Here is a 72,089-nt window from a genome sequence, read left to right as displayed (position 1 = left end):
AGCCCTGGGTTAATGTTCAGAGCAGAGGATGCTTAAACTCCAATTCGAATGTCAAGGACACCGTTTGTCACGCTGCTCCCTGGCAGAGACACACACTCAAAAACAGATTGGTTTAAGCCATGCTGGTCTGCTGTCCCTGTGCCCTCACACAGGGAGTCCCATGTGGCTGAGGAACACATTCGAGTTCCTTTCTTAGCCCAGACTGGGGCAGGTAATACATTTCGGTATGTTCGGTCACTGTCACAACAGGTCTGCAGTCCCTGATGCTTGTCAGAAGTGACCAGTCACTTTTATCCCAGACGGTTGCTGCACCTTTTCACGGAGGTGTTTTGCAGCCCTCACCTCCTGCTTTGATAGGATTACACATAAGGGCCCTGAGTTCTTGATCCATGTGTTCTGCATGCAAACTACTCACACAGCTCATACCAAACAAAACTAAGTTAATATGAAAACGATTTTCTAACCCTATGAATAAAGTGAAAATGAACTGAGCACTTGGTGGGCCCAATTAAGAAGTTAACATTGGCTGGATGTGTGTCGAGGACATACAACTGGTTCACAGCCTATGGGGGATTAGAAATACACCGCCCTCCTCCACATGTTGACATCCTTATTTTCAAAGACACCACTTGAACTGTGAGATGTCTTCCAGATCTAACATCCTGCTATTCCCTTATCCTATCTCATCGAAGCCCAGAGTGAGTTGTACTTTTACACATTTTAGAGACATGAGCAGATGCTTACAAGTAGATAGTTCATGACATTTTTATGCAAGGAAGGTCCACTTAGAAATGGCTAATGAGAGGCACTGTGAACACTAACTATAATGCTTATTAATCTCATGATATATCTTACTGATCAAAAAGAAAGGCAGAAAGTTATGGCTGGTACAAAACAGATTTTTAAACATCCTTGACAAGCAGCCAGTTTTACATTCTCACCACTCAAAAGAACACTGTATGTGGAGGCCTTGGCAAGAAGGCTAAGAAGTATTCATGAAGACATTTATTCACAGAATTCTAGACTAAGCAGACTAATAAAATCAATCATAGACCCTGTCATAATTAAGTTAAAATCATGCAAATAATTTTGTTTTTAAAGTCTGCACTACATTTTAAGGAGATCCACATTTTCTCTAAGTTTAAAGGAAAAACATTTCATAACCAACATCTATTGCCATTGTTAACACTGTTTGAAGCTAAAAACAATGTAAGCTCAGGACAGCTGTTAAAGACTACTACCTATAATTAAAATCTTACCTTGTAGCCTGTCAAATATGTATCCTTCTTCTTGTTTTTAAAAATATTTATTTTATGTTGGGGGAGAAGAATGCACATATGCCCATGATGGGGATGTCAGAAGACAACTTGCATGACTCAGTTCTCTCTTTCTAATCATTGTGGGCCCAGGGGATCAAACTTAAGTTGCCAGAGTTGGCAGCAAGCACCCTTACCAGCTGAACCATCTTGCTGGCCCTCAAATTTGTATCCTTTCTCACAATCAGAACTCACATACTTACACACATGTGCTTGTGGGATACATATACTTCATGGGCTCTGCTGCTAATTAGAGTCCAACAAGTAGCTTTTAACAGGACCAGAAGAGACAGGAAGAAAGGAACATTATCAGTGAGAAAATAGCAAGGCAGAACAAGAATCAATTATAGCGAGGTGACGTTGGCACTCTATTTTATAATAGGAATATTATAGTAGTGGTCTTTGGGGGTCTGCTACATTCATGTGTCCATTTGTCTTTCATTTGTTTACTTGTTGTTTACCAAATATTTACTTAAAGTGCTGTGTGTAGTGTTCACACTACAGGGTGGTAGTGTGAACAAACTCAATCCTGGCCCAGCTCTCAGAGAGCTGATGCCTCAGTTAACCAGCAGCAAATGGTTTATTATAAAATGAATACATAAAGTGGGTTTGGGATTCCAAAAATGTTCTTCTAACGCAGCAGAGGTATGAGTAAGTAGGAGAGCAAAAAGAAGTCGTTCAAGGGGTCCCTCCCAGGAAGGTACAATCCTGCAGAGTGGTCCCATTTCTAGAGACATTCTCTGTGTTCTCAGGTGTGATGTGCATGGCATGGCTAGACTGGAGGCTGCATCCAGATCAGCGTATTTATGTGTGGGGAGGCTGAGGGGAGAGGAGAGAGATGATAGAGAAGCCGGAGGGACAGCCTATAAACAGGCCTAGATAAGTGCCAGCACAATGGAGACATCGCCTACTGACTAAAAGGCTCGCTGTCTGTCCCTGTGAGAGCTGGCTCGCTTGTCGTCAATTTGGCGGCCTTCCCCCACGAAGCTGATTGCTGGACACAGTGGGTCTAATTACCTCCAGGCTCCCATCTGTTTTAATAGAGAGCAATGTTTATCTGTGTGAGCTGAGACTTTTCTCTACCCATTTTGGTCCTAAACTCATTGCCCCAGGGGGGAAAATGGGCGATAAACATGAAAGCTTTTATTATGGAACAAAGATGTAAACTTACCCTTTATGGTTTGTTTGTGGTGGAAAAAGGCGTGTTCATTCTCCCCTCACTGAAGCGAGCATTGGTTGTTAGGAGCCCCTAGCAATAATAATGTTTTCCTCATGCTCTATGATTTAGCTGTACAGGAACAATAAGTTCAGGTACCTGGCCCCCATCACATAAGCTAAGGGAAAACAGGTGGATTCTACCACACATTTCTCATCCGAGCCTTGCTGATCATCACAGACTCCAAGGACAGAATCTGAAGCCTCAGAACACTTCAAGTTCCAGATTTACAGTGGTTTGTTCCCTTTTGCCTTGAAAATACAGAGGCCCTGGGTGGGACTGGTGCAGACTGATGGATCTGTGCTGGCGTTTTAGTGGTTTAGGCAAGACAACGTCGCTGCCCTCTTGAAGTCCTTACTTTACTTGGTAGAGGCAAGTGCATACAGAGAGTCACTCTAGAGAGGGACAAGTACTAGAAAGAACATAAAAGAATGTGATGAAAACAAAAACAAAGACAAAAAAGCCGGGCAGTGGTGGCGCACACCTTTAATCCCAGCACTCGGGAGGCGGAGCCAGGCAGATCTCTGTGAGTTCGAGGCCAGCCTGGGCTACAGAGTGAGATCCAGGAAAGGCGCAAAGCTACACAGAGAAACTGTGCCTCAAAAAACCAAAAAAAAAAAAAAAAAAAAAAAGAATGGGATGAGAACAGGACCAGGGGGTGACAACATGACCTGAAGCAGGAAGGATGGGAGGTAAGCAGTTATGGGACACCCTCCGTGGAAGAGCCCTCCAGCCAGTCCACTAACACGCCCTATGCCAGGTCTCACCAGCCCTCATCTTGCTCGCTCCCAAAACAGCATTCTGACCCAGGAGGCTGGCCTGGCCTTGGTTCTGTGCATTCCGAACCCTCATTAGCCTTCTGTTGGGTTTAGGCTTGAGAGCCGCCGCGGGAGGCATTGAGTACCTTGCCCCCACACTGACACCTGCTTGTCTGGGGCTTTTGGCTGCTCTGTTCTTTAACCAAACCGAAAGTGTGTCTCAGAATGGAAGACTAGAAGCAGTGTGTTATGTGACTAAGTCGAAAAGGGGTGGGTTGAAAAAGAAAGGGGGGGCAATATACAGGAAAGACTGTACCACCATGGAGAACTAGCCAATGACAAAGAGGGGGTAAGGCCTTGTGATTCTGATGCCATTTTGAGCCTAATGGGCCACTATGTCTGGACTGATGCCCAACCTTGCAAGACTATAAAATAAATTACCTTATATTAGACATTTCGAGTCTTTAGAACTCATTATTAGGAAGTGGGGGTCTGTATTCTCTCATAACATTAGCTTCTGAGAGAGAGAGAGAAATCCCCCCAAACAAAAGCTTCGTCGGTCTGAAAGGTACTTGGAGACCCTCTATGAGGACTTCCCTGCAGGTTGCTCCTGCTCCTACACTGTTTCAGTCTCCATGTCCTTCCAAGGCTTTGCTACTTCTGTCTCCATAGAAACCTTACTCCCTAGTTAGGTCTGTAATAAGTGTCTCAGAGACTTCGTTACCTGGAAAACTCAATGTAATTCCAAATATTGCATTTTTGTGTCTTCGATAATTTTCATAGGCTTTCAGTGGAGAATCTAGTGTCCGGTAAGTAAAAACAAACTAGGTAACAGTAGGAAACCCCAAAAAAGCCTTGGAAAAGTCATTTTTACTTCCAGAGTTTTCTCATGACTCAAAGCCAGATGGACAAAGATGCTGTAGTGGACTTCGTACCATGAAAGACACTGTAATGCTCCAGTAGTAGAAAAGACAACCCATGATAATTAACTCTCAAGAGAATTTGCTTACTCGCATAGCTAGAAGGCTCAGGAGTTAAAAATGGTGATGGTATTAACAAGCAGCATTGTTCCATGTTGCTGTTCGGAGAAGAACAATGTCTTAGTCTACAGGCTTTTGTTCCTTAAGGGCTAGCAGCTAGCTGCTAGCAGTAGCTAGGACTACACGTGGTGTTGTTCATAGCCCAAGATGGAGAGAGGATTCTCTCCCATAATCTTAATAATGAAGTCCTGTATTGTGTTCTGTTTGGTCAATATGAAATAGCTAGAGCCCCATCAGGGACAACGTCCATTCTCTTTAACCTGAAATATATGCCCATCCTAAACTAATCATTATATAGATGGGGGAAAGATCCACAGGACCCAACTTTAGAATTACCTGTCAGATCAATTTCACTCAAGTTCTGGGGCTGGCATGCAGAGGGGAAGGCTGAAATACATTGAAGAAGATCTAACCACCATCCAGCAAATATTTTCACAGAATCTGTATATAACTTATGTAGTTTCCCAGTTGCTTATTTAATCATGGAAGTAGTCATTATTATATAATGTAATAGAGTATTGCCATATATATTCTTTATGTTACATCAATACTTTTAAAAATAAATGTCTGCCAGGCGGCAGTGGTGCATGCCTTTAATCCCAATACTCGGGAGTCAGAGCCAGGCGGATCTCTGTGAGTTTGAGGCCAGCCTGGGCTACAAAGCAAGTTCCAGGAAAGGCACAAAACTACACAGAGAAACCCTGTCTCAAACAACAACAACAACAAAAACAACAACAACAACAAATGTCCAACAAAATGCACTCAAATCCTTCCTAAGTGAGAGTGGGTGTGTTCAGGGTGATATGGAGAGAGACTCAAATACTTTCCAATGTCATCAGTTTCAAAGCCTTTCTATTTGGGCTAATGATAAACACAATAAAGATAGATATGCTAGTTTATCATAATTGACACTTAATTTTTTTGTTGTTGTTGTTTTGTTTTGTTTTTCGAGACAGGGTTTTTCTTGTGTAGCTTTGGCATCTTTCCTGGAACTCACAATGGAACTCAGGCTGGCCCTGAACTCTTCATGTTCAAAAGATTGATTTTAAACCTCTAATTCTCCTGCCACCCCCACCCCATTCTTAGTGCCAAGGAAACAGCCATGTGCCACCCTGTCCATTTAGGCACTGCTCGAAGTTGAACTCAGGGCCTAGTACATGCCAGACAAGCACTCTACCACCTGACAACATCCCTACCTCAGTATTTTGAATTTTGAGTTAGAAAATAAATTGAGAGTCAGCATTAGAAAAAAGTGGGAAATAAATAAGCAGTAATTAATGAGGGATTTATGTGGATTTTTTTTCAAAATGTAATGTATGTGTTATGTTTTGTGCTCTCTTGCATTTTTCATAAGATCAACAAACTGTTTTTTAGCAGCTAAAGCTCAGCAATCATTTTGTAATTTTATGTCTGTTGATACATTATTTAATAGAATGGATATGTGTGCTATTGTCTCCACAACATGAATACATTTTCATCTTCATCAGGCATCATAGCATCAGAGTTGAGCATCTTTATCTAGGTCAAAACTTCACAGAGCACTCCATTCGTATTTCAGTGTAGTTTATATCATTGGCTGTCCTTATCTTCTTCAGCCATTCATTCAAACTTCACTGATTCTCACTGTACACCTGTGTCTTTGTATACCTCTGTGTTTCTGTGCATCTCTGTGAGTGTGTGTGTGTGTGTGTGTGTGTGTGTGTGTGTGCTTGTACATACAATGCTTGCACAAGCATTTCTGAAGCCTTTCTGAGCATACCAAGAAGACAATGTCTGATTCAGGGAGATTCATGATATTATAAAGATGCTCACACCAGATCATTGAGCAGTGGGAAGAGAGCTCAGCTTGAAGTCTGAGAACAGCTGACAAGTCACATCTTTAACCCAGAAGTCATGCCCCCATCATCAACCTTCCTAATGCTGCAGCCTTTAATAGAGTTCCTCATGTTGCGGTGACCCCCAACAATAAAATTATTTTCGTTGCTACTTCATAACTGTAATTTTGCTATTGTTATGAATCTTAATGTAAATATCTGTGTTTTTCGATGGTCTTAGGCAATCCCTGTGGAAGGGTTTTTCAACCCATGGGGTTGAGACCCACAGGTTGGGAACCTTTCATCTAGGTGATACCACTTCAAGACTCAAAATGAATCTAAGATAAGAAACGTAGAAAATATGACTGGCCAGGATCTCTCACTGGAAAGAACATTTCAACACTCTGAAAGTTTTAGTCATGATGAACCACAGAGAACTTTCTGGCACATAATACAGAGAAGCGATCTCTTTTAGAGCCTGCTCATCTCAGCACTTGTAGCCAGTAAATGGAAACTACTGGAATAACTTTGTTTTAAACAACTGCAAAATACTGAGAAATATTGTCTTGGTAGTTTTAATTGGGGGAGGAAATAAAATAGTGGCCCCCATCTAACCAAAAGGAAGAGAATTTGATCTCAGAGAGGTTTAAAGTGTGGCAACTAGAAAGAAGGGGGAAAAAAGCATTTTTAAAATGGATTAACATCTAAGAGATGACATTTGTTGGCGTCTTTAGCGTCCATTAGGCACGTTCAACCTACATCACACAGGGAAAATCTGCCCACAGCCTACTCAACACAACCAGGGAATCATTATTCATCCTTACAAGCTGATGACCATTATTTTACCATTTTATAGTTCTATGATTACTATTGATCTTAATTTTATTATTCTATAATGTTTGTGAGATGCTTACTGAATCCAAAAGCAACATAGGTGTGAAAATCTCTAGAAAATGGGAAGGTAGAGGCAGCCATCGACTTTTGATATATCACAATTGTCATTTATCATCTGCAGATGATCGCTTCCACCATCCCGACTCTCATTAGCAAACCAAGTTGCATGAACCGCAAATCCTAGTCCTGAATAGAAATTACACTTAAAGGAAAGACCATAATTCAGGCAAAGGAAAAAAAAAAAAGTCATGATAATGTGTCCTAACAGATGTCACACATAATTGATCATCACAATGAGTTAAGCTGCCACCAAAGTATTCTGGTTAACGACATACAATAACATTTCAACTAATTCTTAAATTTGGTGAGCTATGATACATGTACCCAAAATACAGATTTTTAAATATAAAGAATATTAGTTATAATGCCAGGGCTCCTTCCGAAGCCTATATTCTATGCAATGGAAGTGCCATGCGTTAAATTACTGTGAATGGTGCTATGTGCAGTTTTCCCTTGAAAAGCACCCACCCTTCGAGGAACCGCCTTTCAGTGTGCTGCACAAAACAGATGATAAGCAAATACTTCGAAAGAAAATACCTTCCCAGCAATAAGAAAAATGTTGGCAATAAGAAAGACAGCTTCTCATTCTTTATGTATCAGCATCAGCTGTCCCCTTTAATCAAGAGAAAGTTCAATAAAAGGCTTTCTGAGGCTGTTCCAAGAACAAACCCATCCTCGTGTCAGAATGTTCCCAAAATAAGCCATCTCATTTGGCTCCTTGCTGTGAGTATATTGAATTTCCTCAATGATCCGGCTGTCATTCTGCACATGGCAGATGCATCAGCATGGCATCCAAGCAGCCGGGGCAGTCTCTTTCTCGCTTCCACGATCAGAACTGTTTCTTTTTGACTCCTGACCCACCTAACGACATTCAAACCAACAGCAAACATCAATCTCACGTTGAGTGATCACCGACAATGGATTCTTACAATTCCGCCGCTTGAAAATGGGGAATCCAACAAGCGGTCTCACCCAGTCCAATTGGCCACACACAGGTCAAAATCACAAATGTAACGGTGACGTGGGTTTCCCCAGATGGACAGCTTCCCCTTGAAGCAGTTACTTCCCTGAACAATTTACAACTTCAGAAACTAAATGCTAAGGTTTTCTAACAGCTAAACTTCATTGCCTTCAGACTTTTCATGTCTTTTGAAACTGATCTTTAAACATATATGTAAAAGGTGGTGAGGTTTATTTTTATTAGCACAAATAACAAATTTGGCCAGCAGGGAAACCTTTAGAGTCTATTATCCAATAGAAATTCTAAAATACACACTATTATACTCCGTTTACTTGAATACTCAGTACCACATACAGGGATGAGACTAAACATCCAATGGTAAACTAACTATCCTACTGGCCCATTTTAAGATGCAAATGTCTATTGACTTCCATTAGGTTTTGATGGGAAATTAAGTAGTTTGTAGAAATGTCCAAAAGAGATGCTTAATGGGAAGCTGGAATTTGAAAGAAATGTGTTCTGGGGAAAAATCATCATGTTTGCTGGTTCTTTGGTGCAGAAAAGCATAAATTAACAGTCAGATGATCTAGTTAGGTGTTACGGCCTAGTACCAATATTCATGGGACACCAGTGGCAGTTTATTTGCTGGATGTACAACTGTTAGAGACATCAGAGTTCATAAGTTTAGGTTAAAAATAGTTGCAATGGAAACACTGTGGCATCTGAATGTATTTCCAATTGCATTAAATATCAAATCCTGTATAGGCTCTGCCATTAAAATTCACCACATACAAATCCACATATGTGTTGAAGGTGAAGGTAAAGTAAGGATTGGATTACTTTTCAGTATTAAAATTTTCTTCATTTCATTAATTCAAAATATTTTAAGATTGATTTACTCTTTTAGAAATGAAGTTGGGAACATGTGAAGATTTGTGTATTTGGACAGAAGATAGATAAGATACCTTTCATTAGCTTGTTAAAAAAAAACATGCTTCAAAACATTGAAACATTATTCTATTAGAAAAATTCTCATTTCTCTAGAGTAATGCTCACCACTCATCACTGTACAGGACTTGAGTTCCAAAGACTGCTTCATTTGTCAGGAAATGTTCGACTGTCAGAGGAAAGGATCAGAAAAGTGACGTCAAGAGAACATTAGTACACACACACACACACACACACACACACACACATACACACACATACACACACGTACACACACATACACACATATACACACACATACACACACATACACACATACACACACATACACACATACACACACATATACATACACACATACACACATACACACACATATACACACACATACACACATACACACACATACACACATACACACACATACACACATACACACACATATACACACATACACACACATACACACATACATACACACACACATGCACACACACACATACACACATACACACACACACACACACACACACACACACACACACACACACACGCAATGAGCCTGAGGACAAATGGACTCAGAGCCTGGGGACCACCGTGAGGGACCTGGCTACATCCACTTCATCTATAACATAAGCTCATGGGAAACAGTGACACACGCAGAGCTATGATCTTCTGAGCTCCCAGCAGTGCCAGCCTCATATACTGTTCACATTGTTTTGTTGAACTCTTACAACTCTGGTGACAACTGTTTTTCATCACTGCCTCCTACGAATGGATCAGATAACTAAATCATTTCCACATAATCTTACAACTAGGAAGTAGTTGTCATCCGATATCCAGATACGTGTCTTTTTGAAACTAAAATCCATACATTTTACTGCTTTCTTCTGTTTCCTGTATCTTGTCATCACTCAAAACAGTACTTGACTATTTCAAGTCATAGTCCTCAGGTTCACCCACTGGGTCAATGGCCAGAATCTGTCCTTCTAGAAAGTGAGTCTTGCATCCCATGCCACTTCCTCATGCCTTTCCAGAACAGGGATCAGTAGGAGCCACTGCAGCTTCAAGGTTCCTCTTGTGGGTCACCTCACATTGACCGTCAGAGGAGTGTGAAAGGGGAAGCCACTTAACCTGAAGGTAAGATTCAACAATAGGTTTTTCTTAATGTTATTAATCTTATGTAGCAAGACTGGCCAGACATTTTGTTGTGGGTAAATGTATATATATTTTTTAAATTTTAGTTGAATTCTTTCCATTTTTACAGTTTAATCTGAAGAACAAAAAGAAAACAGAAAACTTTATGCCCATTAAAAATAACTTTCCAAGAACATGACAGACATATAGACATACCTCGGATGTGCCCTAAAGGAATGGGATGAAGAGACATCTCTTAGTGGTACTTACCAGTCACAAAGCTACATTTCCATCAGAGCATCTGTGTTTAGACAACTATGTCATGCTGCCTCTCTCAAAATGTTCTGAAATTTACACACACATATGGCAACAGAAAAAAATCACAAGTGGTAAAGCATATTTTATATTTTTGATCTCAGTGGATTTCCAACAGCCTCAGGAGCGTCTTGCAAGGAAAGGGAGGTTGAAACAGATAAAACCGCCGGTGTCATAGGTGGCAGTTCTGGGTGAAGTTCAAGGGTTTAGATTACAAAGTATGTGTGTCCTCTCTCCACAGTGCAGCACAATACACCTGGCCACTCCAAAAGCCCAAAGAGGGAAGGCTGAGGTGAAACTCCCAAGCTGTCCCTTCTGTAGCTTTATCTACCACTCAGGGAACATCCGGGAGGTGGTCTGACAGTGAATGACCTTCTTCCTATCACCACTCTGTGTATGAGATACGGAGCTTCTCTAAGTAGGACAGCTGGCCTCTTCATGGGATGCAGATTCTGTTAGCTTTCCCCGGAGATGGTGTTCCTCTTCATAGTCACAGAAGGGGATTAGTCTGCAGTAGACTGAGCCCCACAGAAGACATCTGATGCTTACTGTCATTTGAATTGTCCATGCTGGGAACTTCTTGACCCTTAGTACTGACTTTGAGACTTCTGTTGATGAAAATGTGATAGTAAAAGTTTGTGATGGTAATGCAATCATGTTTTAAATTTCTTGAAGTTTTTCACTAACATGCATTAAGTGCACATATTGAAGGTGTTCAGTGTGACACTGTGAAACATCGACACAGGATGCACTGATCAAAATTCAACCTGACTTTATCTACACATGCCCCCTCCCAAGTGCTATTAGTCACTATTTTATACCAAGGTTTGCTGCTATCTGTCCTGGAAACCTCATTCAGGAGACCATAGAATGAAGAAAGGGCAGACACAAGGACAAAAAGGCTGGGATCGAGTGGGTTGTCCTTATCTGATGGAGGGCACCAACTTTGCAATCCAAAAATTTAGTGTGTTTATTTTATACATCTCAGTCAAGGAAGCCAGTTTCTGGTGTACATCACATACACTGTACATCAGAGCAAGGAGGTGGGTTTAACTAATCTCTCTCAGTAGTGGGTCTCTGCAGGGGAGTTGTCTCAGGCTGAAGTCATCCTAGAGGAGGAAGCTGTGGTTGTTAGCTTATGTGCATGTGCTGGTCAATTGTAAACGCCAATACTTAGACTAGATGAAGGCTTTGCCATCTCTCTGAACCTTATGGTGGGGGAGGGTTTACCCTAACATGGGTCTGAGGCCTTGGGGTATTTGACATGGTCATGCTCATGTCAACAATATGCATTCCCTCAGTACTTCATCCACTCCACATACAGGTGGACTTTTCTTTTCTTTTCTTTTTAAATTTCCATACATGTGAAGAAAACATGAATTACTTGCTTTTCCATGTCTGGCTTATTTCATTGAATATAATGCTCAGCATTTCCATTCATCTTGCTATAGATGACTGGATTCCATTCTTCATTATGGCTAACTAATATTCCATCATATATAAGTACTACATTTCCTCTTGAGGTGATACTTAATTCAGGGAGGTGGAGGCAGGAGTCAAAGGGTTAATATAATAGGAGGATTGTGGGAAGGGAAAAAAAGGTTCTTTCTTTTTCTTTCCAAATTATAATTTTGGATCCTTGGCCATATCATAAGCAGTGGGTCAAATCAGACATGTATTGATTTCCTTATGTTAGTAAGACAACTTAAATCTTTATTTACACAGAATGTTTAGAGACAAATGTTTTTATTTTAGAGTGGGCAGTGCCTCTCCAGGCAAGATGAAGAAGAAAATAATGCCTATAAGCCATTTTAATAAACTCTTCCTGAAAGAGATTTTAAAATTCAGAGATGTAGAGATGCAGAATACTATATAAAAAATAAATGCAAATAAGAATGTACATTTCTTGTATTTGGAAAATATCAAATATTTAATCAATTATACCATGTCTTATAATCATGGGATTAGACATTTCTGAAGGCAGCCTGGCAATATCAAAATATGTTACCCTTGACATCCATAATACTGGTATGCGCTTATTTTAAGAAATTGTCACAATTTATAAAAGATGTTGTAAAAAGTTATTTTCCATTTCCCCCTCCTTTTTCTTTCATTTTTTTTGTCTCAAAATGTAGGATGAAGAAATGTCAGCTATTTGCCAATGAAGAAAGAAGGGAATTCTTAGAATCAAAAAGCCTTGGGGCAACATTCAAAGGCTGATATAGCAGGATGCTGACAAATATGATGTGTGTCCTGATAGAGTGACTGGAAATTATTTAGTAGTGATCTACCAGGGGAGACTGCCTGGATAAAATACGTTGTGAACAACACAACAGAAGGCACCTTGTAGCTCCTCAAATAATAATTCCTATTTCTATTTATTGCCATGAAATACATGCCTGTGGTATATTTTCAGATAAAGCAGGAAGCTATAGAACCATGTAGCATTGTTTATACAGAGCTGTATGTGTATGTGCTGGTGTGTCACTGGCTAAGAGTGCAGAAGATTGATGCACGGACATCTTTCAAGTTATAGGATCATAGATTTTTGTTGTTTTCTTATGAAGGCTTCATTTTTTTTTAAGCCTTGGTCATTGTTACTGCTTTCTGCCAGCTTGATAAGAACCTGGACATACCAAGGAAGAGGGAATCTCAGTTGAGTACCTGCCTCTGTCAGATTGGCCTGTGGGCATGACTATAGAGTATTTTGATGGTTGCTGATGGACGTGAGAGGGCTCAGTCCACTGTAGGTGATGTCATTCCTACACAGGTGGGCTTGGGCTGTGCAAGGGAGGTAGCTTGACAATCCAGAGAAAACAAGCCAGTCAGCAGTGCTCCTCCACAGTCTCGGCTTCAGACTCCTACCTTGAGTTCCTGCCTTGGCTTCCCTAGATGATGGACTGACTGTAAGCCATAAGCCACATAAACTCTTTTCTCCAAGTTGCTTTTGGTCTCAGTGCTTATCACAGCAACGTAAACAATCAAGACCAGGCAGATTCAAACTTCCTATTGGAAATTAATAGAGCTACTGGTGGAATAATTTTCACAACAGTCCCCTCCTCTTGCAGACACTGTTTTAAGCTCATCATAATCTGTTCATGGCAGCAGCGTACCACTGTAAGATCTTTTGTGCTAAATGTATTAAGTGCCGCTACTGATAAATGGCTATGTTCCAAGCCATTTTGGCAAATTATGCCCTAATATTGTGCTTTGGGGTTCTATAAATACAGAGACATTGTTGCTCAAAAGGGAACTGTAAATTAACTGTTTGTTTTCTACTCTAACTTGCCTTATTCTAGGAGAATGATTTAGAGAGACCAGCCCTGGGATTCTGATTACTTCAATGAGAAATAAGTCTTTGGCTGTTGTATGTAACCAATCACTCACTATTTGTTGCTCAGGCCTTCTCTTTTGAACATCCACAATGGGATGGGCACTGGGCTCAGCAGTAGAGATGCAACATAAGCCAGAATCTCTCTGACCACTCATGTAGCATGGAAGAGTAAGTCAGGGCCAGTCACTACTGACAGTCTCAAGTCATAACCATAAATGCCTCAGCTCCCAGACCAGGGATCTAAGAGCCAGACTGTCACACTTTTGTCACTGCATTACAATGGCTGCCAAAGAACTGCTCCAGTCTCCAGTCTGTCTGTACTAGGAGGTACAGTTCTGACATGGCCTTACCACCCTTGCCAGGCATCACTTCTATGATCATGTTGTATGACAAAGTGTATGTGTGTGTGTGTGTGTGTGTGTGTGTGTGTGTGTGTGTGTGTGAAAATGTAGTTAAGATTACTAATCAGTTCATCTTTACAAGAAAGGGGTTTTGGACAGGGAATATTGTTGGTAGAGTGCTTGCCTAACAGGAGACCTGGGTTCAATCTCCAGGAATGACAAGATACAGGTATTTTGGGGATGGCCTTACCTAATCACTTGAGCTTTAAAAGCAGAGATTTCTGTAAATGATAACATAAGTGAAGGAAAGATTAAAAACATGAGGATTCAATGTGATAGAAGTTCTCTGTGCTGTGATGGAGGCACCATGGGTAAGCATCTCTCTGTCCAAGAGTTGTCCCCCAATGACAGCCAGAGAGGACAGAATGGCTTTGGTCTTGCATTACATGGAACTCAACTCCACTTACAACAGGAGTGAGCTTGAGGAGGATTCTATGTTACAGAGGAGAATGCGGTGAGCTGGCATCCCAGCCTTCTTCAGAGAACTCACTTACATTGTCTCCATCCTCCAGTCCAGATATTGCAAGATGATAAATCATGATATTTCACTTACCAATTTTTTAGTCTTCTGTTACACAGCCACAAAAATTAATTCATATTCTTTGTTATTTGTATATCACTCCCAAGGACTATTATCACACTGCATTCTAACTGAGGCATAGCTGCTCGGCCCTTCTTACTCAGATTGGGAAATCCAAGACCAAGTTTCTAGTCATATTAGCCCTTTTATCCATTTTTTTTTTAAAAAAAAGGTATCATTTTTATGTACATAGGCATATGTGCATGGTATATGTGCATGGGTAGAGGAGCCTGCACAAACATAAAAGTCAGAAGACAGCCTCAGACCCCTCCAAATTAGAGTCAGAGGTATTTGCTGGATACAGGCTTGTTAAGTGGGTGTTGGGATCTGATCATCAACCTGCAAGATTGTACAGCAGCCACTCTTAACTGATGAGTCATCTCTTTAGCTCCACTCCTTGTTTTTCAACTATTGAATTTATTGTTCATTTTGAAAGAATACTGAGCTTGTTTACAAAAAAAAAACGTTTGGAAATATAGTACAAGGAACATTTTTTCCCTGAATCACTTGGGTACATGTGTTATAAATATAACCACCATTATCCTCAAATACTTGAGAGGGTTTGTTTTAAATCAGAGTATCCCCTAACATGTATACACTACAACCATCACATGGAGAAACTTCACATCAATTCATCTCTCAGATACCATTCAAGTTTATAAAACATATCCAAATAATGTTCTTCTCAGCCAAAGAGCCAGGTGGAGTCCTGTCTTCAGTTACCATGTCTACTTAGTCTCCTTTGGCCTAGAACATAGATTTCATTTTTCCACTGACTTTCATGATCCTAAACTTTTATGATCACAGGCCAGTTAGTGTGGAACATATGCCTCAGTGTCTATGGTCTTGAGTTCTCATCATGACATCTGTGCTCTTTGTTAGGGCGGGTAAGGAAATGGTGTTCTGTTCTCATTGACCGCTGTACTACAATACACAATTTCAGTGTGTACTAACTACACTAAGCACACAGTATTGATCACTTAAGGTAGTGTCTGCCTGGGCACTATGAACAACTATGCCTTTTGTCTTTTTAATTAATAGCTATTTTTATAGGGAGATAATTAAAACTACATGAATCTCTCATCTGCCACCAAACTTCAAATGTATTCATGTATAATAATTTAATAATTATACACGAAAGGTTTCCTATTGTTTTATAAGCTGTCATTATCTCCTCTTCTCATATTGAAACTGTCAGAATTTTGGTTAAAAGTAACTCCTTCGTACTGGATTGGCTTCAATCTTGACACATCTCAAGCCTCTTCTTAGCCTTTTCTGCAAGGAGTTCTGTTGAAATTGAAGCCAAGATCTGGACACTGGTTTATTTACTCAAAGCTTTCACAGGGGTGTTGCTCTTACCCACAGTGACCTTATTTTTTAATGTCTCCAAACATTGTACTGTCTGCAGCCTTGTGACTTCTATGTATGCTTTGCCTTTCACCCAGAATGCTTTGCCCTCCTCCTTACATAGTAAATGTTTTCTACTCATCTTTTAGATGCCAGCTTCAATTTGTTTCATCAAGGAAACTACTCTAAGGGTCTAGACTAGCCTTACCATGATCCTACAGCTATGCACATCTTTGGAGTGTGTCTTCCACCTCACTAGCCATATAAACAAGTTGCTTTGGGTCAACCCTTGCTCTATAGTGCCTCACACAGTCCTAGAACACAGTTTGTAAGACGTTGGTTGAAAGACTGAGTACATGAGTGAGCAAAGGGATGAATGTCTAAGACCAGACCTGGAAGCCAGTGCTTCCTGAGCTCTTGCTAAGTAGACACTTGAAACTTGTACAAGTAATGGGCTCACTGAAATAGTATTTGCTGTATTAGTAAAAGTCAGCATTATTTGATCCTTCCTGAAAAACTCTGAATTTTGTTCTGAATCAATTTCCACTGGGGGGGAAAAAAAAAGAAATCTCAAACTGTCCTAGAATTCAATATGTAGCTGAGGCTGAACTTCTGAAAATCTTCCTGCCTCGGCCTCCCAAGGGTGGGGATTATCAGTATACACCACCAATTCTGGGTTCTTCTTCCTCCCTGACCCCCTTGATTTGAGACAGGGTGTTACTATATATCACTGGATGGCCTGGAATTTGCTATGTACACCAGGCTAATCTAGAACTCAGAGAGATCCTCCTGCTTCTGTCTCCTGAATGCCACCTCTCACTCAGTCCCCTCTGTGTTATTTTTGAAGTTAGTTGTACTTGAAATGGATTCAGAAAAAAGAAAGAGAAGAGAACAGAACAGAAAAGCAGGTGCCCTCTGCAAAGGTCACAGACTTTGCTGCCCTCAATTTAAGCACTTGGGTTTATTCCCCATGAGATTTGTTCCCAAGTAACTTAGGTAATTTGTTAAGAAAACAAAACACTGCAGAAGAATATTTCATTTGATTGCACAACGCTAAATCTTCACCACCTCCTGGGTCCTTAATTAAATCTTGTTGTTACACAGCGCCTTGTCCTTGAGTGCTGGCTTCTCTAAAAGTTTCAGGAAGGGAATTTATGACAGAAGAAGGAGAAAGTAGCTTGAAACAATGTGGATGTCTATAAGCCCCACCAGAGTTTCAACAAACTAGACACAGTAATTGTCTTCTTAGCTTGTGTTTCCCCAGGTTTCCCTGGTGTTAAGCTAGGCCTACACTCAACAAAGGCGCACTTACAGTATTGGCCTCTCCTTAGTTGTAACTATGGCCTGGGTGTGTTGTAGGATCTATTGGCATCATTTGAGAGAACTGGATATTGAATTCTGATCACTCACTACAAAGGAGCTGAAACAGTTTGAGGTATGAGGAGAGTGTTCTCGAAGCTTTGCCTCATTTACAATTTCTGATAAACTGATAATATATATATATCAACTTATAAGTAAAAGAAAATATTTAAAATAGCTCCTTCTCCTGAACTTGCAGAGTACTTTTCTTCCATCCTCAGATATCTAGCAAAAGAGAAGATGAGGTTGAAGGAAAACTGAAATACTTCCTTAACAAGACAAGAAAGGTAGGTCAGCATTGTATGCTAGTTAGGTGTTAAGTGGCAGATGCATCAGTTGGGATTGGGCATCCACAATTCTCTGCATTTGCTTAGTTGTGGATCTCTGTAATGGCCTCCATTTGTTGCAAAAACTTCTCTGTGGGTACAAAGACAAGTTTTTAGACCTCAATTAGGAATTACATTCATTTAGGAAAAAAAATGGCAGTAGTAGGTTTGCCTCTTGGGTCTGTGACCACTCCAGCCATAGGCAGTTGTTAGGATTTATGGTACCAGGCATAAATTCTACTGAATGGACCTTATGTCAAGTTAGACAACTATTTGTTATCCCCAAGATAGAAGTGCCACTATTGCACCATTGGATAGATCTTGGTGCTCCAGATATTGTGATGGTTTATTGGCTTTACAGATTGTTAGGACTACTGATTGCTCCTCTCCATTGGCAGATTGCTAGTACCTTTGTTTACTATGAGGGTCGGTCCTCACAGTGGAGGTTTTCAGGTAAGTTCTATCTTGATTCCTCCTAGTCCCCTGTCCAAAATGTACACTGTCTTCAGCAGTAGGGTCTTACCTGCATGTTCTGGAAGGCTACCAATGGAATAGTAATCAGCCATATTGTTTTTAGAGGGAAGATCAGGGAAGAGAGGGTAGGGAGGTATTAAGAACCAGAGGTCCAGGATGCTTGCCACTAGGTATGACAGGAAAAATGTATCCATGAAGTCTCAACAGCATAAGTTGCTCAAATAAGACTAGCATAATGACAACACCAGTTGACACACGAACATGGAAAGTGGAAATTCCACATGATTCCATCCTGGATAAAGAGCTACAGGGATCAATGGCTCCTGAAAGAGAGGGAGTTAATGTCTTCCAGGAATGAGCTCCAGCAGAGGATGTCCAATTCCAAGTGATCAGTCCTGGACACATCCACATATGTGCATTGCTAAATAGACTGTGGAGGTTGTATAAGTGTGTGTGTGTGTGTGTGTGTGTGTGTGTGTGTGTGTGTGTGTGGCAATAGTATTGAAGAGACCATGAATTGAGAGGGTAAATGGGAAGAGTTGGAGGGAGAAAGGAGGCAGTAGTAATTTGTGGAGGAGTTTGAAGAGGAAGGAAGACATAGAAGTGATATAGATACACTGCTTATGTACAAAGACCTCAATTTTTTCTTAAAGAGAGAGCATCTCCTTTGGAAACCAGATGCATGGCTTGGTCAGTGAAGTACCTGCTGGACAAGTATGGGAAATTGAATTTGGATACTTAAGATATAGAAATAAAAGCATTGAATATGTTACTATAATCCCAGGGCTAAGAACATGCAGATCCCCAAAGCTCATTGGACAGCCCCAGCCTCGTCAAATCAATGAGCTCTAGCTTCAGTAAGACCTTGTCCCCCAGAATAGGATGCAGAACTCTAGCCTCCATGGGTGCAGGTGCACATGGCTGTGCTTCAGACTTCTCTGAACTGAGACTTCTGTATCTTTTTATTTTCTGAAAACTCAGCAAAACTACTCAGGAGATGAAGTCTCGTGAGGGCTCAGAGCCTTATGTCTGGGAAAGCAGACACATGCAAGACTCTCTCAGGCCCTCCACAGATTTATAGTGTTTGGGGGAAGAGACTCCCCAGCTAAGCTGCTGAGAGATTTGTGGGCCTGTTGAGTTGCCTTCAAGTTGTACAGAGAGATTCAGTTGTCATCCAGATGTGGGTGATTTTTTTTCTTTTTTTTGGTGACATAGCTGCTTTTGAGTTGTCCTTATTCCTTGTAAGTAACCCCTCACCCATGTTGGAGTTACCTATTAGTAACTAATTAGTTACCCATTAGTGACTCCAATAAAATTCATTGGTTCTTTGAGTTGAACTTCAGGGCAATCTTTACGTTGATCTGCATGGGTTCCTTTCTGGGATGAGTAGACTTGTGCAATACAAACATGTGTACACACGCATGAACAAGTTCTCAGCACACACATGCATGCATACTTGCTTTGTTCTTGAGACTTTAGTGAAAGATTCTTAGAATTCTTAGCCACACTGAAACACTCATAGTTGGCAATTTTAACCCTTCCCAAGAAACAACCTAATAAGTGGTTACCAATTCAAGAAAATCCTCTATTCCTCAGGCTCCTTCCAGCAGCATATTCTCAACAAAGTGAGTTATTGAAAGTGGTTTAGCATTCAGGTCTGACTCCTATAATATGATTTTTAAATGAGGATTTGTTATTTTATCACATCTTAAAAATAATTGAAATGGATGCATTTCCCAGCTGCAATTAATTAGCTAGGACATTTTATCTGCAGCAGGAAAACGATAAGGTGGGCTTTACTAAACAAACTAAACTATCCTGATGAAGGCCCAACAGAGTTTAAAAAAAAAAAAAAAACCAAAGGCAATGAATCAAAGCAAGCTTATAAAAAAATCCCTTTTAATGAAAAAGTTGTTTAAACATACAGTGTTCAGTGTTCAGCTTTGAAATGAAAAATTGCTTTCTGAAAAGAAGACATATTTTAATTGTTGGGTCACTTTTGGAGTTAGGAATTGTGGCTGTGCATTTACCTTCTGTCTCCAGCAAGGGAAGAAGAGTGGGGGATGGTGTGTGTACAAAATGTCTTCATGAACAGCTTGGAAAGTGGACGTGCACAAGGCCTTCTCTTTCCTCTGGGACTGTAATTCATTTGTCAAAATGAACATCGGCCATCAAGTCGCTCCTAATATGAACTAACTTTATCTCAGTTCAGCAGAGCAGTGCTCTGTAGCAACCATTTACAGAGTAGAGCACCCTGGCAAGACCAGGGGTGCTGGCCAAACTTCAACCTGGTCAAATGACACTCTGACAGCAGAGAACATTGGGTGTGGTTTTGTCAGGTTAGCCAAGGAAGGATTACTGTCTGGTATATTTGTCTGTACAGAGATTCTCTTTAATATCTTACTGAAAGATGCTGAAAATAATAGGAAATCCTATAAGCAGCATTCCAGGGAGGAATCTAGTATTTCTGCTTGACTAGCAGAGCAGCCTCATAGGGCAATGCTGCTGTGAGAACTGTGCATGTTTCTGGCATAAATATTTATTTACCTCGGCTTGTCAACAGCTCAGTGGTTTCTCTGACCTCCCACTTGTGGTCAAATGACATACACAAGGGATCATTTCCCTTGGATGCTGCCATGTTTATCTATCTTCTAAGCGCCGATATTAAAACACAACTCTTGATTCAGGCCCCATGAGTCATACATCATTCAGCACTCCCTCCTCTTGCAGAGCCTGGCATAGGTCAGTCACCTCTCAAGGTGCCAATCAATTGGCTCCTTCTTTCAACATAAATCACGAGTGCTTCCTCAGCCCCAAATGCAAAGGCAAAGAGAAATTTAAAACTCAAATAAATCTGTCAGATGTTCAGAAAACCCAATTCTCTTTAAAAATTTTCAAATGTATTTATGAAAAAAAGATTTTTAAAAATGTTTATTAAAATAGAGTAACTTATATTTAGCCCATTTCTATTAATCTATACTTTGACACATGGCTCGTGGCTTACCTGTACCTTACATCTCCCTTGTCATGGCGGTGGCTGGCAGTGTTTCCCCGCCCCACCCTTCCACCTCCCAGAATTCTCTTCTCTCTTGTCCCACCTATACTTCCTGCCTGGCTACTGGCCAAACAGCATTCTATTTATACAGAGTGATATCCACAGCACTTCCCCTTTTCTTTTTTTTTTTTAAAGGAAGGTTTTAACTTTTACATAGTAAAATTACATATAACAAAACAATTATCAAGCAAGAATTACAGTTACATTATTAAAGAAGATATCCTATCTATCTTATTAAAGAAAATATTCTATCTTATATTTGTGAGTCTAAGGTTTTATATTTAACTTATCTTTTATCATAACTGAGAAAATTATAATTCTCTAGTCTTCAATCACATCAGAGACCTCAGAAGGATATAATATTACCTGAGAACTGGGAGAAGGATGCAAGCAACTTTCGGGAGGCTTGTGACAATAGACAGAGACAGCTGGCAGCCTGGACAGTCACCTAGTGTTCCTTTGTAAAGTTGGGGCATCTGTCTTCAGCCCACAGGGCTAGAGTCTCTTGGTCACTTTTCTCTGTGTCCTTTAGAATGTCTGGCAGTTTCCTCTGCGAAGCAGGAACCTGAAGGAGCATTTTGTCAAGCAAAGTTCAGTGGCCACCTTTCTATGGGTCCTGCATGTCCAGTTGATCAAGCAGTCCAGGCCAGAACAGTTTCTTGCCCAAATGGCTATTTTTGCCAAGGTGGAGATAAACTCCATATGAAGTGTCTTCAATGCCCATCCTCCTCTCTGAAGTAAATCAGTGCTGCTAGGAGCAGACATGTCTCACTGTCCAGAAAGTCTAAATTTTAAAAATATTTTAAATACCATATTCTGTAGACCTTTGAAGTGTTTGAAGATTACTTGTCTATCTGAAATAATCTATGTACACCTAGAAGACCTAACTAACATGGCTATGAGTATGGTTATCATAGATGACTAAATTATTAATCTATTTTTTAATTATCCACTATAATTTTAAATGAGCTGTACAAGCATAATACCTGAAACAAGAGTAGAAACATACACACAGTATAACAAAATTAACTTTAAGTTTGTATCAATAGACTAAAATCTATTTTTAGTAAAACATTTTAAATAAGAGCTAGACAATGGTAGGCCTGAGCTAATGACCAAGCAGTTTAAATAAAAAATAAATAAATAAATAAATAAATAAATAAAAATTTATCTAAATAAAGGCACCGGCAGGCCCAGAAAATCCTGTGGTCATTGTTCTCTAGCCAACTATAAAGGTAAAGAGCAGGAATCTCTGTTTATCTGAGAGACCCAGGCCTTAGCAAAATTGGAGCCACAGCAAAAAGGTCTAAGCAGGGTGGGCCCCTACTGCAGACTATCCCTTACCTTTCACCCTAGCTACAGAGAAGGCCTTGAACTCCTCACCCCACAAGGAAGGGCCAATCAGAAGTGGACAAACAACTCCAGGTGTTGCTCTGCTGACACCACAATGTTGTAATTCCCTAGACCCAAGAGAGCCAATCAGCTCAGTTCAGATACCCCTAGCCAGGATTTGAGCCAATCCTAGGTCTGTAGCTAGGCAGTCTTGGAATCTCCCAAACTTCACCTCCTTGTCTAGCCATTACACAATCTTTCACCAGTTCTGCTGGGGGGTCTCTCTTGTTCTGTTGCTGAGTCAGTTGGACCGAGGTCAGAGTTAACTCCTGTTAAAGACTGTGTTTGACTTCAGTCTCTTGGTGATCCTTTGGGCACAACATAGCTTCAGTTTGGAAGAATATTACCCAGGAATTCGTGATGTAATTTGTACATCCTGGTTTTTTTTTCCTAAGATGAGTTGATACCTATAGTATTATGAGCATGTGTCTGATCTAAGATTCTGCAATTTTTAGAAATTTATTCTCAGTCTCAGATTGAAAGAGGTTTGCAATTATGTTACAGTAGTATTCTTCTTATCTGTGGTTCATCAGTGGCAGTCTAAAAATACTAAATGGAAAAATCCATAAATAAATTCTTTGTGACATAAAAAAAAATAGAGTAACTTTTGAGGGGCTTCTGAGTTGCCCAAAAATATTCTTACTTGATTCGATGTATCTGCTTACAAGGAAATCAAATCCTAAATAGAAATAGAAAACCCAAATGTCTTAAAAAAATGCAATTGTTTGTTTTGTGTGCATGTATGTGCAACTTGGGAAAGTCAGTTCTTTGCTTCTACCGTGTGGGATCCAGGGACTGAGTTCATGCTGTCAGCCTTGGTGGCACACACATTTACCCACTGAGTCATCCAGACAGCCCTAACTGTGTGGGATGTTAATGATGGAGGCCACTGGAATCTCAATGCCTAGCACATAATACGTGGCTAATAATCATTTGTTAAATAAATGAATGATGGGTGGAATACAGCAAATCAAGGGTCTGTTGGTTGATTGAAAAAAAAGAAAACAATGGAATAACAAGAAAGTCAGAGGATTCTTTAGTTCTCCATTAGCAGATAGAGGTAATTTTGTTTTATCCAGTGGAAAGTTTAGAGGATTTATCTTCATCCACTAACATGGTTCTGGTGAATAATTATGGTTGGTGGTTACAGTAAATGGCCGAGTTCCTCTAACCTCTGTATTCATGTTGTACTCTTGGTTCCCTTTTCGCTGTTGATGGTGGTGGTGGTGGTGGTATTGGTGTGTGTGTGTGTGTGTGTGTGTGTGTGTCTGTGTGTGTGTGTTTGTGCCTGTGTAGATGTGGAAGATGAAAAAATCAGGCACTTTCCTTTATCACTATTTCCCTTATTCCTGTAGGATAGGATCACTCACTGAACCACCATTTCATCATTTCAGCCAGCTCCTGACACCCACTTAACCAATGTTGGGGTGACAGGCACGTGCATGCATGCCTAGTTGTTTAGTTTTTGTTTTTGTTTTTTATAAGACTGCTAGGAATTCAATCTTGGGTCTCTGTGTGTGCTTAGCAGCATTCTCACCCACTGGACCATTTCTCCATTCTGTGTACTCGTATTCCTTTGTTTTTAAATTAACGCTTTACACTTGTGTCACTCAAAGAACCCTGAAGAGGAAGAACAGCTAACTCGGAAATAGTACAAACCACTGGGAAGCAGCAATGGCAAATCCCCACAGTTTTCTAGGCACTCCTATTAATTCCTCATATCTGTGACCAGTATTTCATTATAAATCATGTTATAAAAATTCAGAAAACTCAACTTCAGTTGTTCTTTGTTTCTCAGAATCCTTTCATGCCTCAAAACTGTTGTGAATCTTAGAAAATAATTTACAGCTGTGCTTGAGTTTTTACACTTTTCAGACTGATGCAGAATACTAATGAACCACTGTTCAGTATCTACTATATGTCAAGCATCATGAGAATTCTCAACAGAATATAAAATGATTCTGTTATGGCCACTACAGTCAAATGACATGTTTTTCTTCTAGGGAAAAATATAACCAGCAATCATAAGACAATTAATTAATGACTCAAAACAGAAAGAATTGAGTCTTGGTCATCTAGAAAAAGAAAGATGCTTGTGAACGATGTCATGAAGAGATGAATTTTACATTCTTTGGGAAATATCCAGGATAAGAAGGGAAGGAGGAGGTATATGTAGCCCAGTGAGAGAGCAGAGGATAGAGTGCGGGTAACATGAGTCTGATCCTTCAACAACTGTCAGTGCTTGGTCAGAGAGAGTCTGACCCCAGAAACATTTATAAAAGGGCACCTCCAGGTGCTTTTAGTAGGACTGAGAGTGGACAGACGGTGGTTAGAAGTATATTAGACACAAAAGATTTTCACTTGTCAGGGGATTGATCTGAGGTATCAATTTGCCCTTTCTGCTTCCGACACCCACTGCACAGTGCATCTTGAGATGAAGGACTCAACCTCCTCAACCTCCTCAGTGCATCTTAGAAAAAGGATTGCTGTTCAACTATGGGACCACTTGCTTCAATAGGGTCAGAGATTAAGGACTCAAAATTCTTGGCATCTAATTTCAAGACCGCTGATGCTTGTATCATGTATGATCAAAGATATTTGAAGGAAGCATTTTTGTGAAGTACACCCTGCCCACTCTTGTCCCTTGCCCCTCCCCACAGTGGTCCCACACCTGAAGGTAGAGAAGGATACATTGAAATTCTCATTTCAATAGTCTTCTGAATTACTTCTTAGTGCTAGATGAGAGTTAATAAATGAGTGGCCTACATAGAGAAGTCCCTGATGCTCACAAGGCCAGAGAAACGAGGTGTTCACAGTGAACTATTAGCTGCTGGCCAGTGTCTTTCAGGAGAAGAGTTCGTGGGTAAAACAATCAGAGGTGGTAAGGGTGGAGTGATGGAAACATTGTAGCCTCCCTGAATCTGAATTCCAAAGGGGAAGGATAGAGGGCATGAAGAAAGGCCAAAAGAAGCCAAGAAATTGGACAAAGAATGATGTAGAGTGTTGTAGAATATTATTTTAAGGTGTGTTACTTTTGTTTATGTTGCATTTGTTTAACTCTGTGAAGCTGTGTTACTGTGCCTGTCTAAAACACCTGATGGTCTAATAAAGAGCTGAACGGCCAATAGTGAGACAGGAGAAAGGATAGGTGGGGCTGGCAGGCAGAGAGAACAGATAGAAGGAGAAGTCTGGGAAGGGAGATGGAAGATTACAACTAATAGCCAGAGAAAGAAGAGGACTCCAGGGGCCAGCCACCCAGCCACACAGCAAACCATGGAGTAAGTAAAAATCACAGAAGAAAGTGGGAAAATCCCAGAGGCAAAAGGTGGATGGGATAAATTTAAGTTAAGGAAAGCTGGCAAGAAATTAAGTCAAACAAAGGCCAGGCATTGATAATTAAGAATAAGCCTCCATGTATGATTTCTTTGGGAGTGTGGTAGCAGGCCACCCCAAAAAAGAGTAAAAAAACAACCAACAACAGTAGAGTGACAGGCAGAGGCTGTGGTGACATCACTGTGGAGTGACAGCCAGAGGCTTATCTGCTTATAAGCTTGTCATACCAGCAGACTCTGTGGGGTTGTACATTTGTCCTGATTAAACAACAACAACAGGGTGTGTTTAAAAATTAAATGAAATTACCTAAAGCTCAAAGAATATCAGCATAGGATGAAATGGTATCAAAACCTGAAAGCCGCGAATGGTTCCAGTCCCCGCAGGACTTTATCTTTATCCCTTGCCGCATTCCTCCAACAGACTTAACACCCACCTCCAGAAGAAGGAAAGAGGGGCAAGTCATGCCTGGGCTAGAAACAAGCACTGTCTGAGAAGTCATTGTACTTTTACTATTTACACCTAATAAAATGTGGTGTGCATGAACAGAAGACTCAAAGTCATAAATGTATTTTTCATGTCCATATCCTTGACATGAAACCCTGGTACATTTATCTTCTGGGGCCTGTGACTCAGATTGGTTTGACCCAGAATACCTGCAGTGCTGATGCTGAAGGACTGTAACCACGTGAACTTCATTCCTTGAACTCTAAAATAAACGTGCTGGCTTCACTAACACCCATCAGGAGAATCAAATTAATATCTCCAGATTCGGCCAAGACTCTTCAGGGTCCAAATGGAACCCTGAGATGTGTAATAGCCAGCAAACATCTAGCTGCCCATTAATCCAAGGAATGTGGACACATTGCCACAACTGTTCCTCCAACTTAAAAAAAAAAAAAATCTGCTTTATTACAGTGTCTTTGTGGAACAAGTTTGTCCAAATTACCATTCTGCCTCCAGATAGCCCGACATGATCATCACCATGCTCGGATGACAGAACCAATATGACCTTAACATACATTTCTTCACTACATGACAACCCTGTTGGGTAAGTTTTAGTATACTGAAACTAAAGATCAGCAGTAGTAATTTTTCTGAAGCTCGCATTATGGGCAAGGGGCAGTCACCAGCTGATGACCAGTGATGGCCCCTTGACTGCTTGCTATAATGTAGACGTGCTTCCTTCTTCAAAAGTTCACGTGTTAAAGGCTCTTGGCCCTCAGAGTGATGGGGCTGAGGTAATGGAACCTTTAAGAGGTGGAGCCTACAGTGACATAATATTTCTCGAAGGCACTACTCTAGGACGGGATTAATGCTAGTCTCAAAGGATGAATAAGTTCCCTCAAAAGTGGATTGCTACAAAGCAAGGGCACCCATGAACTTCGTTCCTTCTGCACACAGCTATTTCCCTTTCTCATTCTCCACGTGATTCAGCCAAGAAAGTGAGTCTTCACTAGAGGCAAAGAGGAAGGGGCTGCCATATCTTGGCCCCCCGTCTCTACAAAACTGTGAGCTAAATTAACTTTCCTGTAAAGTAGTGAGCTGGGTATTTTGTTACAACAGAAAATGAATTAATATAGTATGCTGTACTCTACTACCCCGGCTTTTTCTTTTCATTTTTTAATTGTTTGTCTCCAGGGATGAATATATTCCATGCATCATGTCCTCTTGACTAGCTAAATTCATTGTCAAACTGGATGGACATGTTGCTCTAAATTTTCTATTATTTTTCCAGTTTTCAATCTGTATCGTTCAGAAGTACTTGGATGTTTGCAGACTTAACAAGATAGAAGACAAATGTATTTTTGAATATCAATCCAAACCCCAACTACACCCCTGTTTATACATTCCCTTGACAATTTAAATTGGAGAATTCTCTTTCCTGTCTCCAAACAACACTTTATAAGGGTCTTTGATCTCTCTTCCCCAGCTTAAACCTGGATTTGTAACCTCTATTACTAGATATTCCCATACTTCGAAGTGTTATCTTATTTCATGGAATACCATAGTGTTGATACTCAGCTTATATGTCAGCATTCCAGTGGTCAAGTTCACAGGGACGACCTTTTGCCATGGTATTACTGCATCTGGGGGGTATGCAATGCAGCATAGTTACCAGCTTCTTACTTAAAAATAATAAAAACAAGTGGTCTATAAGTGACTAATTTTTCCCAACCTTCTGGGCATATTCATTTGGTACCTAACTGAAAGAGGTGCCATTTATAATTTTTATTTTTACATGTATGGGATTTTTGCCTATGCACATGACTGTGCACCATGTTTGCACAGTGCCTGTGGAGGCCACAAGAGGGCATTGGACCCCCTGGGCCCGGAGTTGTAGATGGTTATGAGCTGCCATGTGGGTGTTGGGTCCTTTAGAAGAGCCAGTGCTCTTAAATGCTGAGTCATTTTTCACCCTTAAGGTATCTCTTTTCATCTTTTATTTCTACCTATAAAAATAAAGAAAATGAGAACGTCAACATGTTCAGTGTTCAACATGAACTATGTTTTACTGATCACAATAATTATAACGGGAGGACCCCACCATTGAGACAGATGGGCTGGGCTGTGTGACATGTTCTGTTACTTTGAGCTTTTCATGATTCCTCTGCTGTAGTCTACCCTCTGATATAGGCTCTTCAACTTCACAAATGCTACTGTCAAATTATTTAAGCCTTTAAAATTTTTTAAAAATATTCTCACAGTTATAAAAAGTTATATAAACAGTATCATGTTGTATCTGCGTATCTTTCCCCAAACTTCTCCCAAATTACTCCAATTACAATACTACTAAGAAATCTATATATTTTATTCAGGTTTTTCTGGCATTTCCCAAATGTAGACTTTCTGGCATAGACTCAAATCCATGGACCACAGTGCCTTCAGCCATTAATTATTTCTCTGTCATCTGGATGGTCCTTAAGATTTCTAAGACTTTGTCTTCCACAACTATGACTCTGGAAAGTACTGGCTGGTTTTAAAGACTGTATCTCATTTGGGGTTTTTCTCATGTTCTCACATGATTAAATTCAGTTGTGGTTTTTTTGTTGTTGTTTTGTTTTGCCTTTTTTTACAAAAAATGCCAAAGATATGATAATGCTATGGTTTGTATATAAAATGCCCCACAAATTCATGTGTTTGAGTACTTGGTCCCCAGCTCCTGGTAATGTTTTAGGAAGCTGTGAAAGCTTTGAGAAGTGGGACCCAGCTAAGAAAAAATGTGGGTTAGCATGGGTTGTCCTTAGACTTATAGCCTGGCCCAGCTACTTAACCCTTTCTGTTTCCTGGTTTCCTAAGATATGAGTAAGCAAGCTCAGACTCCCACCCACACAGTCACTAGCAGCTCCTTCTCTTCCACACCCTCCACACCATGATGGACAGGTCCACTGTCAAGCCATTAGCCAAAATACCTTATCCCCATAAGTTGCTTCTTGTCTGGTATTGAGCTGTATCAATGAGAAAAGTAACAGACACCATTACTATGACCTTGTCACTGAGTACACAAATCCATCGTGTTCTAGATGATACCCAACCTGATCATTTTTGCTAGGATGAAATATTCTTCAGTCTACAGTTTCTGTTTTCCACCTTGTAATAAGAGGCATGTTGAAAGGAGATGCTTTGGTTCTATACAAAACGTTTTCTTTTAATCATAGTTTTCAGCTAGCAATTTTAACGCCCATTATGAGTCTTGCCAAAATTTAATCGTTATGATGTTTAACCAGTATTTTAAGTATATGGGATTCATTATATATGTATTAATTAGAACAATACTTAAATCTGATCTTTCCTTTAATTATTTATTTATAAATGAGCTCGCTGATATTTATTTTGTTCTGTTGGGTTACAGCTCATTACTATAATGCTTTTAAATTTTATTTTACAAACTGTTCAATATTTTTACTAGAGAACCACATCAAAAAGAAGTAGAACCCAGGAACCGCATGTGTTCATGTCATTTAAGTATTATTGCTTCTGTGCCATCTGAGGTAAGGGAGCGAAAACGTAAGTGTAAGCATGCAAATACCTATACCCAAACATACCTGTCTGTATGTACTTGCCTGCACACGCCACACACTTACCTCTGATTTGAAGTTAATACCACAGTGTCATCCATACATCTCACCTACACTCCTTACTTGTAATGATTTTCCCCATCCATAAAAACACTGACTCACTATTCAAGGCATGCTTGCTCACTTGCTTAAGCCTATGGTTTACATGAGGGCAGTTTCAGAATTTTGAATGCATATTGCTTTGGAAAGGAGTTCAGCTAGCCACAATACATTTGTGCGCAGTACTTTTTGCCTCCAGGCTACAACGTAGAGTAAAAGGTACTCTTTTGAAACTTACTAAGGTTGGATCTTATTTCTAACCTATGCATTTACAACACATTTATATTTCTTTGTTATGTGCATTCCCTTTTGATTCCCACCCCAACCCACAGATGTATCCCGGTTGATATTAAATATCTAATATGGGGATATACAAAGTATTGCCATGGTTCTAATTTTGCCCTCTCATTCTAACTTAGAAATGTTTCCTTGGATAGTTCTTCCTTTGTCCAGTGATTCCAAACAATCTCTTCTGGCTATCTCTTATTCCAGAGGAAGATGGAGTCATCACTGCTCACCTCATTAGTTCCTGAGACTAAGTCAGAATTCCTTCTAGAAGAGGTGAGCCTTGATTCAGCATCAATTTAGAGTCTGGTCCAGATGACTGTATTTACTTCTTACTCTGTGGTTAAGGTCCTAAGATTCCTCTATTTTTTTTTTTTTCTCTAACAGAAACTGTCTTCTGCTACGTTCTTTATTATCTCAGTAAAACAAACAAAAGACCACTTTTCCAATGGAAGCTTTATAATGTGTCAACATGTCTAGATTTGATAGCATGCCTCGGAATCACCTTTTCTGAACAGTCCTACAGTCTAGTTAGGCTAGGCTCTAAGGAGGACCCCTGTGTGAGATTCTGAAGGAGAAGTAAGACACGGCTGATCTGTAGCTAACACACTATTGCCACCTGTGCAGTTAATCACAGGGCAATGCTGTGCTGCCCACTGCATGCATCCTGGCTTGCATGTATGTATTTTGCTTTATGATGAGGAGTCCTGGTTTTTGTCAACCACTCATGCTATCAAGGTAAGGGTTAACAAGACGGAGAACTAGTGCCATCTCTGAGTTTATGCCCACCTCACCGCCAGTCCTTCCCGTCCTTGTCTCCAACCCAATGTCCATCAAATTCTAGTATTCAGTATGAAGGCAACACACCTCCCACAGACTAGTGAGTGTTCACACTTGCTCAAGGTCCAACTGTGTGTGCATGTTCATGTGCTTCCGCATGTCTCTATACACATACAGCGTACATTCTGCTGCCACTCTGCCCATTTCAGAATCTTTCATGCTTTAAAGTGAACGCTTCTATAACGAGCACCTGAAAAGAGAGAGTGTCATTGGAAATGGGGACTAGGTAGAAGATGCATGGCTTTTAAGTAAATGTGTATATACCTTAAAGGTCCCAGCTCCAAGTGCAGCCTGGTGGAAGGCTAGGACCCCTTCCTAAGAATGGACACACCCACAGAAGACCCTTGGCCCTCTCTGTGAAACTCACCTTCCTTTCTCACTTTACAGATGGGGAGCTTTAGCAGCCCACTTCCTGACATTTGGGGGAATCCAGCACCTCTCTCACTTCTTTCCTGTCCTTTTGAACACCTTTGATCTCAAAGGCCTCTGCTATGACTGACTAGCTCGCTGATGCACCCCTTTGATCGTGCTGAGGATTAAGGTCTGGTTTTGCAATCCCCACCCCAGCTCTGGCTCCTATGCTTCTGGTGTTGCTGGAAGCTCTGCAGCGTTCTGCTTTAAAGTCACTTCCCACCGTCAGCCATTTTGGACTCCACTAAGTCCAGCTCTGCTCGGCTTGCAGACCTCACCTTCGTTGTTTATCTCACGTTTTCATTTTACTCTTTGCAGCAAGAAGAAACCAGGAGGCAGCTTAATATTATTGCCTGAAAATAGTAGATCGCCCGCCCAGTTCGATGATTACATTTCCTGCTTTTCAGGCTATGGCGAGGACAATGGAGTCATCAGCCCTTATGCCCCCTGCACAAGTGTTCTTGACTTTACTTTTACAACATATGTATTCCATGAACCCTTCCTCCTCTCATGGGCTCTTTGCAGCTTCCTCAGTTCTATATGTGCTCTAAATTAAACACAGAAAACGAAAACTTCCAAGTTAGGACCCACACATTCCAGACATATGGCACAAAGTTTGTGTGGGTAACCAACACCTTCCAGGTTGGAGATGAAGCATGCTCTACAGGAAGGAATCCATGCCTGGTACTTTGATCTTGGTCGGAAGTCCATGCCTTAGGTGATCATAGGCCCTAAGGGGAATCCTTCTACTACTACTGTCTTCTCAATGACTGTGTTGTCAAACTGCCTTCTAAATAGTTCCCTTTATACCCCTAGATTAGTGCTGCCCTTAGCGTGGCTAGAGAAGCTGCTGTCTGCAGCGGTCATCAGCTAGTGCACAAGACTCATAACTGGTCAAATTGATGAGAATAAGTGACTCATGAACTTTCAGCCCTAAATGGGACATTTACACCAACTGTTCTGAATCAAGGCTTGGGGAACATTGGAGAAGAAGTTGTAGGGAGAGGATGGGGAGGAAGGCTGCTGAATGCTGACTCCCAGACAGGCTCGTGAATTCACTACAGCTCTGTTTACTGCAGAAAGACCTGCACAGAATCGAGCCAACAAATCAGTCAACATTGCCACACAAAAAGCACTGAGAGGGTAATAAAAACAAACTGAAAACAGAAGAGGACATGAAGTGGGGCACCTTGGGGTGTCTGAGGTGAGTAGAAAGGGGAGTTGGGCTACATGTAATCAAAGCACATTGCTTAGGAGGTTAGAGAGGACCTGCATTCTATTCCAGCAGCCGTTCCAGTTCCAGGGAACCCAGCACCCTCTTCTGGCCTCTGAGGCCACCTGCACACATGTGGCATGTACTCACACAGACACCTCTAAATAAAAATAAAATAAAAACAAATCTTTAGAATTACGTTGTTTACATGTGGGAAACTGTCAAAGAATACATAAAAGACATCCTATTAAAAAAAGAAAAAGAAAGAAGGTGGACATCCACAAGCCGGAAAGAAAGATCTCCTCAATGACACCTTTATCTTGGGCCTCCGGCCTCTAGAATTATAAGAAGATAAATTTCTGTCTGTTTTGTAAACTACTTAGCCTATGGTATTTCATTATAGCAGCCTGAGTTATCCAATTGAAGTCAAAGGAGAAGACCAAGAATCCTGTAAAAATATCAATAAGCCTCCAAAAATAATTAAGAAACATTCAATGTTTACAAACAGGTTTCAGAAGTACTATGGATTAAATACTTTTTAACCACGCTCACCTTTCACATCCTCACACTCTGACAAGAAACATGTACAGCGCTTCTCCTGTGTCCATTCCACCATTGTTTGATGACACATGAGAAGACATGAACCTGGATCCTGAGTTCCCCAGGTCCACATCTTGAGAGACACTACACACACACACACACACACACACACACACACACACACACGCACACACACCTGAGCTCAAGGATCTACACCCATCTGACTCATATGCTGAGATTCTGATCTTGGAGCTAGTACAATGATGGAATGAGACTTTGGGGGACTTTAGCAGGTGATGGATCCACTTGGGATGTGGGAAGGAGGTAAATTATCAAGGCTCAGAGAGCAAACTGTGGTAGGCAGCCAATGATTCCCTGATCCTGAGAGTCTTAAGTTCATATGACCTTCTCCTTGGGTGGCTGGGATTATTGACACACTGCTGATAAATTGCATGTGAATAAATCTGGCCTTTACCCAAAATTAAGGGACAAGAAGAGCATGGCTCCAATCTTGAGATTTCTCTCAGTGACTCTTCCATGTGGTGGAGTCAAGTACTGGAAAAAAGCATGTGGTGGTAACTGATGTCTCTGGTTAATAGCCATAGAGGATCAGAACTCTTCCAACTACTACATCCATGGATTTGGAGGCAGACATTCAACTGCCCAAGCCTTGAGATGATCTGAGTGAGCCCCAGCCAACAACTTCATTGCAACCTTTTGAAATATCTTGACCCAGAAAAATCCACCAGACTTTACCTGGATTTTTGACTCATGACTTTGGGATAATGAATGTTCACTGTGTGTGTGTGTGTGTGTGTGTGTGTGTGTGTGTCCACTGAGCTCTGGTATAATTTCATGTGCTTCAGAAATATAACTTGGGCATGTGTCATTACTGTATCTCTTCTTTTAAATATCTCCAAATATGAGTTCTTTTAACTAATATTTACTTCTCTGTATTTTTTTTTCCAGAGCTGAGGACCGAACCCAGGGCCTTGCGCTTGCTAGGCAAGCGCTCTACCACTGAGCTAAATCCCCAACTCCCCTCCTCTGTATTTTAATCAACTCACCTCTTACATGAGTTAAAAGTAAATATATCTATGATTTATACAGTTACTAATTGTATAATATGTTATAATCTATATTAACTATTTGTATATCACATACATCAAAGAGAAAAATTAGCTTATTATATTGTTTTGGCTATATACAAAAGTAGAGTGGAAAATGTAAGTGCCCTATGCACCCCATCACTCAGCTTTAATACTCCTGGTAAAGACTAACATAATAACCTTTGGTCAATGTTGCCTCTCTCTCTCTGTGTGTGTGTGTGTGTGTGTGTGTGTGTGTGTGTGTGTGTGTGTTTTACTCACCACTGGTGCATCAACACCAAGTGACTTTTAACAGCAAGCTGCCCAACAGTGAAGGTTAGATGACATCAAACATGCTGTGTATTTTATGTAATTCTCCTTCAGGTCCCCAAGTCCTTCAGGAAACTCTGCTGGGGAGGAAAGAGTTTGAACAGCATAAAACACAGTGAAATAGTGCAGAAAAAATGGCCTGACAGATAGGAAGTGAAGGCAGAGAAGAACCTGAGAATTCAATAGAGCAAGAGCGAGAAGCCAGATTTCATCAAAATGGAAGTGACATCTTCCCATCCCCAGCAGGAATCAATGGAACCATTGGTAAAAAATGCCAGGCTTCCAACAATATGTGAGAAGAGGGGTCAACAGACTTTTCTGCTTAAATATGCAAGGAAAGGTGACTCCAGAAATCCACAGTATGTATGATGATATTCGTGAAGGGAAGGATACTCCAAGACTGTTAATGCAAACAGACCCCCAGATTCATATGCAGACACACTTGTGATGATTTGCATATAGTCTAAGTGTGACCTCCCCCTGGTAAATTTCTGTTTCATATTCTGGGTCCAAATGTGACAACGTGAAGAAGTGATGGAGCTTTTACGAGGTAGAGTTTAGTAAGGATTCTTCTGGTAATTAGGGTTGTGCCCTCAAAAGGGATTGGCAGAGTGGTCTTGTGATCTCATCCTCCCGCCCACTTTTACTAGTGATGTTATCCACCTTGGATGTCACCTGAGCAGAGCTGGTGCTGGTGTCATGCTGTGGAACCATGAGCTTTATTTATATAGTGTGTAGACTCAATTATTTCATTATAGTACCAGAAAGCAGATTAATCCATACCTGCTGTGCTAGGATCAAGGACAATACAACTACTAATGCCTGTCAGAAATAGCTATAATGTTGTGATGGTATTTGTAGAGGAAAGGAGGGGATTATAAACTTCAGACCTGGCTTTACTATATTAGTGAACCCTCCAATATGATGGTACCTATTTTATGTATCGGCAGAATATAGCTATGGTTATTTACCTACAAATTACTTATGGAGGAATATTAACAATATAATAATGGACCAAGAATATTGCATTCAATTGGCATTGGAAGAAAAGTGTTGGTCCCTGCTTGTGGATTACAGAAGTTTCCAGCTAAGTGAGAGTTGTAATGAACTAGTATGACTTCAGCAAGTTACAAAACCACATAATAAATACACCCAACTTACAATGACTCAAATTATTTTTAAATCCCAGGAACTTTGTTTCCTTTATTTATACAACCAAAGCTGCAGAGGACAATGCTGTTTTATGTGCAAGTTTTGTATCAGTGGTTTAAGAAACCTGGCTTTTCTCATAACAGCACTCATGATTCAGAACTACACCTTCTGCTTATGAAACTGGGAATTTTCACTTCAATCACTAGCTCACTACACTGAAGAAATACTTTATTTTTTTTCTTAGATTTTATTGCCAACTGCAGAGGGACAATATTACAGAGCAATTTCCTCTCTCTTTCCCACAGCAAAGATAAACCAAAAGTATGGACAAGTAAGAGTAAGGTAGTATTGGTCAAAAAAACACCAGTAAACTTCACAATCTATAGAATTCCTTTCTCTAATAAAAGTAATATATCTTCCTGGAATAATTATTAACCTATTCTTGGTTTCCAGAATCAGGGTATTTCAGTGGGTCTTGTCCTAAGTCAGCCAATACTATGTTCCCACATAAATTAGTAATTGCAGATTGAAAAGTTATGAATCATCTACTCCCAGCTGCCAATCATTTTTTAAGCTAACAGAAACAACTTAAGATTGGTGTAAGAGAAACACTATTTAGAAGTAAATATATGACTAAATAGATCTATGTGTACAGTAACAAATGTGTGCATGCATGCATGAGTGTAGGATATAGAAATATGTGTGTGTATAAGGGGAAGAGAAGGAGAGAGCAAGAGAGAAGGAAGAGCCAGAGAGAAAGAATGAAGGGCACAATGGTCACACTGTGGGTGTTCATCTCCTCTTCGAGCTTTGAGCCATCCTCATCTTGGCCATATTAACTAGAAAATCTTCATTTTCCCACTTCTTATCTATTTTCTTCCTAACAGTGAAGATCCTTTATAACTCTTCTGGACTCTACTAGCCCTCGGCATTCTCCTTGCTCTTTGTGTCCTTCTGGAGTGTAATTTAACGCACCACATGACTTAGCATTTAACTACTCATTTTTGTTGCTCTCTGAGTGTTCCACCTGTCAGTTTTGTCTCTCCAAACTAAATGATACAAGGGCAAGGACTCTCAATTATCCTTATGCATTGCCCTGTCCTCCTTGGCTATTTCTCTCATGGATGCTAAATGAAAGGGCAATGGCAGATTGAAATAACACAGTGTGGTGGTCTAAATGAGAATAATCCCCTAAAGCTAATATATTTGAATACTTGGTCACCAGTTGTAACTGTTTGGGAGGAGAGGATAAAGAAATGTGGCCTTGTTGGAGGAAGTCTGTCACTGGAATCGAGCTATGAGGTTTCAAAAAACTCATGCCACACCCCCTCCAAACACACACACACACACACACACACACACACACACACACACACACACACACATACACTGTTGTACCAAAGTAGGAGCTTTCAGCTGCTCTAGCCAGCATGCCTGCTGCTAGCTTCCACGCTCCCCACCATGAAGGACTCTTCCCTTTCTGAAACAGAAAGCCCAATTAAGCAGTTTCTTTTCTAAGCTGTCTTGGTCATGGTGTTTTATAACAACAATAGAAAAGTTACTCAGACACAGCATTTTCATTTCCATTTTCACTTTGAGTAAGAAATTCTGAGTCCTAAAATCATTAGCCTTCCAGACACCCATGCTCTCTATGTGGAATACACCAAGGCTTAGTGGTTGATGTCACAGTTTCTGAATTCCAGACCCCCATTTCTCTAGTTGTGATATCTTAAACAGATATCCTCTGCCTAGATTTATTATCTACCTAATAAGGACAATTGTCACATCTCATGCACAGATTGCCATGATAATTAAATGGACTGGACTAGTGAATATTGTATCCAGTATCTGGTACATGGAAATCAAGTTACAGATGATAACTATTTAGATATGGATAGAAATAATAGATTAGATGACCAAGGTGATATCTCACACAGAAAGTTGGCTAGCATTGGTTTCAAGAGACCAAAGTTCTTTTAAGGTCAGCTTCTAGAAGTCATGCAATCTGTCTGAGATAACTGGGAAGCAAGGCCTGAACTTAGAGGAACAAGGTTTATTCTAAACACAGAGCAAAGGTGATTAAGATTAGTTTATGCCAAAAGACTAATATGTAATATCCTTTACAAATCTTAGACTTTTTTTTCAGATACTAACTGTAAAAAGTTTATATCAAATTAACAAGGTCAAGTTGATTGTAGGAGCATTTCCCCTGAAATCTAAATCAGTGTTCTGGAGTTAAATCTGCCTAATAGCCTAAAACAGTGTGTTGTCAATCTGACTGAACTGCACCTTATACTGGAGAAACATATATAGTAAGCAGTGTGCAATTTATATGCAATGTGTAATTTTGTATATTAATATAGCCATAAATTTATTGATCTATAAGGGGTGAAATATCTGCATGCATATTTGAACTTTGGGATAAAAGAACAAAAATAAAAACCAGGCCATGATGTGGAAGTAATAATATTCTTTTGAAGACAGTGCAGCATTACACTATGATTGCTCTCCAAGTTTTGACATCTGAGTGCTAGGACCAAACCGGTTTGCTTTGCCGAAATGGAGTGATTATGAAGAGTGGCGTGTAACCAACGTGTTATGGGTTGTTAAGCTCTAGATACATTAGAACTTCTACTTTCTAATAAAATATTTTCAGGAACAAGTTCCTTGTGAACAAATGAGTTCGCTCATCTCTTAAGCGGCCGAAGAATCACACAAGCCTATTTTGAAGGTGAATTCTGACACCCTGAACTCCTTCTGTTCCCATTCAAACAGTCTTCTCCAGGGAAAGAACAGAAAAGCTCATGATTTCAAGGCTTTCAATTAGAACCTTGATTGGGGCTCCAGGACAAAGACCCTTTGTAATGCAAAGGACAATATCCGCTATTTCCCATGTCCCCTAGACATCTGTTGACTTCTTGATAGCCTCATTAGGAGACATAGTATTTATGGCCAGTTACAAATATGCCTCATAGCTGTGTCATAATTTAATACCTAATGTATATTTTATAAAGTTTACTTAGCACATATCTGATATGCAGGAGCAAGCATGTATTAACTTCTTGTATTATTAATGGCATGTATTAACTTCGCCTGTTTTAGTCTTACAATTACAAAATGAAGACTCAAAATTAGGAAGCCATTTCTCTAAAGCGTATTTAGTTAACGGCAAAATGAAATCAACGTGAACCATCCAACTATCCATTTCTGGTTTTTATTATTAATTGAACAAGACAATGGGATTCATTATGACATTTATGGATATATTATTTGTGTTTCACACATGTGCCCCTCCACCACCCTCTCTCGCTCCCTTTCTCCTGTTAGAACTCTTTCTTGAATTAGTGTCTGTTTTCATGCTTTGATTTTTATTTTTAAATCTAGATTCTGTATATAAGATAAAACATGCAATAGTTGTGTTTCTGAGTCTGCTTCATTTTACTGAGCCTGACAAGCTTCAGTTCTCTACACATTATTCCACAGTCAACACAGTTTCATTTTTCAGGGCTGAGTAATAGTCTACTGAGTATTATCACTCTCTCTGTACAGACATACTCTCTCTCTCCATATATATATATAGATACAGATACAGATACAGATATAGATATCATACTTTATCCACTCATCTGGTGATGTGTACTTAAGCTGGTTCTATGACTTGGCTACTGTGAACTACCCATTCATTTCTGTATTTTTCTTCTTGTGCTTCTATATCCCTTCTTCTTTTGTGTCTTGTGAATTCTGGGGCAGTAACAGCTCAGTGGTCTTAACGCTGCAAGGCCTGGTTCTCTGTCTCCTCCCTGTTTCTTACTCTAAGGTGGCAGTGTTGCATGCACCTTTCTCTGCCCTATTCCCCTGAACTCCTTAAGTACTTCCACTGAACCTTTTCTGCTGGAGAGCCAGCTCCCCAGGTTGAGTCTCCATTCTCAGTTCTGTCAGGCCAAATTTAACTCTTCCTTGACAACTGCCTGCCCCATATTCACCACAGGTATTTTACTGGCATCTCTAAGTCAAGTGGATGGAATCATTTGCTTATTGTTTGAAAGTTTTAAGTTTAAAAATAAAAAAGGAATCATTTGGGGAGCTTTAGGTATAGCTCAGTAACAAAGTACTTGCCTGGCATGCACTGGGCCCTGGATTTGTTTCAAATCAAGCCACTAGCTGTTCAAAAATAAAATAAATTACTTCTCTCCACTTATGAAAAGAAGTCCAAACTGTTTCAGCCCCTGGTTATTTTCTCCTTTACATAGTATCCATTAAGCTTTAAGGATAGCAGAAAAAAAAAAAAAATGAAAGCAGGATGAAGTTCTCTTGGATGGGAAAGTCCTTTTCCTGTTTTTCAGTGTGTGCATGTATGTGCGTGTGCATGTGCGTGTGCGTGTGCGTGTGCGTGTGCGTGTGCGTGTGCGTGTGTGTGTGTGTGTGTGTGTGTGTGTGTGTGTGTGTGTATGTGTGGTGAAGGCATCATACTCCAGGCCCCAGTGGTTTTGACTTGATCCCATCTGACTGACTCTGAGAAAGTTGTTCTTCACAATGATTTCACAAACCAAAAAAAAAGAATTCTCTTTGGTGCCTTTTCAACCTATTAAAACAATGAAATAAGAGCAACAACAGATACAACCACAACAGGGACGTAGCTGGTCCTGATGCTGCTGAAGGCTCTTGGCTCTTCCACTAAGAGGCCAAGAAAGATTGCATAATGTCTTAAAGATCCACAGAGTGTTCCTTTAATTCTCCATTAAGACTTGTTTTTTTCAAAGCGAACAGTATGTCAGTCACCGGACGTTCCTGGTGAGACTTCCTGGAGCAACTGGAAATGCAGGAGGATGATAAACAACCCCCTGTACACACCCAGCTATTCAGAAACATCTCCTGAACCTTGGACAATATATAGAGCAAACAACACGTTTTGCTCTTCCAACTCAATTTGAATAATATATTGCTATTAGACCTTGCTATGCTTGTTAGTATCTTTCATAGAGTATTTTACTAGGCTTGGTGTGCAGCACCTAATCCTGCTATTTCTTTCCATGTGCACTCTACACCCCTTCCCCTTGATTACTGCTCACGCTGGGACCATTACTCCTTCCATGCCTTAGCCCAGGCTAGTGCGATTGAGCATGGAAATACTAATCACAGAGATGTAGAGCTAGGAGGGAACTTGGACACCATTTATCCTGACACCTCCTTATATAAGTGAGACCTTGAGATTGGGAACTTATGAAGCTAGTTTCTGAAAATGAACAGAATGCAGATCTACTTAGTCTCTACTAATTTGCTTGTTTGTCTTTGTCCTCCTGATTTTACATATTGAAAATCCTTCCCAACGATCAAGAGCTAATATGAATGGTACCTTCTCTATGATGCCCAAACAGCAGCAACTTATGGCTCAGGCTGGCAGCTTGCCAGGGTTCAGCTGGTGACCTGTTGAGCAAGCTAAGAGTGATGAAGCCCTAGCAGCACGGTCTGGGAAATGTTCTTCCAAACAGGAAGCCCTCTGTACCTCAGTGTAAGGTAACAGACCAAACTAAAGAAAAGATGAAGTGATCTATGGAGAACAGGTGAAGTTCTAAGTGAATATATTATCATTAACATGACCATGGCTATGTCAAGTACCCCAATGCCTCAAATCCATGGTAATGGCAAGAGCTTCCCTGCTCAGGCTCAGAGGCATGGCCAAGGCTTCCCCAGGATCAGTACAGGTGTTGATATTGGCCTTCAGGTAAACCAGTATGCACAGAAAGTATCAACCTTAGCTCTCCTGCTCCCCCAGTGACTGCACCGTGAACCAGCTCCCCTGTGGAGACCGCCTATGGAGACTAACTGGCCCATCTCTTGCTGGGTTTTCTGGCTGCTGGTGTGTTTCCATCAGAGCCCTCTACCCACCCAAGTCCAGCTTTTCTGTGTGTGTTTCTCCTGTTGCCCTAGTTAGGCAGATGGCAGCAGCAACCTGAATCCTTCATCATTAAATCCACAATACTCAAAGGCAGCTGTCTAAAAGCACTAAAAAGCACCATCCACAATGCAATGCATTCTGATATTGAACAAAATGCCTCTATGTATATGTCAAGATTTGCTTTATTTTTTTAAAAAATCCATTTCACCTCTCCTTTCAAATTTTTTTCATTAAGAACACGGACTTTTTGAGTCACAGTAGAGAATAATCAACTAGGGTTTAAATAATTTAGTTTGTGACCCCATGTATCTCTTTAAAATACAAGCACCCATACAAGAAAGTTCAGAAAGGCTTCTAGTCATGGAGACCTAGTGAGTTAAACTAAAAAAGAGTTGGCCAGTCTTTGTTAGTGAATGTTTAAATGTAAAACAATCCATCACGCCAATTCTTCTGTTTGGGTATGCTTATTAAGTAAATGTTTATTATACTAAATTCCATTTCAAATTGAAGGAGAAAAAAAGCAAAGGGTGTGACTCTGGAAAGGCAAGAATTTCGAGTATCTCTCCTATATGGGATTATGTTAAAAGGGACAAAAACCTTTGCATGTTAAGTATGTTTATATATGTATCAAAAGAAGATTAAAATGCAAAATTTAGTCTGAAGGAAAGAAAAAAAAATAACCCAAAGAAAATTCCTCTACAGAGAACCACTGGCAATTTTTAAAGTGAGAAAGAGTGGGTAAAAAGAAAGAAAAGGGCAGCTACAGGGATCTTCAGATATGACTCCAGATAAAGAGTCAGCTGATCCTGAGCTTAAGTCCCAGCACCACACAGAATGTGGGAGTTGAGTAAACACACTTGTAACTCCAGCACTGTGGGTGGATGGGATTTGCTGCCTGGTTGTATGTACAGTGACAGAGAGATTTGACAAAGTGACCTCCTCTGTGTTTCATGAACATGTATGCATACTTCACACACACACACATACACACACACACACACACACACACACACACACACACACACACACACACACTGCACACATCCCTCTACCTCCCAAGTATTTTAATTTAAAAAAAAAAGATGGTATGAACCCCCCATTTCTTAGCATAAAGACTCACAACCTGAATGTTTACCATAACCAGTGTTTTGTGGCCTTGGGGATAAGTGGATATTTAGACATCTTACTGAAATCAGTTCATTTGTGCTGTGTAAAATGTAACTATTAAATATTTGACATGTAGAAGGGAATTAAAGTTGGTTACAGATAGTTCCTGTCCTCTACATGAGCATGGGTTCAGGCAGTGTAGACCGTTCCCGGTCAGTTCCCAGACCCGGCTCCTCTGTAGGGAAGACGAGGTCTGGATCACCAAGACAACTTTCTTTTTGTCATATCACCTGTTTATTTTTCTAAAAATTATGATTTTTAACTGGGCTTGAATGTATGGATTTTCTTTAAATTCATTTTCAAAACATTACATGAAATGCAACTTTGGATAGTTCTAGAATCTGGCTCACAATGTTGGCATATTTCAATCACATTTATTCGACATTACACTTACCACAAAACTAGCCGGACAAAAACTAATGTTTCTAGAAGGTCAATTGAACCCCAAGGCAACCTTGAAGCATCTCAGGCAAAATTGTATCAGAATGTTCACTTCTCTGAAAGTTATTAGTAGCAAATAGCTGGCATTTGAACTTCTTTTGCATGCCAACCAGAGAGGAAGAAGAGTGTTTGTAGTCTTGGTAAAGCTTACAGGGCCCATTATGGTGCCTGGTACTCAGTAGGTATTCATTATGCATGCTGATGAATGAGTGAGTGAAGAAGTGAAAGAGAATCATGTTCTTGCCCTATGGAAATGTCTATCTGTTAAATGGTCCACAAAGCTGGAGAACGACCCAGTAATGTCGAATCCAAGGGGAGTGGACTGAGGGGAAAGCATGCGATTGCCAGGTCTGAATGGGAAAGCATTGCCGGGAAGGTGTGTCATGGTTTGGATCTTAAATGTCATAGGAAGCTAATGAGAGGAAATGGGGCCTACATGGAGGAAGTTGGATATTGGAATGCACACTCTCACCTCTTTCTGTCTGTGTCTTTGCTTTCTGGCTACAGGTCTCTTTTGTCACATGTACCTCACTGTACTATACTGACTGCCACAGCCCTGGAGGAACACAGCCAAATGACCATTTACAAAAAAATTCCAGAATCATGAGCTAAAACATATCCTTTCTCTTTATAAATTTGTATTCTCAGACATTTCACCACAGCAATGGAAAGCTAACACTGAGGAGCAGTTGCCCATAAGGCTATCCCATTAAAACCCAGGTGATATCTTGTGGGATGCTGCCATCATAGGCATCTCCTCAAATGTGCTTCCTGCCTGGAAACCTCACCACTAAAAGCTGTTGGCCAATAACTTGACACCAGAGAAATCTGTCCAATGTACCAAGTGGCGCTATCTGATTCCAAAGAGTCAACGGGATTTATTGCCAACGATTCCTTTGCAAAAGTTAGAGGACATGTCATTCTCATAGCTTGTCCTCCTTGGTGAGAGCTTTAGATAAACACAAAGTTCCAGTCCTGGACTCACTGGCTCGGAATTCTTTGAGACTCCAGTTACAAATCAGTCACAAGAGTGGTGTGACCTCCATGAAAGCTCATGCTTGGAACTCTTTGAGGAGGGTAATCTCAAGATGAATATTTTCCCTATTTAAAACAGATTTCCTCTAAAAATAGCAGCAACTGCCTCTACTTATCCTAGAGCTGGAGGTTATAAAGGGCTGGGATTAAACCACTAAAACACAGTCACCATATGGCCTGTGGGGTTGCCATGGAAGGTGTGGACTACAGAGGCCAAGTTTGTTACTTGGACAGCGTGTCTCATTTTAGCAATAAAAGGTGTAATTCCTTTGACTCTTCTGGAGCAACAAACAGAAGTTTACTACTTTCAAGTATTCATATTCTGGCATTTAATACTTTCGAAGGGCTTAAAGCACTCAAAAGGTCACTGATTCATGTGCTGAAAAGTCCCGTTCACATTTTGGGGGGGAAATGGAGGGATTTAATTGACATTACCAAGGTCACCCACAAAGCAGCAAGGAGCCTTGGAGTGAATCCTTTCTGCTTCCAAGTGTTTTCAAAGTTGGCTCATGTAAGGGGAAAAAAAAAGTATGATGAAAGATAGCTTTGGGGATGAAAAAGAGAAGCCTTGTCTTTCAATGCCTAGAGGTTTGTGCGATCCAAAGACGAAGATTTTATTTTAGGCATAAAGCTTAAAGTATAATCTTCACTTTTTCCTAGTTACAGTCTGAACTTGGAGAATTACATGGGGCAATCACAAAAGCACAATTTTATAACATTTACGTCTAAGAGTCTAATTAGATAAAGGAAGCTTCATGATTTGACAGCATATTTGAATAGTAGTGTTCCTGTGGCAGATATATGTTTGGAGGCACCTTCTGTATCATAAAACTCACTGAGCCAATATTTACTGAGAGCTTGTTAGGTTTTAGGTTCATCACATTTAATCCTTATAAATTCACTGTAGCAGAAGATGCTATTGATATTAGGTCCAGTTTATTTATTTCATGTGTATATGTATGTATGTGTATGTGTTATACACACACGAGTCTGGGCAGTACACATGCTATGCACATACGAAAAGGCCGAGAGGTGATATTGGGTGTCCTGCTCTATCATGCTTTGTCTTATTCCTCTAAGACAGGCTCTCACTGAACCTGATACTTGTCTGGCAAACAGCAAGCTCCAGCAACCTTTCTGTCCCTTACCCCACTGGCTTACAGGTGAATCTGAGGCCAAACCTAGCTTTCCACAAGAATGTGAGGATCACAACTCAGGGCCTCCCATTTGAGGAACAAAGTCTCTTAGCCACTGGATTATCTGCATAGCCCCCATTTATGCCCATTTCAGGATGAAGAATTTAGATATAAAAGTGTTAATCCATCTCCTAAGGTCACAAAAGAAATAATAATGAGGGCTAGAAACTAAATGCAAACAAGCTGAGCATTTGTGCAAAAGAAGATACAACAGACAAGCATGCTAATCAACCCCACAATCCTTGTCAAAAGCTGCTTTTCAGTCTTAAAAGAAAAAACAACTTTCTCAGGCGGTTTATTGATCATAACAATGACAATGGCTTTAACAGAATGTTCATTCAATTCTGTGTTAGATTTTTTTATTTCCTGAGTTTTCCTTGTTTCTGTGGCATCCTCTACTGGCCTCATCTCTGGGCCTGTTCTACAGCTTGGGAAGCACGGGAAGCAAAGTGAATTCAAATCCTCATGCAACTCCACACAGGATTTGGTGAGGGCATATGGGTAATTCTTCAATCCTCGTTCATATTCAGTAAATGGTCCCCAAAGTCCTTGCTATGAATGTTTCCTCGGAAAGTAAAAGGAACTTGAGAATTAGCCCAAACTTGTCAATTTACAACTTACGAAAGTGAGCCTGGGAGCATTTGACTGTTTTTCTCTCCAGATTGAGCTCAGGGTCTTGCTGAAGCACACACCCCAGTCCTTGAATGAATGTAAGAAGCCTGCCACCTAATTCCACATAGAATGCTAACCAATCTAATGAACTCAGGTTGCAGGAGTCCTCGCATATCTTCAGCCTCTGCCTGAGCTATCTGAAGCTGATTCACACATGACTGATAGCCCCTGCCACCAGATTTCCCCCATGGTTTACAAGAGTTACAGTGAGACACAGTGGAGAGTGAGGCCAAGCTAATATGGGCAGAGTCTCTAGTTGTCATCTGTGCTATCTATCCCACTGTCCAATTTGAATCCATAACATGTTATCTGAGCTCTGAAAGGTACATGTGGTTGTTTGAATGTAATTGGCCCCCATAATCTCATAGGGAGCAGCATTATTAGGAGGTGTGGCTTTTCTGGAGTAGATTTGGCCTTGTTGGAGGAAGTGTGTCACTGTGGGGCCAGACTTTGAAGTTTCCTATGCTCAGGAAACTGCCCAGTGTCTCAGTCAACTTCCTGTTCCATGAAAGATGTAGGCCTCTCAGGTACTACTGCAACACTATGTCTGCCTGCATGCCACCATGCATGCTCCCCACTATGATGATAATGGACTGAACCTCTGAAACAATAAGCGAGCCACTTCAATTCAATGTTGTCTTTATTAGAGTTTCCAGGGTCATGACGTCTCTTTACAGCTATAAAAACCCTCACTAGGACAGTACATAAATGTCACTTAGGAGGTTTCCTTGTCTTCTGTGTGCTGAAAGCTTTAGGTAAGTCTTCATGTTCCTTAGGGCTCCCTCTGTGAGCATCTCCTTGGAGTTTCCCACAGGGGGAGTCTCTCTCTCTCTCACTTTTTCTCTCCCTCTTTCCACCTTCTCCACCCACTCTGCCTCCCCTTCTTTCAGGACTTAATCATTAATGTGAATGGTATATAGATGCTTGCTGAGACAAACCTGGAGCAGATACATAGATAAGGGCACAATGAATACCAGTGTAAATCAAGTTATAAGGAGGTTCAGACAATGGAGCAAGAGGGTTATAAATTGCATTTGGGAAGAAGAAATTCAGTTCTTGCACTGGGGTGCATAACTCTGCCCAGGAATAGTATAGAGTTATTGAATAGGGTTGGGTATTGAGTTGGGTGAGGGTGTAACCTTGTGTGTTGGGGGCATAAATGTCTACTTCAGAGAAGGAGAAAATCTCAAGGGCTATGGGATTCTACATGGTGATATATTATGTCCCCCAATATATTGTGTATCAGAGGACAGAATAACCACTAGATAGATATAAAGGCCAGAAAATGGTGGCACACACACCTTAGATTCTAGGATTCTGAAGGCAGAGATCCATCTGGATCTCTGTGAGTTCAAAGCCACACTGGAAACAGCCGGGCATGGTGACTCACGCCTTTAATCCCAGGAAGTTATGGCAGAAAGCAGAAAGGTATATAAGGCACCGAGGACCAGGAATTATAGCCTGGTTAAGCTTTTAGGTTTCTAGCAGTTCAGCTGAGATTCATTCTGGATGAGGACTCAGAGGCTTTCAGTCTGAGGAAATGGGATCAGCTGAGGAATTGGCAAAGTGTGGTTAGCTGTGGCTGGTTCTGTCTCTTTGATCTTTCAACATTCACCCCAGTATCTGGCCCTGGGTTTGTTTTTATTAATAAGACCTTTTAAGATTCATGCTACAATTCTATATAAGGCAGCCAATATGTGGCTGCCCAAAGGATCCTTTAATCTTGGGCAACTGTACATGTGGTTTTCAGAACAACAACAACAACAAAAATGTGGCAGTGGCTGGGAGGAGCATATACTACACATGTGTATGAAATTGTCAAAGAACAAATTTTTAAAAGATTTTCACTTCATTGAGAAAGAGACCCAGTTCAGCTTACCAGTGAAAATAACCCAAAGGCTTCGAACTCAAAAGACCTAAACAGAACTGCAATAGAGATGGACACGCCAGTTTAACAGCCACTTTTGGAGAAGTTGTCTTTTCCTGTAATATCTTGAGTATGTTGGTTTTTTTTGTTTTGTTTTTTTTTTTTGGAGGTTTATTAGAATAGATGCCCGATGACGTCATCCATTTAGAAAAAAATAATAATAAATAAAATAAAATCCTGTCTATTTTGGTTCAACTAGTTCTAACTAATTAGGTATGACTTTTCTTTTCCTTTCTGGATACTAGAGTCAGCATGAATCTGAGGGTGTCCAGAGTTTGTTAAGAGCAGGGGATGACTGCAAAATACTTGACCACATGAGGCATCATTGAAGAAACCAGATGTATTTGTTCTGGGGAGCCAGAACCAGAACTTTCGGCAATTGCAGACTCCTCATCAGCCTGACACAATTTCATAGATGTGGACATGCTGTAACTCCTGGGTCAGACACCAAGTACATGCAATAGCAGTAGTTCCCTGCCCCGTGCCCAGTTCCCACAGGACAACTCCATGATGTTCGGAACTGTGCATGCACACACAGTGGGTTGCTTGATAAGAGAGAAATCTTGAATTTGGGAAATACCAGTCTCTTATAATGGGATGCAGGCCACCCCGCTCAATCATTTTCCTTGGAGGCATAGATAACATCTCCAAGCGAACCTCTTCACAAAGAAAGTCATCTTGCCCCTCGCCAGAAAACACTCAGAAATACAGGCCCACAGAGTGTAGAGTCAGAAGTACATCTTGAGAGTAGTCCCAGAAAAACATAATAGAAACCTCTGTCGTTCCAGATGCAGAGCAAGGCCCACTGGTAGACAGCTAAGAAAGAGACAGGCCAGCTGATAAGGGTGCACTTTACACAAGGCAGAGCAAGAAAGAAATGCAATGGATGCCTTCAGAAGTTAGGTAAGGTCAGGAAGAAGCCAGCCTGTCCTTTGTCACTGGTTATTAAGGGGGAAAATGTGTATAACAGAGAAATTTAATAGTTTTATAGGCTTCTTCCTGCACTCAAATTAGCAGAGAAGAGAGGGGAGCAAGGTAGAGTAATACCCCCATATTGAAGAAAGAATCCCCCATAGGAGCTTAAGGCCCCAGGTAGTCCTGAATCCCACATAGACTGAAGTCTTTCCTGGGCTTGCACGCCTGTGATAAATTCTAATGTATAAATTAGTGCCATTAAAGGGTCAACAATGATAGAATAATTATAGCAACATATGACTTTTTAAAAAATGATATGAAGGTTATCTCTCTGTGTACTTCTGGAATTTTCCATGTCATATTTTCAGACTGCAGTTGCTCATGTGCCACTTGACTGCTGAAAGCAAACTTCAGCTGAGGTGGCCGGGGTAGGGATGGCTGCAACCAAGGAGAAAAAAAAAAGGCAGAACAGAGAAGGGTAAAGTCTGCTTTCAAACTCGAGCTACTTCTGGACGACGTGTGTTCTGAAGCTCTGGCTGGGTCCCAGGAGAACCCAAGCTTCCTTTTGATGACCCAAGGACGGGGCAGTAGTAGCCACAGGCTCTGTGAACACTGCTGGAGTCTTCCTTGTTCATCCTGCCCCTTCCTCTGAGAAAAACAGCTCAGAAGTCTGTTTGGATTAAAGAAACCCTGAAGCCTTATCCTAGATTGATTAGCCTGTATTTTAAGACAGCATCTTTCTAAAGAATCTCTTGTAATCTAACCGGAAATGATGCTGACACCTAAGCTTCAGGATATTTAAAAATAATACCTCAGCTAAGGGATTTCTTTTTCCAAAACAAGTGTTTCCGTGCTGCGGAAAGAAACTAAAATTGTAACGTTCTGGTCAATCAGCGAACGGATATTTCTATGCATGGATTTATTAGCTGGTCCTTTTGTCTGGATAGCTCTGGATAATACACAGACTAAGTGGTGTGATGCTAAGCAGTGGAGAATGATAGAACCAGACCCATGAGCAAAAGTGAAAGACAGGAATCTAGAGATAAGGATGAACTTTATATCCTGTACCTGGTCTTGCTGTGGGACCTGCTCCTCTGCCTCTTTATGTGTAAAGCAGGACTCCCGGGATGGGCAACAGCCATCTTTCTTTGTGGTTCTTGAGGTTTCCAAGAACCCATGAAAATTTGCTTCCTTCAGAACAGGAATAAGCTGGGCATTCTGGGGTTGATGATAGGGCTTGGGAGAGAAGAGGAACTCTCTCTTGAAACAAGCTTTAAATGAAAGTCTTCCATCTCTAAACAGTATATTTACAGGATCATCAATCTGGATATTGTGAAAGCCTGTGGGATAGCGGATCTTAGAGGATTTTGTGACTCTTTGGGATGTGGCATGAGTATGCATTTGTAGCAGGAAACTGGAACAAATTTCTGCCCTACAATAAATCCAGCAGGGCACTCTAATACTAAAAACAAACACATAAAGAACAACAAAAAGCACCTTGGAAAGGGCCCCAGACCTGCTGAGTCCTGGTTCTTACAGCCAGAGTGACTGTGTGGTAGGAAGGGCTCACATCTACAGAGTGGACGCTTGCCTGGAAATTTCATTGCTCCTTTTTCAGAAACAAGATATACGGACAAAGCTTAGAGGACTGTTTTTCAGGCAAATAATCCCTTCAGGCACAGGCCAGTTTGACCCTGGATTGTGTGTGCCCAGTGTTTTGGGCACCATTTCTGGAAACGGCATTATAAATCAATAAATGAAACATCCACCTCTCACTTTACCCAGTGTGCTTTGGGGCTTACAATACTTCTCTAGAATAATCAAGTTTCCATATGTTTTATACATCAATTCTGAAAATTGACGTCCTAAAACTACAAGGTTCATGTTTTAATTATTTATGGAGAATTTTTTTCGCCATAGCAAATGCATCAATATACTTAAAATCTGAAAGTGTTTGAGTATCACACCATGCAGTGAGGACAATAAAGAGGAAATTTGTATTTGTGTGTATGTATATGTATCTATATCTATATCTATATCTATATCTATATCTATATATCTGCAGAATCTAGCTTCTGCTTCCTGAAATTTTGTATTTTCCCATATCTTTAACCCTTGAAAATAGAATTCCCCATACTGGTAAGCTTATGAATCCACCAGCAGGGGTTGAGTTCATCTCCTTCATACCCTAAGTTAAACATGTTCTATACCTGTTTATATTTTAAGAGGGTTCTTGGAGGAAGAGGTGTTGATCTAAAACTTGGGGTGTCTTGAAAGACATAAACCATGGACTTGTAATTTAGAGCTCAGACTACAAATGGTCTTGCTATGTTTCTTTCTGAATCAAAAAGCAAATCTAGAGTGACCTTGGGAAACATTTTTTTCCCCATCCTGAGATGCAGAGCTACATGATAAAGGTCATCTCATTATAAATATCTTGTTAGTTAAGCAATGCTGCCCTGTAACTCCTGTAACAGGAAAGGCAGGGGTAGGGTGAGGGAGAGGCTTGCCTGACATTTTGAGAATGTGCATCTTACCCCAAAGGAGCTGAGAGTAATTATGAGTGAGCATGTCTCAGAGGAGATCAATTTACTCTGAAGAGCCCAAAGCTTTTTATCACTTGTACTCTCGCCTTGGACAGAGGACAGGGATGGGAACTCAGTGAGGGCAATAGAATAAGGAGTTGTAATCTAATGGGAAAAAATAGACTGGGTAAGAAAGGGAGAAAGGCTAGAAGAGCAGGCTTGGGGAGGCCCAGTGGGCTTACAGGCAACGCCTGGGCTCAGCAGCATCAAACAGTGTGGGTGGATATTTCTATTTCCCTTATAGAAATAGAAGTTGGGGTTGCCCCAAGGAAGGGAGCAGAAACTGGGCTTGTCACAAGGTGCTTCATGTCATTTTTCTTTATTATGAATCTGCAGTGACTCCCACTATGACCAGTGTCTTTCCTGAGGATAACGGCCTCTCCACTGTCTACTCCAGCCAGGCCTCCCAACCCAAACTTTCTCCATCTCCTTATTCTACAGCCTGCTCTCCTCCCCTTCTGTGAAATACATCCACAACACCTCTGTCCTCAAAGGTCAAGTTCTCGATTCAGTCGAAACAATAACTTATACTGCATAAGGTACCCACAGCCCAGATGTGAATTACCACACCAGAGTGACTGTCTCTTGGAACACTTTCTTCACGGACTGTTTCAGCCCGTATCCATCACTACCCATGTTTTATCTTCTGAATCAGTGTTCATTAACTCACATCTATAGACTCAAGCCCTAGAAGGAAAGACTGCAGTTTCTCCAGAGGAGAAACTGAGGTGTTAGGAGAATCTCAGGTAGAATGTTGAGAGTTACTCATTTTATTTGTTTGTTTGTTTCATTATAGGGTATCATGTAGTCCAGGCTGGCTTCAAACTTACTATGTACCCGAGACTGCTATGACTTCTTATATTCTTCCATATTGCTTGACAGATTCTTGCCATGGTCATGTGGGACATTTATAATACAAATCAGAATATATATTAAGTTCCCCCAGATGATTTTGAGGTGTCATTTCAACAATGGGTCACAGACTTTTTCAACTCTCTCTAGGCTTCTGACATCTCTGTGCATGCATATTGATAGTATTAATCCCCCTCTCTTGGACCCCCTGTTCCTTCCTTTCTCCTACATGCCCCTTTTGAATAGGCTGCATCATGCTGGATGATCTGTAGGTACCCTTCATGAAAAGGAAGTGGGATAAATGAGATGACATTTCCTGCTCTCTCTTCTCTCTTGGGAAGATGTTACCCATCCAGTACCACACCCCAGGAGCAGCACATTTACCTCAGCACAATGAGAGGATAGCTTGCTGCATTTTGAAAACTTTTATTTGATAACCATACACAGATATAAACACATACTCCTCTTATAACCAAAGTCTTCTCGCTAAGCAATCAACTTCCTGTAAAAGCAAAACCTTGAAGTCGCACTTGTAACCCATTAGTTCTATCAGAAAGGTAGAGGCAGCAAATTCAAACTATACATCAGTACATCTACATGTGCTAGACATAGGAGTGCAGAGACTGAATTAGGCATGGTCATTTCAAAACTCTGTAAACTTTTGAGTTTAATGTTATTTCAAAATGAAAATGATAGCATTCTCATCCAGAGTTACAAAGTAAATAACTATCTTTCCTAAACCTACCCCCACTGCTTCTTAGTGTTCCTTACTTTGGGAGAAAGTAAGTACCTGATTGCGATTGTCTCTGCACTGGCTTCTTCACTGCCCAGGGACCTAAATGTGCATGAAATAAAAATGAGACGCAGGATTTGAGCAAGGTGATCTCTTCTCGGCTTGGTCCTAACGCAAATCAGAGTTTCTCTTATTGTTTGTTCTCTGTTCTGATCACAGATTGCTTCAGTTGATGGCAAAGTCTAGTCTCAGTGCTCTTGGTTTTCCAATCACATCTTCAACAACATACAATCACTGAGTAAACACAAATGTCTGTTCCTTCCTTCTTGGGGGGTCGGTAATGTAAACTTTCCATTATCCTCAAATGAGACACAATAGCATGGTTATGAAATCATTGCCCTAGGACCAGAGATGGTTAAAATTTGATTTGTTGAGAACATTAACAAAAAGGAAGCTTTGCTCAGACATAAAGCACTTTGCCTCCTTAGGAGGGCAGCCTGCTCTGTCCCTGCTAAGCAAGGGCATGATCAAACTGCCCTTTCTCTAGGCCTTCAAGACCATCAGCCCAGGTTGAGGTTGGCATGCTCCGATATGGGTCTAGAAGAATCCGGAAACACCTGACGATGAGGATGCCCAAAAAGATAAACAACAAAATCACAAAAACAAATGTTGTTTTCTGTTCCAGAGACATGCTAGAATCTGATGCATTCCCAAAGGGTACCAGTGGTGAAGGGATGGGCTGTCCTCCATCCATCATTCAGACACTCCGGAGCACAGAATTTCCTGGTTCCCCTCTCTTCCATCATCAGTTTGCAGAGATCATGGTGGCTGCTCCCTGGAGAGGCTGCGTTATCTTCAGGGAGAAAGGGAGGAAAGAAGAAGCAGAAACTATCAGAATGGGACCTCCTTCTCTTGAGTCCCCACCTTTCTTCTCAGGTGCAGTCTACAAGCCAACCTCCCTTTGCACCAGAGAGACTTACTTCTGTATAATTACAGAGAATAATATAGCCCCTTTGCACAAAATTACCAGATTGTCCTTAGGATGGCCACCTGGGACCAGAAGGGATGAGCAGAGAATGCAACTCTAACAAGGAAGATAAGGATGCGACACAATGTTGTCTGCAACTTGTGCCCTTAACTTCACGCGCAGCCTCTCTGCCCAGGACGCTTTCAATTTCACATAATAAAATAATGCTATTCTCACACCATTATGATAATGTTGCCAATCAGTGGGTGAGCAACACCTGCGTGCCAGCACTGTGATACTCTTGACATCCATGAGTCACAAAAGCAGGGACCTCTACAAGCCCAGTGGGAAAAAAAACGGAGACCAGAAAAGGTGTTTAATACAGAAACTCTCAAGAGCAACATCGGACTCTGGGCTTCAGATTCTGGTTTCCTCTCTGCTGTTAAGTGAGTGTGGGACCTTAGAGAGGTCAGGGAGTTGTGAAAATGCATTCACAATTGCCTGCATATCTCTCAGTACTGTGATAAAGACGAGCACCTGGGAAAACCATTTGAAAAGTATACAAAGAAGAAGAAAAGACTAAGTGTTGCTTCACTTCAGACAGGACTGAGAGACTTGGCTTTCTGCTGCCTGAGCTGAGGGAAAAGGGGTACTATAGACTCCTAAACCATCAAGGACAGTGTTTTATCTTTGTTCTTCAAAACACAAAGACCAGGTTCAATACTTGACCCTGGGGAAGACCTGGAGAAGTGAGCAAGGAGAGATTAATTTGATCTACTACAGCTAAAAGGACAGCATTCTCAACAGTGGCTTCCTATCACTTAACACCATTCCATCAAGAGAGACAGACAGAGAGAGAGAGAGAGAGAGAGAGAGAGAGAGAGAGAGAGAGAGAGAGGGATTACATTTCACTGTTAAAATTTGAGGCATTTAGATATTGCTATTTGCTTTTAAATGCAAATAATAGAATACAGAAAGGTAATTAAAATCTGCAGGTACTATGCTAAATCAACTTACATTTTGTAAAGAAAAGCTTACCTACTAGACAAAATCATATCAAAAGTGATATGACATACTGCTTATTAGGTTTTTTTTGTAAGATAAAATATATAACAGGGGCTGGCTATAGAAATGAGTATGACTCCACAGAAATTATCCTCAATGAAAGAAAGCAACCAAATACAAAGAGAGATTATGTCTAAAGCATCAACACAATGCTTCTTCAGTTCATTTCCAATCCTCACCTTTAGTAGACCATTAGTCATTGGAATAACAGAGTCCATGGAATTTGACACATCAACAAATATAAAATAAAATCCCTTCTTAAGAATAGGTTTACCGAGGGGGTAACTGCCAGTGTCTGGGAGGATAAAGTTACCAGTGTGGGGGGAATGGACCCTTCTGTTGCTCTATTACTTTAGCTTTCTTTTCTTGAGTGCTGGAAGAGTTGTGAGTCTCATTCATGATTCATGATTCCTTTGAAGAAAGGTTGAGATAAAACTTAACTGTATTTTAAAAAGAAATAAGCCCTTTAGAAATACAGGGGATATTGATGGATTGGGTTTGGCTTGCATTCGCTTGTTTTTAAAGCATCCTCCTGGCCTCAGAGTTAACTCTCACTGGGTCTGGGTAAGAAGAGAGCAGGACAGTAGCTAGAGCCTTATCCTAACAGACTAGGGTCATCACTAGCCACAGAAAAGATATCCACATTGGACTTAGTCACTCCAAATATAAAATTATCCAAGGGCAAACAGGAGGGAGAGCCATATGATGGCAGGTGAGCACATGACTCCACTGTCCCTGGCATGTTTATTCTCACCTTTTCCTGTCTTATGGGCCCCCTCCCTGTGGCCCCCGCTGTCCTTGCTATTCCCTAGAATCTCATTCTGTGTCTAGTTTTCCTCTGGCCCAAATGAAATCAGCATCTTTTCCTTTATTCTCAACAGAGCAAAGTACACATTTCATTTTTTAATGAAAGCAATACACAATCCAAAAAGTATGTGCAGGAAAAGAAAAGATAGCTAATTATATAAATTTATTAAAATTAAGGATATATGGAATCTGTGATGTTAAATAAATCAGGGGAGAACCAAAGAGAGAACCTGTAGGCCTGGGAGATGAACCCCAAGCTACAAGGTGGCTAACCAGAGCAGCAAGCCTTCTTCAGGCTCCATTCCTTTTCTCACTCCTGGTATCTCAGCAATGGGGAGCCATCCTGATCTATTTTCTTTGACCTTCTTCAAATGGGGCAAATGACAATCACTTTTCCCTGGATCAATGTTTCATATTTCTTAGGCTCTACCCATCACTCAAACCACAAACAGATAAGCTGTTCATTCAGTGTCTGCAGCAATGAGCAGCCCCATAGGAACCCCTAGGACGTAGCCTCACTCCTCAGATTGCCTGCCCCTCATCCCCCTCAGTCTCCTTGTGAAAGACTCTTGACGCTTCACTTCTTCACAAGCTGACTATTGCGGTGGCTTAGTAGTCAGTTTTAACTTGTGGTTTTGCTACTCTTTGCTGATCACAAGGCAAAAGGCAGTTGGAGATGTAGTTCAGTGGCAGATCACCTAGTCAGGCCCTGTTCTATCCCTAGAACCTCAGCCCCCCACCCTGCAAGAAGAAAGAAGGTGGGAGCAAGAAGGAAATGAGGGGAGCAGAAGAAAGGGGGAAGGGAAGGAAGGAACAGGCAAGAGGCAAAAATCTGGTTAATCCTGGTTTAAAGCCTGACCCCTTAGAGAAAGCTGCATATAGGTAGACAATGATGATGATAATAGATAGATTGATAGCAATTCAGTAAGAAAATGAGAGTGAAAGAATTTGGAAAACTTTGTAGTACATTGTGAATTGCAAACCTCTCCTCTTCCAGCATACCACCGTGAGCAAGTTCTTAGTAAAATAACCTATTTTAGTCAAGTAACCAAATCTTCTTCCCAAGTTAATATTTCAGAAAGGAAAAAAAATGATACACCAACCCCATGAACAGTATTTTCCTGAGACTTGTCCCCACTAGAACAAAGAAGAGATGCAAGAGACAGGATGCAAAGAAATGCAGAAGATAAGCCAAGCCCCCTAAGGGACGATGTGTACACAAAAGAACAGGGGGAGCAGCCATAGGTACCCTTAGCAGATGGGTAAATGTGGATGGGGAAGAGATGGTTACAAAGGGATTGTAGGGGGACAGATCCAGAAACAAATACCAACTACTTCACAAATTCACTTAGAATCAATTGAAATCTCTCAAAGAGGATGCTTAATTTGAAGCCTGCAATCAGCTTATTAGTAATTTACAGATTTCAAATGTTCAACAGCATGTTTAAATTGAAGGAAACATTGGATAAAAGACAGAGAATGAAGAATTAAACTTCATCACTTAACTAACACAACTCCCAATTATTCAGACACCTAAACTGTTAAAAGCCTGTCTTACAGTAAAATGTCTCTGTTTCAGTAAAAATTATTCTTACAGAATGTTCAGTATTATTTTTAACTAAATAATGAAATCTTTCTTTTATGAACAGAAATAATGAAATCTTTTTTTTTTTTCTTTAAATGATCAGAGACATCCGGGGAAACAAATCATTCCAGAAGATTTTGGCATGACCATTGTAAGTCTTACTAACAACACATGGCAGTTATTTTAAGGAGGAAGAAGAACCATGGTTACTCACAACATTGTCTGGTGGGTTTTCCCCATCATTTGGAGCATCTGTGTCTTCTCTCTGCCAGGTCCAATTGCATATGCTCGAGAAATAAAGTCTAATTTTAATACTGATGCAACAAAACCTCAATTCAAAGATGCCACAGGAATTATATAACACGCCCCTTTTCTCAAGTCAATCTCCATGGAGTCCCGGAAACTGACAAAGTAGGAAATACCTTGAATTACTCTGGCACACTGCAGAAGCAGCCCATCTGAATCAAGCCCGTTCTCACAGTCAGCCACTCTCTCATCTTAGTAATGGCCAAGATGTTTATCTTTGTTTATCTGTCCTTCTTGTACATTGCATTCTGTTCATCCCAAATCTAACTGCTCCTCCTCCCAGAGACTTGGGTACCCTAGTACCCACGGGCCATTGACTCCCCGGGGGAATGTGATGTTCTGATGTTTCCTGGACCACAGAGCAGTAAATGTTACAGCAATGGAGTCTTCTGTGATATTGATTTATTTCCCTGTTTAAAATGGAACAAACATCAAATCACATTTGACTTCAAGTAAAATGGCCAACACACGGGTCAAAATAAAGTCCCAGGTGATGGAGTGTAGGGACAGCTGGGGACAATGTTCGGGTTTTGCCTGCTCACCTAGAATAGCCCCTAGAACACCCCCAAGACCCCCAAGACCCCCAAGACCCCCACATCCCTGGGTTCTGTTCACAGTACACACTCCCCTCTTTCCATAAGTGTATTTTCTCTCTGTTCTCAGAGTCGTCATCAGCTAAGCCCTCACAGCTGTTCTTTACCAAAGATGGTGTCCCCTGCTCTGCCTCCAGACACACCCCAGGACAAGTTCCCACAGTGTGCGCCTCCTTCCCTACTTTGCAACAAGAGCCTGAGGAATCCCTTGTCGATCTGGGGTCATTGCCTGTTTGAGTATAGATTGGATCAAATTTCTGGCCCCTTCATAGTCCAGGAAACTGAATTCAAAATGCAAGGTTCCAGCTAACTGAGTCAATGGGGGGGAGGGGGTGTCAAAAACACATGTCATTCAGCTGAGCTGAGCAATGAGATCACTGCATTTAAAAACAGGTCTTGCTTCAAAGAATCACAGACAGTTCAAGTCACCATGACACGTTAATGGCTGTAGATCTTACGATTTGAAAAGCTGTTAGTTACTTGGCTCTTCGGTTTTTCTTGGCTTCATTGCTGATGGGTGGGGTCCAAAATATAGTAAAACAATCATCCAGGCATAAGCAACTACCCTTCTACTGAAGAGATCATTCTTACATAATCTGCCTCTTGAAGAATTTCAGCCCGTTACTATATACTGAATCCTAACGTCTTACATGGGGACTATTAATGCCAACAGGCACCCTTCTAAGGCTGGAAGCCCTTGGACATTTTATCTAATTTGCATCTCATTATGCAATTTCACCAAAAGGAAAAAATACTTTTTTTTTTTTTTAATGAGCAAAGTATATCTTAGAGCCACAACACATTTCTTATTTCTAAAGTGGCAGAGACACACTCAGCCAAGTGCATTTGTTACCTTGCTCTGCAGAAATGCATAGAGACCCTTGATTTTAGAGCCTTGCACTTAGGGCTCAAATGCCTTCCCTCCTGGAATGTACTGTGGTGGTGGTGGGTGTGACAGCTGTAGTCCCTTGGCAGCTCTTCCTGGCACGTTCTGGGTGCTCAATAAATAAGCAGTAGGGAAATTGTGTTTTCTCTCTTTACCATTTTTTTACAAAGTGAGATTTATTTCTAGTTTCTGTTATGTAAATATAGCACACAAAGGCATGGCGAGTTATGAATAAACTGTCCAGTTACCCAAAGAGCAGCATCTCCCCTTCTCCCAGACGCTGTGTTAGGATGAGTTGAAAGTCTCATCCCTCTGCTGTTAATGGTCTCATAGTTAAGCAACGCCAGCTCTGTTTTAGGTACTCCTAAACCGCATAATTGCCATGCCGAGCCTTTAAAACTTCTTGGCCAGAAGTCTAATTTGGTGAGTTGACATGTTTTTAAAACTAGGTGTAAACACAGCCCATCCATCGAACAAGAATAATCACGGGCTTGTCCAGTTTACAGGGACAGGACACTCAGTCCTATGAAAAGATCCTATGTACTCCATTTATATTTACCTGGCCAAGTACGGAGATGGCTGTTTAGACAAACAGGAAGGGAGCTGGCTAAATAGGCAGGGCTGAATTTGCAGTGTCTGGCAGAGACAAACTTACCTTAAGCGTTGCCGATTTCTGCAATAGCCCCAGAACAGACTACTGAAACAGGACCACGATTTGCAAGGACTCAAGTAACACATATCCTGAGGTTGAGGCTCAGTGAACCCAATCTCGCCTTCTTGTGCTAAAGTCTCAGGCACATTCTTACTCTCAGAGTTGAAGTTACTCCCATTCGCCTCTCTCTGACACACTCATCTACTCCAGGTATGTGAACCTCCCAGGTGAGTGGACTGCCCATCACCTCCTACAACTGGGAGCCTTCTCTATGGGCCTCCTCATTAACTCAGTAAGACCAACAACTAACAACTTTTCAAGCAATGAGATCTGTAACTAAGAGAGTATCCTTGTGACCCAGTCACTGTTGTGTGGATCTTTCAGAAACCCTGCATATTATCCCAGGAAACAGTATACACATACTTGTGTATACACAAAATGATGCAGAATGTTTCATAGAAATTCAAGTCATTCATGGTCCAAGTGATCTTCCAAGAGCTCCAGGTATTTTTTTTTTATATATAAATATAACCTTCCTGCTCCAGCACAACCCTTGCCAGCTTCAAAATTCACAGGACAGCTGAGGGTGAATATTATTTTATACTCTTGAAAAATATACTCAAGGATACTAGAAAGCTCATGAGCAATATTTTTAAAAACATGCAAAACTGGTCAGCTCCAAATGTCAACAGGCTGTTTCTGCAGAGTGCCTTTCCAGCTGCTCCATTAAAAGGTTTCTTCTCTGCTCGTCCCTGCAAAGTCAATCTGCAGACACAGCTGTTTGGATTTGGGAGTGGACCCTGTTCCTGCTGCTTGTCACCTCTGGGTCATCAGGGGACATGGCTCTTTAGCCAGAGCCCCAGTCTCCTCTGTAGTTCTTTTTGGACATCATCTTCTTCCTCCTAACACGTGCTGAGAGAGTTTTAAGGAGACTACAAGGCAAGGTTGCAGCCCAGCCGAGAACATCGGAGAGCGACCATGCGGTAACCCAGACCATAATCGGGCAATCGGAAGGCACCATTAGCCAAGTGGGGCTGTAAACTTCAAGTCACAAGTCTCCCCGTTCCTCTTGGTTTTCTGCCTTTTTCCTTGTGTATCTCCCGTTCCTCTTGGTCATCTGCCTCTTTCCCTGTGTGATTTGTAGTAGAAAAGAAGTATGCAGGGATACCTCAAAAGGCTGCCTGGGGGCAGCCAGCACTGAGTACGAATTACCGAGTTATGCTCTCTTGTAAACAAACAAAATAGCCTTGTTACCATTCAGAAGGTTGGGCATTTCAAATGAAGGGGAAACTGTAACGAGCAAATAGTTTTCAAGAATAATTTACTGCAGCTTAGGAAGGGGGAAATCCTGTTTTCCTACTTTTTTATGCAGTATCAGAACCATGATAAACTTAAGCATATTTTTTAAGAAAGTCACTGTTACTTTTTTTTTTACCCTCTTGGACTAACTTTCCCTAGCTACTGATTAAATAGACTTAACCGTTCAATTAAATTCAGAACTTAGAGCCAAAAGGTATCTGTGATTGTTGCTCATGCATAAATTACAAAGTTACAGAAAAATCATCTAATTAGCTCGAAGGCACCATTGGGGTCAAGTACCTGGATCTGGCTGGGCAAACGCTTGATCCATTTCCTGGTGAAGCAGTTACAGGTAGTTAGAAGCCTGTCTCGTTTCCATTCTTCCCAGCTCGGCTGAGTTGAAGCAGGAGCCAGAGGTCGCTGCAAGCAGGAGCCAGAGGTCGCTGCCAGCAGCATCCGATGGATGGCACACCCCAGCTCCAAAGCTGTTGTATCAGGCTTAGAAACTTCCCATTAAAACCCCCGAGTTAAAGGGGCATCTTTCTCCTGCGTGAGGCATCGTTAACGGCCACGGCAGCAGCTGCTGCTTGAAGGCAAAGCCATGATTTCAGTTCTGCCTCAGTAACTCTTCAGAGGATTCTGCTTCAGTGAGTAGAGGCAGTATCCTCCTCCTCGCAGTGAGTCTGAAATCATCCTCAAGAAAACATTAACATTCAAAAGGAGTGCAGGGAAGAGCATCACTGGGCATTCCTGCACCCTTTCAAAATCAAAGCCATAAATCTACCTATGCCGTGTCTCCTTTATTGATTGTTGACACCGTTCCTCTTAGGGGATGTCAATTAGCACCTTGCAGCAACCAGCCCTCCTTGTATTGATTATGGTTTATGACCTTCAGGCCAACTCAGTTAATGGAAAGACTTTTTAGGCAAGGACATCACACAGCACTTCAGAGAATAAGACCTCCTTCCCTAAAGAAAATAAAATGACTCACAGAACACAGCATTTGTGGCAGAGAGAAAAGAAAAACTTAAAAAGAACCAAATCGTATTTTTTTTTTTTACCATCTCTGTAAATTTGCTAGTCTGGAGGTAGCCAGGTATCAAATCTCTTTGGCCAACCAGGACAACTGTGGCTTTGATAACCCCACCTCCACCTGAAACAGGCCACCTGAGACCACTTGGTGAATCAAACAGGGTCCCATGGAGAAAGCAATTGTCAAATTTAGACTCTAGCTGCACACAGCACAATCTTCAAGTTATTTTCCTCCGTATTTTAGGATGAAATTCTTGTTTTTAAGGTGAAAAAAAAACCAACACAACACAACACAACAAAAAACAAACCGAAATCACTTCTCTGGAAATACTTCAGCATAATCCTTAAGGAGGCCCATCCTTTGGTTTTGTTTGGTTTGGGGGTGGAGTGGGGTGGGGTTAGCAACTCACCACTTTCTGCATTGAAGTCCAGGCACAGTCAGCAACACCAGGCTGGCGGGAGGACCACCCAGGATGGGTGCAGGATATTAAAGCCACCCCTGTGCCTGTAGGCTTGGCTGCCTCACCCCTGGGGAGACAACGCCATTACTAAGCAGCCCCTGGTGACTGAGGTGGAGCTTCTGCCTGGGAAAACAGCCTTATCTGTGCACATCAGGCAATGACCTGAGGATGCCGGGGGACCCCAAGGCTCTCAGAATCCCGGGCTGCATTTTAGGGCCCAATGTGTGGGGTGAGTGTCACCTCAAGAAAACATGAAGGGTCCTCCCCCTGCTTTTAAACTCTTTCCCTTTTCAAATAGTTTCACGTACCCTCTTTTTCAGATTCTCTCTCTCTCTCTCTCTCTCTCTCTCTCTCTCTCTCTCTCTCTCACTTTTTCCTCCCTCTCTCCTTCTCTTCCCCCATTCACTAGAAAACAATAGGATAGATAAAATCTAACAGAGAGCTACAATACCATACTGACAGTTTCTCTTTTGCTTCAGCCCACTGACACTGGCCAATGAGGGTGTGGCCTGTCTTGGCAGTGCCAACAGTTCAGTGCAGGGAACATTCTGACCCACCCTTCACTCGTGTACTTATCATTCCATGTGGTCAGAGAGTAATGGGTCAGAAACAGCCTGCCTCACTGTGGCTTGGCCTGCAGAAGAGGCCTCGTCTTCAGATACTGTTACAACCTACAGACTGAGAGGTGGAATCTGAAAGGACTCATGCATGACTGTCCTTAACAACTCCACAGGCTCAAACCACCTCTGTTCCATAGCGATGTTTACCACTCTCCAGGGAAGTTAATTCCCACCCCCTGGGATAGCCTCTGTGTAAGCCAACTCCTTCACGGTTTGCCTTGACAAAACGGGTTGATACATTTCTTTTCTTTCTGTTCTTGCTAGAAAAAGTCAGATAGTAGCCAATGAACACCTACCTGCTCAAGCTCTGGGCTTCTACTTAGAGCCAAGTTTCTCTGTTTCTTTGGGAAGACAAGTACGATTTGAATGATCAGAATTAGCTCTTCCTTTATCCATGTGGCCATGTTTATCTGATGCCATTTAAATAGTCCACAGTAGGCCCTATGTCTTTAACAATTGCTAAGCTCGTCTCTGAATTCTTTCTATATTTCTTAGTGTAGTTTTTAAATAGGGACCTCAGAACACTGTATAACCACTCAGGATTGTGATATGATAGTTGATTTCCTGATACACAAATTGTTGTATCTCTTATACTTCCATTTAACCACTGGAACTTCAAGGCTTCTACCTGATTTGAATTCAGTCCCTCAATAACCACAAACATCTTGGGCTCCTGTTAGTTAAAAAAAAAAAAAAAAAAAAAAAAAAAAAAAAAAAAAAAAAAAAAAAAAAACTACTTTAAGGCCTGCATCCTAATTTCAAGCATCATCCTGGAGGGTCTTCAGTGTCTTCAATCTGTAGTCTTCTTCTCTCTATCCTATGAAATTCCATATATATTCATAAGCCATCAGGGGCACACTCATATACGTTGGTTATTATTGTGTTTTTTCCTGACTCTGATTGCGTTTTTAAAACAAAATTGAGTAAATTGTTGATTTTTATTCAAAATCTTCTAAACATAATCATTGTTCTTATTATTAGATTCTGTATTGAAAAAAAATATATTTGCACAGCCAAGTGTGATGGTGCATGTGTAATCACTGTTCTCAGGATGCTGAGGCGATATGGGTTCTAGGTTCCTGCCAAAGAGTATTAAAACTGTACACTAGACAGCTCCGGGAGGCTAACCAATCTGAGCCTGAGGAAGCCAGTGTCTAGCTATGGTCCCCGAGCTTCCTGACTGACAAACCCACTTCCACTAAATTCCGTTTTCTAACCTCACCTTCAGTGCTGATCCCACAGACACTGGCATTCTGTCCTCACGTCTCTGCTGATGCCAATTTCACACGATCGCAAGGCTCCTCACTGCGTCAAGCGGATGGACTCCATTAGTGTTCGTTTTCTTTGCTCAAGGCAGCTTTGATCATGGCTGACTACTCATTTTGGAATACATGGGCTAAAATGACTGGCAGGATCCGATGTCTGGCCCCTGGGGGTTCTCCTTTGGTAATCTCTCTATTCATAGCCTCTCTTTTGCCTTCTGGTACTCAAGCCAAGTGTGCCTCGTGCAACTCCCAGTAAATGAGGCGTGGAGAGGGCAAAGCAAGCAGTCTGGGACATAAGATCACCACTCTGCATCCTTCAGTCCATGCAAGAGAAACAGGCCAGTTTATGGATGTTATTTTTCATTTCTCTGTCTCCTTGGTTAAAAATAACCAAATAAATAAGTATACTGTGTGGTATAAACAATTTTATTTTTTAAAAGCTACCTTGGTGTAGCTTCTAATACCTGTTCAATTTGCTAAAGTTGAATTGTGAGTTTACACAGCCGCTCACCTATCTTCATAACTCTGTGAGCATTCCAAGTACAAGCACAACACTCTATTCTTAAGACTTAGAGTCCATATTTGAGCTTTGGTAAAAGCAAGCAGCTCACACCGGCAGCCTCCTGGTATGATGTATTCTTGAATGTCGTTCTGGGCACACCTCATCTGTATTACATGCAAGCTCATTAGTAGCTGATGCATCCACTGCTGAGAAGGATTCTTGATGAAGATGAGCAGCAAACAACACTGTAACTCAGTAGAAATGTACCAGATAGAAATAAAGCACTGATTAAATGCCCAGAGATGTTCCGTTTGTCCTTCCTTTTCCTATATAATATAAATCAAATTAATAACACATATGAAAAAGGTACTGCAACATGCTAATGAAAAAGCTGTCCTACTACCCTAAGGAACAGCTTTAAAAACACACAGCAGTAGTTCAATTTACAGACAATATCCGCTGTATTTGGGTATTAAGGCTACCGCTATGGACGATTCACTGTTCAAATGTCTTACAGTTAACAGCATTGTGGGTAATTTTAATTTTTTTAAAATGACTTTTAAGATAATAACAATCCTGTTAATGGCTTTGAAATACCTAATGGCTTCAAAATGTCATATAAAGTGCCAATTAAAGTTTTATCCCAACTCTCCGGCTGTATTTCTGTGCCATCATTTTGGACCTGTGCTTGCCTTCTGGCTCACAGCTGTATTTTGGAAAGGAAGTGCTACTGTTAGAACACTGGATGCCCTGAGAAGCCTAGGGCGTTAAGATGACTGAGAAAGTAAAACACATGGCCCCGGGAGTAATTGCCAACCAGCTTGCCTTTAATGCCTGACAAAAAAAATCTAGAAGTGAAAGTCGTTTCACTGAACAAATCAATTTCAAAATACCCAGAGGGGGAAATATCAGCTGGAGCACTTAAAAAAGATACTTGTTAAAAAGAAATTGTGAAAAACCAATCTCCGCTTCGGATACTCCAACTTGTGGAAATGGTAGGAGAGAAGGCCGAGGAAGCGTGATAAACAGAAGCATGATGGATGGTCCCTGATGTAAATTTCAACTGCTTGGGTGCTGGAGCATATAGTGGATGTGCTTAGGGACTGTCTGAAAAATACTGAATTTACAAGTGCCTCGCTATTATAGGAGGAACAGTAATGAATTTCAGTTATGGAATATACTTTAAAACAGTACCTTTCCCTTACACTCTGCTTTACAGATTTGGGCAGAATGCCCATGAGTATAATTTTTGCCAGTAAATAATATCAATTTTGTATTTATGGACAGGATATATAAATATTATAAGTAATATACGTGTGACGTATCATATTAAATTACCTCATAAAGTTTTTAGGCCCTAATACTTGGGAAAGTCTAGATCCAGTGACTTAATTCAGCGAGACGAAGAATCTCTGACTTGAGTAAGTCACCTATGTGATTGTTGATGTAGGTAGGACATGCCAAAGAAACACTGGGAATAATGAAATCCCTGAGTTTTCCCATCCTTGAATATCTGGTCATAGTAGAGGTTTTAACTCTCTGAGAAACAGCCTCAGGCTTAACGTTTGGGATATCACAGCTTTGAAACAGTGAATAGATCCATGAACCTGTAATTAGGCAGAATATATACGTCCTACACTGTAGCCCTCTGCCTGGAATGCCATTCAAATCACACACCATCATCCTCCCTTCCTCTCCTTTATCGTTTATTACGTAGGTACTATCAAACACAGTAGCCCAAGCTCAGAAAGACAAACGCTGCAGATTGTCTCTCACATGCAAAATCTAGATTTAAACATCTATCCACACATTTGAGCAGATAGGCTGACAGAAGAGAGACGGAGAAGAGAGGGTAATGAGTAAGGCCGCCAACTACAATTTTTTTTCACTTGAATGAATTCTGGATTCAACTATACATGCGAATAAGTATATATGGGTGACACAATCAGGAGAATGGTTGCGTGCTGAACAATGACAGGGACATGGGGCAGGGAAAGGAGAAAGTCAGTATAAGCAAATACAGTGCTTTACACATGTAAAAATTTAAATTTTCAATTAAAGAAGATAACCGTGAATCTTTGATGTATCTGTTTATGTGAATACAGTCCCTTGCATCTTGAAAAATCAAAACAAAAGCCAAACTTCCTTTTTCTCCTCGGCCCAGAACCACAATGTTCCCCAAGCCATCTGTTTGATCAAAATAATGAATTGCCTTTCCCTCTTCAAGGATTATCCTTTCAGAACCTACCTGGCTGAGGAAACAAAGCATGGACAAGAAGAATGAAACTCAGTTTTGCAACTCCAATAAACAACTACTCTTTTTTTTTAATAGCTTTCTCATGTATAAACAGCGCTCTAATAATTATCATAATAACAAAGCCCACAGAACACTGTTTTCTCAGACTTTGAGCTCTTACATGATTTATTCAGCAAAAGGTATGTGTGGGCTACATTTGTTCTGACCTCCGGTTTGGCTATAAAAATGAATGAGAATAAAAGACTTGGGTCTCCTATTAATTTATTTTTTCACTTCACTGGTAATGGTTTTAGGAGAGGTAGCGAACGTATCTGCAGACTCCACTCTCTGTTATAAATTCTCCTACATGAACCCTGTAATTGGATTTCCTCCCATTTTTTCCCCTCTTTCAACATCATTGTCATACTTTGCCTGTCATAGTAAAATAAGTCTAAGGAGGCATAACCGTTAATTACTGACTTCTAACCAGCAATCTTTATCTGTATCAAACAAGATAAGCTACACAATTCTGTGATTTTTTTTTTTAATGGCAAATTTTAGTGGCAGGAAATAGCCAGAGTTTATTTCTTGCTTTGTGTTTCTTGAAGGCCATTTGGAGATGTTGCTCCTATGTCCTCACCATCCTCATTTTCGATCACATCCAGACCAAGAGGCTAGATGCCACCTGATCCGGATACAGATAGAAATGAGAAGATGTCTCAAGTAGTTCAGACTGTAGCCAGCAGAGCAAGGCTTGAGCCCTCACCTGAGTGTTATGGAGACAATGATCATTCTTCCCTAGAAAAAAGGGACATCGAAAGGTGCCAACTGGCCTTGCACTCAGTCTACCACTGCATTTGACAAGCGTTTTACTCACTACAGAGTGCCCATGTCTAAACAACATCTCTTATCACATTTCTTTAGTATCACCCCTATCTCAGCATCCTTGAGCTCCCTCCTGTCCACCATGAAGCCTTTGCTTCATCTCTTCCCTCTCTTGGCTGGATCTCCTGCCTCAGGCTCCCAGCCTCTTCTCTGCTTGTCACTTCATCCTGGTTGCTGATCCTTTGATTTACTTCATTTCTTTAGTACTAGTCCAGTAGGTCATCCTTTGGAATGTATCTCCCTACCTTTGTAGCTCAGCAGAAAGCAACTGCCAGTTAGTCTGTTGACTTTCTGACATTGCCCCCAGAACCCTAGGCTTTTCTTACTGGGAGGAAGTACAGTTGTACATTTCTGAATGCACTTCCAAAGCTTGGATCCAACCATAATAAGTAAGTTATCATATCCAGTATCTCACAGAAGACATACCACACTAGAACTCATAATATTATTGTTCCAACTTTATAATCACATAGACAAGGTTTGGAGAGGTCAAGTTATTTGCTTAGGAACACAATGATCACATTCAAAACACTTCTCTGCCCACTCCTCACGCTCTGCAGGATTTAAGATATTAAGCATAGCAGGATGACCAAAAAATGCTTGATAAGGCCCTCTGGAAGAGGATGTGACTGTCAATACTACAAGGGACCACATCAGATGTGGAGTTTGAGCACTGATCCTCTGGTCTGCCTGACCATCTTGCTCTAGTAGGTGGTCAAAGTATAAAGTCTGAGAGCTGGAAAGTGAGTGGGTGGCTGGAATGGAGCTGGGCCTCCACAATGAAGCAACCAACCACTCCTCACGTGTGAGATCTTAGAGAACAGAAGAGTCATGGGCACCTCCTCCTGCTCTCTCTGACCTGCCTGCAAGGACTGGAGAGTAACCTGTGTCTTGGTTGGATTATTTCTATTTGTTTTTGCCTATTCTCTCTTGCCTTCTTTTTTTTTAAATTGTTTTTCTACCTTGTTAGTTTGATAAAACAATAACTCTGAACTCTTCTGTAATGACCTTAGTCAACTCCCTTGGACACATGTAAAAGTCAGATATTAAAAAAGCATCATTTCTAATAAGATGCCAGCGATAATTTAGACTCCTGGGTGATCTGAGAGACATAAACATTGTTAAATTTCTCCTCCTTCACAGTCCTCTGAGAACATATGCTAAAGCTTTCCTTAGGGCAGAGAGGAAACATATATCTACACCAAAGAAAATAAAAATAAATAAATAAGTAAAAAATAAAAAGAGCAAACCCCTGTTCCAAAGTCAGAACACAATCAGCCTCCTCTTGGTGCTACATGGATTTAAGAATCTTAAAGTTATTGTCTATCTTGAGGTGGCCCCCACTGGCAAAATCACTAACATCACAATGGACAACTATCTGTCTTTGGCTCCTCACTACCCACCCATTACAATATGATAGTTGAAGTTTCTCTTGAGTAAAAAGTGTTGCACAAGCAGTATCTAGATCATTCTTCATTGAGCCTAATGCTGGGTCAGTGGTTGCTTGGGAAATAAGTTGTCGAACTTTCAAGCCGACAAAAATCAATGCAACTTGAAAGGAGAGAATTCCATCAATATTCTTCATGTTCATATTTTCCATTATAAAATCACTTCTCTGGACTGTACTCTAATTAGTGTGGAACCCGGAGAGCTTTACACTCCCACTCTGTGATGCTGAACTGTAGGGGGCATTAACAAACAAGGCAATCAGTGTTTTGCTACTTGAAAAATATGAGTTCCTTTATTTCAGGGAGATTTTGGAGTCTCTAGTTATAACTGGAAGGCATGCTAGCTACAATCTGGAGGAAATATATAGTTTAGCACATAACTCATTTGGAGCAGCAGCTTACTAAGAGGATTGAGAGTAACAAGTATCTCTAGGACTTTGGGAATATACTCTATGGTGACAAGTAACAAGAGGATCTTACAGAATTGAATTCTCCCACTGGTGGTGAGACAATTCCATCCTAAGAAAGCTGGCTTTGAGGACCCTGTGTCCCCACCTGTTAACACAAGGAAGCCCTGAATAAATCTAAAATTCTATAGAATATGCCAACAAAAAACATCACCCATCACTACCCATGCTTGAATAAGTTTTCCAAAATGTTCACCATATCCAACAGGACAATGAGAGGGAACCCACACCCTCTAAGAACTCCAGCTTATCAGGCTAGAATGTTCCAGGAGTACTTCCAGAGAAAAATTAGAAGACTGTTCTCTTGTGTTCACTTGGAAATATTTCAGAAAATGTTTTGCAATATAGTCTGTTTCTCTCCCAGAGGAAAGGAGGTGGAACTGACTGCATCATTATTTCCCTGACCTTACCCTCAGAGACTGCATCAGTTCTGCACAATGGAGGCATGAAGACTCTGCAGTCTGGTGAGCACAGGCAACCTCCTGTCCTTGTTGGAACTTGCAACTGCTGAGCACCAGGAAGCCTCCTGTCCTTGTTGGAACTTCTGCTTAGCTCTAATGTGTGTGCTTTCCACTCAGACCGAAGGAAGAAGTAGGACTGTGGACGAAACATGATAGGAATTTCCTTACACAATCCTATCTTTCATCTTTCAAACTGAAAACCATCAATTGCCCAGAAATACTTTCCACCATCCATGTATCAAAATAGCTCCACGTTGTTTGTACACCTCACCTGGAAAATTACACCGTTATCCTAAAATACTTGAGCATCTTCATGCTGATGAATGATAGAAAAGAAAAACACAATCCTACAGGCATATTTTCATAAATACACACACACACACACACACACACACACACACACACAAACATTCGCACAAATAAAACTAATGCAGATCCACTGTGATCTGAGTAATTGGTTTGATTCAAACACAGTGGCTGGTAATAGGACTGGTTACTTTCCTTGTTTGAAAATAAATTTGATATGTTTTGAGGCATACATGAAGATCTAAACAAGGAATCATTTCAGGAGTAATTACAAACCATGTAACATTCCTGGATGCTTCCAACAGAAAGTTCTTCACTGCATTTCACTGCAAGAGTTTTTGCCATCAGGGTTCCACCAGACAAGGGCTGACTAAAGGCCTGGATATTCAGCATTTGGATTTTGTTCATATTCAATGATAATGTAATTTCTGAAGTATATGTGCTGTCAGCAAGTGTCATATGCGATGGCTAGTTCACTGACCCCACTCTTACTACATCCAGAACCCACTCAGCCACTGCAGCCCATCCCTCAACCAGCTTGGCCCTGTCCCAGAACGACCCTCCATCCATGGAATATGCAATCAGCAAAAACTTAATATAAATAATTCATATAAGAAAACTTGTTTTAAAATGAAGTGACTAGCTTATAAACATATAAAAGGATGAGATTTAATGGAAGGGCAGGAGTCCATAATTACCATCAATGTAAGACATAAAGCAATGTAGAAAACTGCATTCCTTTTCTCTCTTCCTAGCGTCTCTGTGTCTGTATTCTTGCATATGTGAAATGAGA

At 40.9% G+C, this 72,089-nt stretch overlaps 1 protein-coding gene across 2 annotated transcripts; it reads right to left on the bottom strand.

The window, feature by feature from the left end:
• Positions 1-53,138: 53,138 nt before the first annotated feature.
• Positions 53,139-62,295, bottom strand: Ctxn3 (cortexin 3). 2 transcript variants are annotated; one of them, XM_036204985.1, is made up of 3 exons: positions 61,914-62,295; positions 58,092-58,164; positions 53,139-54,306 (listed from the first exon to the last, which is right to left on the bottom strand). In XM_036204985.1, the coding sequence occupies exon 3, from the start codon at positions 54,208-54,210 to the stop codon at positions 53,965-53,967; it is 246 nt and encodes an 81-aa protein (XP_036060878.1). In that variant the 5' UTR covers positions 54,211-54,306; positions 58,092-58,164; positions 61,914-62,295; the 3' UTR covers positions 53,139-53,964. The 2 variants fall into 2 exon arrangements, with proteins under 2 accessions (XP_036060878.1, XP_036060879.1); XM_036204986.1 differs by lacking the exon at positions 58,092-58,164.
• Positions 62,296-72,089: the final 9,794 nt, after the last annotated feature.

The sequence above is a fragment of the Onychomys torridus genome, chromosome 13, assembly GCF_903995425.1.
Source record: "Onychomys torridus chromosome 13, mOncTor1.1, whole genome shotgun sequence".
Classification (NCBI taxonomy): domain Eukaryota; kingdom Metazoa; phylum Chordata; class Mammalia; order Rodentia; family Cricetidae; genus Onychomys; species Onychomys torridus.
Note: the sequence above shows the minus strand (reverse complement) of the source record. Positions and strands in the feature narration are given on the sequence as shown.

Bases quoted from the DNA above. Each gene is read 5' to 3' on its own strand.
- Ctxn3 (XM_036204985.1), bottom strand. From the start codon at position 54,210: ATGATGGATGGAGGACAGCCCATCCCTTCACCACTGGTACCCTTTGGG.